Source organism: Mus caroli, chromosome 11 (assembly GCF_900094665.2).
Source record: "Mus caroli chromosome 11, CAROLI_EIJ_v1.1, whole genome shotgun sequence".
Taxonomy (NCBI): Eukaryota; Metazoa; Chordata; class Mammalia; order Rodentia; family Muridae; genus Mus; species Mus caroli.
This window is the reverse complement of record NC_034580.1, coordinates 77,421,136-77,475,316: the sequence shown is the minus strand read 5'-3', so window position 1 is coordinate 77,475,316 and position 54,181 is coordinate 77,421,136. Positions and strand designations below refer to the sequence as shown.

Sequence of the window (54,181 nt, the reverse complement as noted above, 5' to 3'; positions counted from 1 at the left end):
TCTTCTTCTTCTTCTTCTTCTTCTTCTTCTTCTTCTTCTTCTTCTTCTCCTCCTCCTCCTCCTCCTCCTCCTCCTCCTTCTTCTCCTCCTTCTCCTCCTCTTCCTCCTCCTCCTTTTCTTTCTTTTCTTTTCCCTTTCTCTCTCTCTCTCTCTCTCTTTCTTTCTTTCTTTCTTTCTTTCTTTCTTTCTTTCTTTCTTCCTTCCTTCCTTCCTTCCTTCCTTCCTTCCTTCCTTTCTTTCTCTTTTACTTTCTCTAGTATACACTTAGATCCAACCTATTTCAAAACCCACTTTCCCATTAGCGTTCCCAGTCATCACAGACGGCTCCTCCTCAGCAGAGGTCACAGACAAGGGTGGCCAGCGAAGGACAAGTACTTTAAGTCAGGTGGTCGGTGACTAACCAGCTCTGCCCCCATCAGCCATGCTCCTTCCTCTGTCTAGCATGATGAGGAGACCCCTCTACTCAAGTATACCCTACTGTGATGGTTCTAGAAGATGATGTTTATAAAGCCAAGACCTGTCCCCAGCACCTGTCACATTCAATAAAGTTAGCTATTATTACATAACTGGAAGGTAACTGCTAATCTGAGATCCCCAGGGTTGGCTCTGCTGACAAGCCCCAGGACTCCGGTCTATGTCCCTATAGACCATAGCAAGCTCTCAGAAATTCCTATCTGAGTGAACACAGAAGACATAAGAATGGGAACGGGGAAGAAAAGATTGGGGGGATTAGGGGAGGAGAACCAGGCTGCGCAGGGTGCACAAATTGTAGTTGCTAAGAGTGCAGGCCAGCATCAATATTGAAAGGCAGAGCTCAGCCAGGCCTGCTGCTGTGAGCAGAGCTGGCATCTGGTTGGGAGATTTATTTCTCAGGGCAGGGACACCCTTCAGGTACAGGAATTCTCCCAGACTCCCTGGAGGATGGATAGAGATAGGAAGGGATACAGGCTGGGTATTCTTTTTTTAAAAAAGAAAAGAAAATGTTGTATTCATTCCAAGCAGCACCCTCCAGAGATGCTCAACCCAGTTTCTCTGAGATGGGGCTGGGCTGGGGTAAGGCTGGGAATTGGGTATTTTGTTAGTGTCTTCTTAGTGTTGCCTAAGGGCACAGAGAGGAGCAGCAATATGGCTGAAGTCACACAGCATGATGTGTCATATGTAAAAATGCAGCCTTTGTATGGCCTCATTTACAGGCACAGAGCTCTGGGAGAGAAAAGGAGAAAACATCATGTAATGGATAAGAACATAGTCAAGTACCAGCCTAAGCAAAAGGTGTCAACAATAAGTGGTGAGTTCAAGGTTAAGACTTTGCCTTCCTTCTCTGCAGGGAGGGGGCTGCCACCGGGTCTTAGGTGGGGACTTTATTCTAGGACTGCTTGCACTCAAGCTTGAGAGCCTGGAGTTCAGTGATGGTACGGATGAGAGACTTTGCTGTCAGGGCTCAGGCAGGGACGCCTCAGTCCACTGGTGGCTGGCTGGGCACCGTCCCAGGTTCCTGGGCTGCACTGGAAGTGGAGTTGCCAGAGGCTGCCAGGATGCTTGGCAGAGTGACGGCCACACTCTGGGAATCGGGAGAAGATAGGATTCGGGAAGCGGTGCTGGGCAGTGGTCCAGCCTGCTGGATCTGTTCCTGGCAGGGCCCACCTGGATCCCAGCTGCTGTGAGCCTGTTCTGTCCCCAGACACGACCACCCTAGCAGCTCACTCCCAGCCTGGGTGCTGCCAACAGCAGCACCTCTTTCCCACCATCAGCTACCTTGCAGATGGGAGTCACACAGGACCCCAGGCTTCAGCTACCCCTGCCACCTTTCATCCCTGTCCTAGCTGCTTCTCTGTACTGAGGTTCTGCACTGGCCCTGAATACAAAATCCATGAAGCCAGTTAACTGCCTTGTCAACTAGGTCTTGAGCTTCCCCAACAGAGTGACAGGGTGAAAGACATTGTTCAGCATTATCTGTCAACTGATACCTTACACTCTTCCCCTAGGCAAACAGAGCCACCAGCATCACCCAGGTAGGCGATTCCCTTGGACTCATGGCAGGAGCTCCTAGGTGGTGGGCGGAGACTCAGAGGCGGTCTAGAGAACATCATCTCTTCCTTCACCTCCACCTTCCTGAGAATTCTTCCTCAAAGTTCTTGGTGGGAGAAGGTAGAGAGGCAGAGGTGCCCACCCAGCAGGGTGCCCACTGGAAGTGAGGACAGATGGGCTCAGATTCAGAAGGGAGGCTCCAGGGAAGATGTGATGTTGTATGGAGGAGGAGGGAAGAGGGGGGGAGGGAGGAAGAGGAAGGAGAAAGGGGAGAGAGAGAGAGAGAGAGAGAGAGAGAGAGAGAGAGAGAGAGAGAGAGAGAGAGAGAGAGATATTTGCTAAATGAGTAGTGACCACCAGAGCTGGAAGAGACAGAAGAGCCTGGGCAACGGAGAGGAGTCAAGTACAGGAATGACTGTTCCCAGGAGCCCAGGGCTGGCGCTGTGAGTATGCCTATTTCATTAATATCTGTCTCTTTCAACAGTCTGTGAGCTACATAAGGCCAGAGGAGACGGGTATCTCATTGATTTATTTATTTTTGCCACAATGACTCTAAACTGTGGCATACTGGGGCCAAATGCTAGATGCTTGAAAGGGATTTGTCAAGGCGTGGATGTAGCTCAGTGGGAGAGTACTTACTTAGCATGTATCAGACTCTGAGTTTAAGACCCAGCACAGAAACAAACAAATGAACAAATAAGCAAGCTAGCCAGCCAGGTAAGATAGTACACATCTTAGCCTTGACGAGGCTGAGGCAGGAGGATCACCGTGAGTTTGAGACCACCCAAGGGCACAGAGATACCCTGTCCCCAAAACAATGAAGCAAAATAAAATAAAATAAAATAAAATAAAATAAAACTTACAAGCAAACAAAGGTGTGTGTGGTATATCAGTGTCGTCTTATTACTGTGACACAGTGCCTGACAAAATCAACTGAAAGAAGGAGAGAGGGAGAGGGGGAGGAAGGAGGAAGGGAAAAAGGAAGAAGGGAGGGAGGAAAGGAAGGAAAGAGGAAGGGAAGGAAGGAAAGAAGAGAAAAGGAAGGAGGGAGGAAAGGGAGGAAGGAGGGAGGGAGGAAGGAAGGAGGGTAGGAAGGAAGGCAGGTAGGAAGGAAGGGCGTTGGCTCATTTTATCCCACAGTTCCAAGAACAAGAGACAAGTAGCCAACATGGCACCTATAGTCAGGAAGCAGAGAGGGGTGAACGGTCTCTTTCTTCTTCAGTTCTCTTTTTCCTTCACATTCAGTCCAGGACCGCAGCCCATGGCATGGCGCCACACACACACATGGTAGGTCTTCCCATTTCATTTAGTCCAATCTAGACAATCCTTCAGAGACGTGCTGAGGTAGCTATGCTAATTCTAGGTCCTGTCACTTGATGATCAAAGTTGGCCATCACGCATGGCTTTGCTAGTGCCAGCTAACCTGTGTCTGTTTCAGCTGGCCTGGAGGCCCTTCCTCTGTCCTCTTACATTGGTGTACAGTTTCTTACTCTACTCTTGACTCCTCAGGTAGCAGGAAGGGTGTTTGCCAGACTCCTGCACTGAAGCAGAGGTTCATTTACAGCCCAGGACGGCCTTCTAGGCCATCCAAGTATACACAGGGCCAGAGTATAAAAGAGACACCCACACACCATATGTCTAAATGTCTAAAAGCTATTCATTCAATGAATAGACTGGTAAACAAAACCTTGCAAGAGTCCTTGTGTTATGACAAAACTAGAAAGCATGTATAAAGCCACAGTGGCAGATACCCACGGAAGACACCTGCATGGAAGTTCTCCTGTGAGTGTCCTGGCAGGGGGAGTCTGTGTTTAGATAAGTCATAAAAATAGACTTATGGAAGGAGCTAGACTCAGACGAATAGATATTACGTGATCTTGCTTACATGGAGGTCAAGAAAAGACAAAATGAATCCATGGAAATTGGAAGCAGAGAAGAAGGGCCAGGTCTGATGGTGGGGAATCTGTCACCTCAACTATTTAAGAGACTGAGGCAGAAGAATTGCACATTCAAGGCCAGCTTGGGCAAAACCATGTCTCAAAATGGAAAATAAGAAGCAGGTGAAAGCCAAGCCTGATGGAGGAAGCTTTTGTCCCAGGGAGACAGAGGCAGGCAGATCTAAGTTTGAGGCCAGCCTGTGTCTACAGAGTAAGTTTCAGGACAGCCAGGGCTACACAGAGAAACAAAGAACAAAGAAGAAAGCAAAACAGAAAGGTAGAAGAGATCTGAGGATGTAGCTCAGGGATAGATTCCTTTCCCAGTCCTCTCCAGACCCTAGGTTCAGGTTTGAATGCTACAAACAAACAAACAAACAAACTCCCTCAACAATGGAAAACACCAGGAAAGCTTAGTTTAACTGCACAGGGTTTTGAGGAGTTGTCTGAGTGATGGGATCTTTACATCTAGACTAGGATGCCATAGAATGTGTTTACACTCATCTAAACTCATCCATCAACACACTAAGAACATGTTTCTGCACGCAGACTAAACCTCTCACACTGCCAAGCCTAATGATGTCAGACTAATGAGAAATGTAGAACTACTCATTGCTAGGAACCTCACAAAACAAACACACACCCTGCTTCCGTAATCATCTACTGACCACAGAATGATATTTTTTTGGCAACAATTGCCAATTCTGTGATTAAAATTGGGATTTTCATATGCTTTGTGTTGCACTAACAGAATACGACCATCCGTTCCAAAGTAAGCTTGTCTAGGGGGAAACGTGTCACAAGCGAAGCTAGCTGTCAAGTTGAAATTGTCAAAAGGAACACCCAGAACTAGTTTTAGCAATGGACTGAGTCAATCAAAAGAGTCTTAACTGTTATTTCTACAGGTAATCAACAGAAAAATATCATTGCTGTTACCATTATTATTTTGAGATGTGTTTCATATAACTGTTCTCAACCCGTGGGGTTGCAATCCCTTTGGCAAGCATCGATCTTCAAAAATATTTACATTGTGATTCATAAAAGTAACAAAATTATAGTTATGATGTAACAAAAAAAGGATTGTATGGTTGGGGATCACTATAATATGAAGAACTGCATTAAGGGGTCTGAGCATTAGAAAGGATGAGAACCACTGACTTCATGTATCCCAGACTGGTTTAGAACTTAGTAGGGATCTAATAATGACTTTGAACTTCTGATCCTTCTGCCTTCATCTCCTGGGTGCTGGGATTGCAGGCTTGCACCACCATGGCAAGTCAGTACAAAGACTACTATTATCTCATCTTGTGCCCGTGTGTGTGTGGTGTGTGTGTGTGTGTGTGTGTGTGTGTGTGTGTGTGTGTGTGTGTGTGTGTGTGACTGTGTGCGTGTGTCTCTGTGTAGGGAGTGTGTGTAGTTCTGAGGATAATGTTGGGTGCCTGCTTTTACCATCCACCTTGTTTGATGAGGGGTGCTTCTGTTCTGTGTTTGCCAGGCTAGGGGCTAGAAAATTTCAGAGATTCTCCCATCTGTACTTCTCGTCTGTATGTAGGAGTGCTGGAATTATAGACACGTGCTACCACATCTGGCTTTATATGATCTCTGAATATTTGTACTTAGGTCCTCATGCTTGCATGGCAATACATTATGCACTAAGCTATCGCCCCAGTCCAAATATAAAAACATTATTATTTAAAGATGTATTTTTATTCATGTTTGGGTGTCTGCAGTTAAGTGCCAGTGCTCATGGAAGCCAGAAGAGGGTGTTGGATCCCCTGGAACTGGAGTGGAAGCTCCCTAATGGGTAAGTAGGGAACTTAGTAAGTAAGCCAACCTATTGGGGTGCTGGGAACTGAATCCCAGTCCTCTGCAAGAGCAGCAAGCATTCTTAACTGTTGAGCCATCTCTCCAGCCTGTATGTCCTTTTGTAGAGCACCAGGTTTCTTGAATATGGCGCATACTTTATATTTACAGCACATCTCATTGCAAACTGAACATAGTTCAAGTGCTTGATGGTTCATATGTAGACAATAGAGCTGCAGCGGATCCCTCAGATAAAGTATTAGGGAACAGAACACCATTTATCCTGTGTCTACAATTTGAATATATTTTCATTAAGCATTTAAGATCAAGTAATGGTAAAAAAATTTTTTAAAAATCAGATCTCTCTCACATATGATTTCAAAATAGAATTTCAAATGAATTATTAAAATTAAAAGGCATAATTTATATTACAAGGAATTAATATCAACCAGCTAAGTAAAAGTCATTTATATACAGCTGGCATTTATTTAAAAAATTTAAAGACTTAAATATTATTAAATATTTTAGTAAGATGAAAATGTTCACAAGTTTTGCATGGAAAGTAGGATTTTTTTGGTTACTGTAGCAAATCCTGTTTCCTGTGTCTAGACCTGTAGACCTATGCCCATCCCATATGATATATGAATTGCTAATACTGCAAAATGTTTCTTGGCTGTGATGTCAAGGGGAGCAGTGCTACAAATAATAATTTGATAACCCGTGGCTACTTCCAGAACCACTCATTAGAGCAGGAAGGCCGCCAGAAAATGGATACTTGGCACTTCTTGAAAATGATGCTTTGTTTTTCAAGACTGGATTACGCTCCTGCTATCAGCAAGCAAGGGTTTGGAAAGCTAATTCATTACGCTTCTTTCTTACATCTGGGCTTCTGTGGCTCAGGCCCTCTCCACATGCAGGAGTGGAGCTGATGTCACCAGTAGCAGGCCCTGGCAGCCTTTTTCTGCATTTGAACACAGTCGTCTTGACTTTAAGAATTGAGATCCAAAGATGGAGAGAAGTCGTTCCCTGGAATATGAGCAGTGTGAATCCTGAGAGCATAATGCTTAGGCTACTGGATTATAGCATGGCAGAGCTGGGCATACATAAAACCCTGCATCTGTTTTACTGAAGGTGTGTGTGTGTGTATGTGTGTGTACATATGTATGTATGCATGTATGTGTATGTATGTGTGTGCATGTATGTGTATGTCTTTTTGTGTCTGTGTGTGTATGTATGTATGTCTCTGTGTGTCTCTGTGTGTATACATGTGTGTCTGTATGTGTGACTGTGTGTGTCTGTGTGTAGTGTGTTTATGTGTGTATGTGTGTATATATGTGTGTCTGTTTCGTGTTTCATGTACATATGTGTATGTATATGTATACACACACACACACACACACACACACACACACACATATATATATATATATATATATATATATATATATATATATATATGCATTCCAGCAGATGCCTCTTTACAAATAAATCCCTAATGGAATACAATCCTGCCCATTTGTTCGGCTGCTGTTCAAGGCTGCTTTTGCCTTGAAAAGATGGAGTGATTTCAATAAAGACCATGTGACATATTAGCTGGTCCTTTAAGAATCTGCTGACCCTACTCAGGGGCCCTTTTTTCCTGCCTCTTAGTGATTCCCCTTTAAAGAAGGTTCTTTGAGTCCAGAGTTCTGTACATGAGTTTTGACCAGCCACCTCTGCTGCAGTTACTTGCAAGGACCTAGAAGGGGTTTGCAAGGTTCCCATGGCAGGGGCTGTGACTTTTGTTGGCATCTCACATCTAAGAGGCCAAGATTCTGAGAGTAGTCCACAAGACTGGCCATCTTAGCAGTCTCAGCTCAGTATCGAGGGCCTGGAGGGTTCCAGGACTTATTCTCGGAACACTGAGGAAGTTGGTTCTATTACCAGTGAAGAAATGTTGCCGCGTCAGAGGAGACCCGCTTGATGGTAAGAATGAAGGCAAGCAGGCAAAAAGCAACGCTTCCTTCTTTTGTATCCTTTTATCTGGGCTGCCAGCATAAGGTGCCACCCACGTTTAGGGTGAGTCTTTCTGCTTTAAATAATCAGATCAAAAAATACCTCCTAGGGGTGCCCAACAGCTTGTGTTTTAGTTGTTGCAGATGCAGTCAAGTTGACAAGCAAAGCTAACCATCACAGTCTGCAGCAACTGGGACAATGGTTTTTCACTAATGAGCACAAAGGCAGCAAGGGGTTATGCTAACGCTTCACTTTCACTTTCTGATTGGTGCTAGCCCTTCATCATCTATAGGAAGAAACAAGAGGGAATTCCCACAATCCCGCACTCATCTCTTAAAGAGCACAGCTGGTACTGAATCTTGATTTTTCCTCTGGTCCCCGTGTCCTGGATGGTGATGGGAATGGGCAGGAGACCAAGGGGAGCTAGGCCCCTTGTCTGACCAGGAGCCCAACCCATCTGTGGTCAGTGTGGATGTAAAAAGCACTGTGCAATGGGGGAGATGTTTACCCCTAGAGCCATGGTTACAGGGGGGGCTTTTTTTGTTGTTTCTATATCTGTATCCTCCCTTAACTACATCATTCTTTGTATTTGGCACATGGTGGTACTGGAGATTATAGTCATAGCTCTTTTTTGGCTCACTCTGTGTGCCATTCCAGGGATGGGGAGGCACTAATTTAGAGGGACTGTGGCAGGTGGGCAGGACAGAGAGAGCAGCAGACTTTCTCCGTGAGGACAATGGCCTCAGGGATATGTTCAATCTGAGGCTTCCCAACCAGGCTCCATAATTCAGCCAGGAACAATCTACGGGCCTCAGGAAAACGGAGACAAATGGAGCCTCGGTTGAATGAAAGAGGGGACAGATGTGACTCATGCTCAGGCTGAGAACCTTAAAAATGAGGGACAGGATTGTCTCTGAAGTTTTCAGCGGAATCCCTATAAAATGTCCCCCAGAGAAAGCAGGACAGGGGAAGTTAGCAGAGAGGTCAAACATGGAGGGCTGTTGAGAGCTGGGGACCCACCCAGGCCAGGGACAAATGACTCCCACCTGCCCCTGCCGCTCTTGCAGAGAAAGCCTGAGCCACAGTCTAAGGGGGCTGCTGACCGTGGAGCAGGAGCTAGCAAGATGAGCTGTCGCTGCTTGAGGACAAATCTCTTTTAATTTTGTTCTCTCGAGGCGAGAGTGGGAGTGGGTCCGCATGAGAGCAAGAGATTGGCTCAATAAGTAATGGTCCTGCTGGTTCCACTAAGACCCTAACTGAGGGATGAGAGGAAAGCCTCTCTACAGCTTACTAATGCCAGGCCTAGTTGCATGGGGACAGGGAAGGACCAGTTGCTTTTCCCACGTGCCCTCTCATGGGACTTGCAATGTGTAAAAAATCTTAAGAGCCATCCCATAGGGAATGTGAATGTGGCCTCTGTGGAGCGTTAAGGACAGCCCATCTGGCAGTTCTCAGTGCAGCCTGGACAAGGACTAACGAACACTGCTCCCTGGAGTTCTCTGCCCCACTTGTAGGCAGCATGGTGGGTTCCATGGTAGAGCCTCATCTGCCCCAAGCAAATGTTCCCTGCTTATGTATCTTTGGAGAGAACCCCTTTGTAAGGAGAAGAAAGGGTGGTGGGGAAAGCCAAAAGCCAGAGCAGTTGGCAAATGCAATTTATAGGAGGCTATTGATCTGTACCAAGGTCCTGTACTGGCCCTATAGACCAAACCAATATGGAGTTACTTAGGTTAAACCAAGCTTCGGGATGCTATCATGTAACAAACAGCCAGGTCTAGGTCAATTGTAGCAGCAGAGCGGCAGTCACTGCTGGAAGGCCGTCCATTTCAAGCCAGGCTGAAGAAGTCATTCCAATAAAACTTTGTAGCTCACTCCTCTTCCTACCATCACTTCCACTTTCTCTCCTGAAATTCCTCCTGACCACGTGCAGTGTGGTGTTCTTTAAACTTGCTCTGGTTCTGGAGGCTACTTAGTTTCTAGAATCCTGTATAGGAGACAAGAAAGATCTTTATGCTAAACTTGTGATAATGCTGACTTTGGATGAGTCAAACTTCACCTGGTCTCTATAGAGAGTCCACTACTTCTGGTGGCTTGACAGTCAATGTCTTGACTTCTTGATGGTGTAGATGAGATACAGAACCACCAGAAAGGTATTTTTCTTTCTTCCCCATCTCCCCCATCTCTCTCTGTCTCTCTGCCTCTCTGTGTGTCTCTGTCTCTCTCTGTGTCTCTGTGTCTCTGTCTGTCTGTCTCTCTCTTTCTTTCACACTTTCACACACACACACACACACACACACACACACACATCTCTCTCCTCTTAAAACAATCTCTTATATCTCACGTATTTCAGACTGGCCTTGAACTTGCTCCAGAGCTGAGGCTGGCCTTGAACTCCTGATCCTCCTGCCTCAAGTACTCAGACTAGAGACATGTACTACACACCTGACTTATGGGGTCTGGGGAACCAATGCAGGTAGACCTTTTATACATTTGCCAAGTGCTCTATCAACCGAGACACAGCCTCAACCTGAAACTGTACTTTGAATGTTGATGTTTGCCCAGTCCAGAGACATGAACTGGGATATACTGTCAGGATGCTGGACAGAAGCCAATGTTCCCAGTTAACCATGAGATCATCGGGGGACACACAGCACTCTCCTCTGTATGGTGTGCTGAGAGGTAGCATTTGGTGGATTAAATGCATTTTCATTTTATGATGTCTTCAACTTCTGATGGGTTTAACAGGACATAACCCCACTATAGATGGAGGAACGCCTGTGATGTAGTCACTTTCCTGGAAACACAATGCTTTTGACATGTATATTTGGCAGCATCTGCTGGGAGGTAGTAGATGTTGATGTGGTAGGAAGCGGGGAGTTTTGGCTTTAAACTGTCTACTTCTGCTTGCATGGGAATATGAGTGCTTCCATATTGATGATACTGAGGGGAAAGGGGTTCAGTGTGGACTGATGAGATAGCTCAGTGGTTAAGGGTGTGTGCTACTCTTTCAGAAGATCTGAGTTTCATCCCCAGCACTTTTGTCTGGCAGCTCCCAACTACCCATAACTCCAGAGAACCTCATGCCCCTTTTCTAGCTTCCAAGGCTACCTCTACACATATGTGACACACAGACACACATGCACACACATAATTAAAAATAAGTCTAATGACACATAAAGGGAAGTGATGTGGCTGGAGTGGAATAGACTGTTCCACACCCCAGAGCAGAATTCAGTGGCAAGGTAGATACTGAGACTGCTGGCAGGGGTGACTGGCAGGCTCTATACGACTCATGGATAAGGTGCTATGTAACTGGCTCCAGCAGGATTCCAGGAATGCTATAAAGAGGGCGAAGGCTGGGGTCTCTTCTGTGGGAGGGGAAATGGGCAGTTTCTCTTCTCAGAGAAAGGTTGTAGCATGAACCATGGACTGTGAGTTTCTTGAAGGTGCAGGTAGTTGCACTGAAGGCTCTACATGGTGCCCACCCTTAGGAGTCCTGTCCATCCGGTGCAGCCAGGGAAATCAGTCCTGTGCTGCTTCCTACCTCCTGGCCCTGTTCACAGATTGCTGAGCTGGGCTGGTTGGGCTGCTCTCGACAAGGCTTTCCTGCTTGCCACTTTGCTGCGAGCAGATGGATGGCTCGCAGGCCCCATTTTTCTCCCATAGCAGTGGGGAAAATGAATCTCGCCAAGTGTTGCCGACACCATCCTACCAGGTTGCACATCCATCGCAGACTGGGGCCACTGACAGAGCACAGGCCCATCCTTCAGCCCCACACTGAGGCCCAGGGGACAGACTGGTGAACATTTAGCATCTCTTCCTGCTGCTGTGGTCCTCCCCCATCCCTGCTGACTGCCTCCATTGGCTGGGCTGACCATGATAGCTTTGCAAAGAGATCTTACAACACAGGATAGGTAAAGCTGGGTCTGACAGAGTTGGAAGGATGACAGTGGTCCATCCCTGCTCACTTCTGTAAACAGCATAGTGAAGGGTGACATCCACTGACTTCTCAAAAGCTGATTCTGCAGAGGACAGTAGTCAGGGATCCTGACTTTGAATCCCTGTTCCTCTATTCTACAAGCCCTAGTACTATAGACCAGTCATTCCAGGCTCAGGGTCTTGGTTTCTTCCAGTACTGGAATGGATTCTTCCCATTGCTTATTCCAGACTAATGGTATGTGGGACATTTAAAGGCTGGGCACTAATGGTCCCATTTAGGAAGCACTTTACTGTGTCTAAGCTTGTATGGAAATGGCCACTGGTCAACATAACTTGGGGGGGGGGGAGTCAGCCCTGTTTAATAGATTGGGTAACTGTCATAGAGATTCAAAGCAATGTGTAATCAATTGCATTACCAAGATGCAAAAGTCCCTTCTTCCTGCTTGGTGACACACCCCTAGCCCTTAGGGAACCTTCCAAAGAATACAACATTAAAACAGGGAGCTGGGGAATCTGGAGAGAAGCTCTTGGTTCTCTGTTCCATGACTCAGTTAATACTAGTGTAGCCTCGTTTCCTTCCAATTCACCCAAATCCCCAATCTTCCCTCACCTCATGGCCAACTTCCTGAAACCCAGTGGGATATTCTCCTCGGGCCACCCTGTGTTTATCAGTCTCTGCTGGCACACACTGGGCTGGGATAAACATCTAAAGTCTTGGTCCTTGCTGGGCTGGCCTGAATCCTGCTGCCGTGGCTCTGGCTTGCTCACTCAATTTAGTAGGTGAATCCTTGGCTGCTTCTACAACTCCTAGGCTCTTTTGCCTCTGTTTGCTTTCCCTTGTGGGGTGTGAGTCCTCCGTTCTCTGCCTGAATGTTATCCACAGAAAATCTGAGCTTTTCTAATGCCTTTCCTATACACCTACCCATCAGATTTATTCCTTCTTGAGCCACACACATCCCTGGGAAGGGCTGCAAGAGAAAAGGTTTAGCTACAGACCAGGTGTGGTGGCTTGTCCCTGTAATCCCAGCACTCCAGAAATGAGGCAAAAGGATGGAGGGTTTGAAACAGCTTGGATACACAGTGAGATCAAGGTCAGCCTCAGATACATAGAAAGACCCTGACTCAACAAAACACAGCAGGTTATTTTTACAGGAGACAGACAGGTTTGAATAGGTTCGGCCCCCATAGATTCATGTATTTCAATGTTTGACCATTGAAGTGGCATTATTAGGAGGTGTGGCCTTATAGGAGTGGGTGTGGCCTTGTCAGAAGAAGTGTATCACTGTGAGAGGCGGGCTTTGAGGTCTCACATATAAGCTCAAGCTACATACAGGGTGGAAGATAGTCTCCTCTTGGCTGCCTGCAGAAGACAGTATCCTCTTAGCTGCCTTTGGGTCAAGATGTAAACTTCTCAGCTCTTCCAGCACTAAGTCTGCTTGCATGCATGCTTTCTACTATGATGATAACGGATTGAACCTCTGAAACTGTAAGCCAGCCCCAATTAATTTGTCTTTATAAGAGTTGCCTTGGTCATGGTGTCTCTTCACAGCAATAAAACCCGAAGTAAGACACAGCTGTACAGGTTGTGAGTGGCTCTGAGATCGTCTCTCATTTGCATGGAACTCACCAAGTAGGCTAGTCTGGCTGGCCAGCGAGCCCCAAGGATCCGTCTCTCCTTCATTCCACCATGCTTAGCCTTACTTTTATTCCCCCCCCCACCCCCACCCCTGGGGAATCTAACTCAGGTCCTCACTGCTGTTAGCACTTTAACAACCATCTCCAAGTCTAGGATTCTTTAATGCCTTCTACTGCTTCAATGGCTACCTAGTGACAGGGTTGTAGGGGTCCAGAACATCAAGTCCTCCTGTGCCAGAGAGGTGAATTCAGGAGGTCTCCCAGCCTGCATAGGCCCCCACAAGAGAGGAACTAAGAGTGGGTGTTCCTCTGTCAGATAGGCATATGTAGAGTCCCTCAGAGTCTCAGTATTGTATCCATATCCCATTTTGGCTGGAGTGCATTGTGGGATAGTAAAGGCTAGAGGTTTGATTTTGTTTTGACTGTAACTTCTACTTCCAGCTGAGATGAGAGAGTGGGCTTATTTACTTTTAAAAGTAGGCCTCTCCTGGTGTGACTTGGGAGGGATCCCTGTTCAGTTTTGGAACTGAAGGAAAGGGACAAAATGGCCTAGAATAAGACTTAAATGCTATCAATCCCCCCACTCCCCATCCCCGGAAGTTGATCTTTGTGCTGTTTTGGCCTCCCTAAGAATGGAATGACGTCAGCAGGCAAACACTTTTCTCCCTCTGCACAGCATTTTGGGAGGCTGTGGACTTCTCAAAGCTCATCCCCTGGGCCTGCCTCCCTTCCAAGATGCTCTGAAAGTATGTGAGCCCCTGCACGTGACCCCTCACTCCTGCATCACCTTCTCCTGCTTCCCCTACAGCTGACCATCATTAGGATTCTGGACTCACACTGGCTGTCCAGATTGGTGGCTGGCTGTCCTTGGTCTCAACACATCTCTAACCCACTTCACAGACCCAGAGCTACTGGAAAGATGGTGGACTGATGGGTGGAGGAGCATGGGCCCCAAAACTTGCTGTGTTGTGCTCCCATTCAACCCAGAAAGGGCGAGTGCTCCCAGAGAGTACACCTTGGCTGGAGTTAGAGCTGATTCCATGGTCCTCTTCCTTGGGGGGGGGGGTATATGTGAAAAGCAGGGCCTCTGTCCCAGACCCCCAACCCCAGCCAACACAGTGTGGCCTTGTCCAAAGCACACACATGATGTGCCTCCTGAGTCCCAGGCCCCAGGGCTAATGGAGGATGCAGTGTGGAGTTAAGAAAGCCAGTGTCCACAGGCAGTTTCACTCCAGTGTCCAGGTGCATGCCGGGTTTTGTCCACCTGTGCAGCTCTTATCTGATGGATCTTGTCACCTGGGATCCGAGGACCTGAAAGAACACGGTGGATCACAGTCCAATGCTGTGCACAATCTTACTTCAGTTTAGTGTGCCTTTTATACACAAATGTAACAAAGAGAGTAATGATCCAAGGAAGGTTGTTTGAGTTCAGAAAAAACGTGATCAGAAAAAAAAGTGTAAACAAACGCCAGTAAGCACTTACTAAATATTACCAGAGCAACCCTTTCCCAGAACTCTCTCAGGACCAACCAATAAACACAATTGCCTGGCACGTACTATAGATTATATCTGGGAGAACATGAAAGCAAGGCAGAAAGCCATATCCAGACTCTGGGTACACTGACCAGATTGGGTTCTATAGCTCTGTTCGAACATCCAACAAGAATAAACGTGTCTTATAAATTGAATGTAAATGTTTAACAGAGGAGGCTTGAAGTCACGTTCAAGAACAATCTAGGGAACAAAGACAACTGAGGTAAAAGGCCCTCTGCTTTTTCTCCCGGGAGCCTCTCTCACGGACACCCAAGGGCCTGTTCACCAAGCATCCTTCTTTTGTCCACATTCCAGCAGTGGGGGCAGTAAAACATTAGTTAAATAGAAATCCCAGGGGTGGCAGGGGTGGTAAAGGCTTGCTGGAGGGTGAGTCCTATGGAGGTCTTGCTGAAGGAGCCCAGAAAGGCCCCTGAGGTGCAACAGTGAGCAGAGGTGAAGTCACCATTTTCCCTAGCAGTTCCCAGGGCCCTGGAGCAGTTCAGCAGAAACTGGGTTCAATAGCCTAGTGTGGATCTGGAGGAGACATGCAGAAGACAGCTTCCTGAACTATCTCAGGGACCTGGAAGCTTGGTATATAGCCCTGTGTACATCCATGGCTAGGAATCACATCCCACCCAGGAGAAAGGGTTTGATGGTAAGATAGATACTTCCTGGTCATGCTTTGTTTTAGGGGAAAAAACAACCAAAACCCACACCCACCCTGATCCAGATCTTTTAGCTCCTGATGTTACTTCATCTCTTTTACCACAGCTGCCATTGCTGAAGAAATCCCTCCCCCACCTCACCCCCATCCCCCGGAAAGATCCCTTCAAGAGGACTAAGATGCAGCTTTGAGAAAGGAGGACAGAAGGATGGAGTTAGAAGAGCTGGCAGCCAGCCACCAGACTGGGTCCTTACCAGCCTGTGAACACAGCCCAGAGGAAAACGGAAAGGGAGAAGCTGCCCGGCTTGGGCCTGGCCTTATCTGCTCCTCACCCAGCAGATAGGCATCGGTGCCCTTAGAGCCCGTGCCAGGCTGGGAAGGGGAACGGAGCCCAGTGTGGTCCTGCATGGCAAACAGCAGCTGGCCCATTGTATCAGAGGGCCTGTCTCTAAGTATCCCAGGCCTGGCCTTTCTAAGCACTCTGTTCCCTGTGATAGAATCTGGCTAGGAAGACTGACAGACTGTCCCTGCTCTGAATTTGGCTCCTTATTTTAGAGGAATCCCAGGAATTGAGGAGCTCAGGGTAGGGTGTATCTTGAGGAATGCTTAAAGTAGACAATGTTACACCAGCTCACAGGCACCCTCTTCTGAGTTGCCTAAGCTCACATACACATGCGTGCGCACGCACGCACGCACGCACGCACGCACGCACGCCATACCCCAACTTCTCTGTAGTAAAGTAAAATAGTCTTCTGGGAACTGTCCAAGGTCCCTGAGAAGATGACTCAGGTCAAAAAGGAGGATCTGTCTCTAAATGCCAAGAAAAAAAAAATCAGCAGCATTAGGTAGCCACTGAGATCAGCCCTCCGTGTCTCCTCGCTTTAGGGATGCATTCTTCTTTGAAAGATCATGAAATGATCATTGGCATTCACTGAGGTGCTCTGGAGGCCTAGCCAATCTCTGTTATCTGGGCACAATGAGTGACTCATTTAATTCTCCCGAGAACCCTCCGGGATGGGCATTTATTCATGGCTCCCCAGACCCAAAGCTCTGGAAGAATCAGCCCTGCTCGTGGTCCAGTGAATTAAGATGTACCACCTGGCAGCTTTTGCTTCTGCCAGCCTCACTGGGGCTCCCTCCACCATCTCTTCTGACAGTTGTGCAAAGGACAACCTGACACCCTGAAGGAGGGCTTCTGTCCCCAGGTTCCACCTCACCAGGCACCAGCCCTGAGTGAATCATTTCATTAGAGTTAATAACACAACCCCTTTAACTGCAATGTTTCCAAATAGAGGGCCCTCCAGTCACTTTAATGAACAGATAAGAATCTTTGTAATTAACTCAGTGATGGCTTGCATGAGAATGGCAGTCTTCTGAATGCTGGGAGAGCTTTTATTTACTGCTGTAAGTATGGGTTGTTCGCTTGGCCCACCCCCCTGCCTTCCACAAGCTCAGCACACACTGGGACTCCTGAAGGTTATTTATGCAGATGGGCTGCAGCTCCTACCCACAGGAGCGCACTGGAGCTTCAAGGGCTGCCTGATTCTACTGACCTCCTTCATTAGACCCAAGCTTGTACTTCTCACCTGTGACCTGCGTCTTCTCAACCACAGCTCGGTGGTGATAAAATGGGGGAGCAGCCACTGCTTCTTAGTACTGCATAGGTGCTTCATTGCTAGGAGGCTCCAGATGCCTCTACGCACACATGCAATTAGGACATGTGTGTAAGGGTGGATGTGAAGAGTATACTGGAGTATGTGAGTTGCATGCGTGAGTGGAGCCTGTACAGGAGGCTTGTATGCACATGTGTTAAAGATGTGCACATGTTTCATATAGTCATTTCTGCAAGGAGAGAATCTTGGGCACCTTAGAAGGTTCTGGAAACTCAGGGAGTTGCCAGATCCTCAAGGGTCCTTCCCAAGGTGATGGAAGCAGTCACTGGGGTAAGTGAGAGTGGACTCTTCTTCCTGCTGAGCTGCGCAGGGAGATCTGAGGATGGAGATCCATGACAACTGCCTTTGCATGCCCCACTTGAGTGCCCCATGCTCCTGTAAGTAAGCTCACGGGCCCGCCAAGCAGGACTGGGATGGAATGGATTCCCATGCCTGTCACTGGCTCCCTGTCTAATTAGGGTGGTCAGACTCCTTTGTTCATATTCTCCACACCCCCCCAGGAAAAGTCATGCAGCGTACAAGAGTACACGGGAGTGTGCACATGTGCATGCATGGAACGTGTGTGCTTGTGAGGAGTGTGTGCCCTGGTGTGTGCACTGTTTGTATATTTGCAACTTTGGCCTATGCTCTGCATCTGTGCTCTGCTGACCGGCCCCTCATGTCTGGGGCTTCTATCAAAGGCTACCATTTCATCACCTGACTGGACCAGTGGCTTCAGAGTGAACTTTTCTGAGGTCACCGAGAAGCAGGCATTGCTGAAGATTTCCTAAAGGCAGCACATGGCTGGAATGTTCTTTCTTCAGCCTCTGGTGGGAGATACAGTCCCTGCAGAGATTGGCTGAGTCTCAGTCTCACCCACTCTATAGCCAGCTTCCCACAGGAGAACCTGGATCTGAACCTGAAGAGTATGGAAAAGATACAATGTCACTAGTGTGCAGGTGTGTGTCTGTGCAGGCAGAGGGAGGGGAATGGCATTCCAGATTCCTGTCAGTTCTGAGTAATAGCATCTCCTCCCCACCTCTGACTCCTGGAGAGTGAAGTTGTGCCCAGGATGGGGTGGAGGTGGGGCTGGCAAATATCCAGGAGTAGCAGAAACAGAGAGTATAGAGAGTATAGAGGTGACCTTAGCTACCTCACACCCCCATCTTTTATTTTCTAGGTTACCTCTGATGGGTGGGATGTCAAGTGGAACCTTTCAGGGTAGGTAATGAGCGGTCTGGCTCCTCTTACTGAAGAGTGGAAAGGTCCTGGGAATGGATCACTCTCCTTTCTCTGTCCTGTCACCAACCCCTCCAGCTGCCACAGAGAACCTGCCCCAGTCAACTCAGAGAAAGCCCACTGAGAACATGTTTTTACAGTAGGAGCAAAGGCAGTGCTGGCCCAGATGACTCTCAAGAGGCCATCCTGTCTCTCAGAGGTGGGCCAAAGACTGATGTGCCCAGGATAATTAGTCACACCCCTGACCCACTTCAGGTCTCCTCAAAATGGGTCCTGTATCCAGCACCTTCTTTCACTGGTTCTTCCTCAGGCTGGGAACTAAGAAGGGACGGGGCCCCAACCTTCTTGTCGACTCTAGAGTGACATTTTAGTCATCTGTAGACCCCCGGTGCTGTCTCCCACTCTGCTGCATGCTGCCCTTCTGGATTAACTGCCTGCTCTCTGCTTTTGCTCTGAGTGTGGAGTATGCACAAACATCCCTATGCACCTCTTTGGATTCTCTGAGGTCATTTCCTTGGGATGGAGAAAAGGATGCAGGTCTGGGTAGGACTTGGGCTTCAAACCTTGGGACCTGAGGACCACCAAAAGCATTGAAGGGACATTCAGGCCTGGGATTTTAGAGAAAGGTCTTGTCTCTTTGCACATGTGAGTAGCACAAGGCTCATAACCCCCATACCACCACCACCACCAATGAAGTAAGGATTCCTATCACACCCATGGACTTCTGTCTGGTGCTTTGGCCACTGCCACAATGACTAAGTTCACAGTCTCTACCCAGGAGGCCAGTGATGTAAGTTCTCTGGGCCTCAGTATGGTCATCTCTAAGATGGGTATAACTGAACCTAGCTGACCTGGCAGCTGGGATATTAATGAAATTATAGCTCTAATGCACTGAGTAGGTAGTAACCCCCCAGCAAGTGTTAGTAACAATTTCTTAACCTCATTTCTCCCGCGCTTGCGCTGTATGGGAGATGGGACGGGGTAGCACTGTCTGGCCCACTGAGGCAGGGATGGGAGTCCTCAGGGATGGCCTCAACTTCAACCTCCCAGGTTCTGCCGTGTCCCAGTGCCCCAGGGAAAGGGCAAGTACAGGCTCATTCTCAGTTGCTTGCACTGGCATCTGTGCTGTGCCATCAGCTCCCCAAAGGGGGCACCTGCTGAGGAAAGCCCCTGGGGAACTCTGCTGTGATGGCTGTGTGGTTGCTGGGTAAGACAGCCAGCTGAGAAGAGTCCCAGGGGAGAGGGATATGTGTCCCTCAGATGATGGTTCCAAATTCTTTTCTACCTATGCTTCAGGTGAGGGCCTGCAGCCTTCCCTTACAGAATCCTTATCCATCTTTCCCTCACACCTCCCCCACCTCTCCATCACATTTCTCTCCAGCTTTATCCACAATACCTGCTGATATTATTGTCAGTTGCCTTGGGGCAGGAAGGAGGAGCTTCAAAGCACTCACTAGATCACATCTAACCTGGAGACTTGAGCAAATGCCCTGCCCTACCTGAGTCTGTTGTCCTGAGATGAAGAAGTAGGGATCTCTACTCCTCTATATTCTTGGTAGAGATACGAGTGGACCTCTGGGGCCACTTAAGGCAGGCCAGTCGATAACATCTGGTAGATTGCTATTCTTTCACAAATAAAAAAACGAGGGACCAGAGGTGATGATACATTAGCTGAAGTGCACAGCGCAAGCACAGTGGGGCTGTAGGAGCCCCTGATATAAAAAGTGCCTTGGGAAGTTTGTTTATTGTGTTTGGGAGTCTCCATATTTGGCTTGTAGACCTTGCGTAAGTGATCATTGTCTAAAGGGAAGTTAATACCCAACTGGAGATAGGCATACTCCATTGCTGGGGTGGGGGCTGGAATAGGGGGACTCTGGAGCCTGCTGTTGGGAAGAGCCCAACTGAGTGTGTTCTCTGCCTTGCCTCCCTGTGCTAGCTGCCTGAGAAATCACATTTTGCTAGTGAACCGATTCCCGGGCTGAGTTCCTCAATATCCTGCAAGTATCCCTCTGTCAATAGCTATTCTGTACAAGGTGTCTCCATTCATTTTAGGGGTTGAAGACAACTTTTTATAAAAAGAGGAGTTCAGTGCCTGGGTTGTTTCAGAGCAGCTGTTAACTTAAGGTCTTCACCTCATTCCTGTCAAATCTGTTCCGGCTTGAATTCCTCCAGGGTCATGCAAAGTGGTTTCTAGTGATTGCTTCTGAGCTCCCGAACGTGGACAGTGTGAGGGATGAGGAGAGGGGGTCACAAATTACAGGACAGGATGGCAGGCACAGCTGTGGGCCCGGGTCCAAAGCCTGCTGCGTTGCCTTGGCCCTCTTTGCCTCCACTATGGGCCCTCACATCTTGCTGGCAATCGTGAGAGCAAAGACCGTTCTGACAGTGTCTGACTTGCTCCTGCAGCATCCTCAGCCCCGGGGAATTGTGGGAATGAGGGCTCTACAAGGAAGTGGCTGCTCATTCTTCTCCCCAGTGTCTCTACATGGGAGGGAGCAGCTGGCAAGTCCTGATTCTGCACACTGCTGTATGCACCAACTCTATTGTCCATGCCCAGCCCTGGGCTATATTCTACCTGCTGCAGCGTCTGCCTCATGGTCTGGTCACCGTCATCCTTCCTTCACCGTGACAGAGAAAAAAAAATCTAAACCTCATGTTGGCTCCTGATGCCCAAACCCACGGGACTCTGCAACTCGTCTCTGTGCCCCACCCCCTAGCCTTTTCATAGCCGCTTGTTTCCTTTTTGCCAATGACTTAGGGCCAGCAGGAGCTAGGGCATGTCTACAGTGCTGAGCGGCAGCCTGGGTCTCCAAACTGACCGAATATCCTCTGCCTTCCCCTTGATGGATCCAAGGCAAAATTCTATGGCTGTTCCAGGTGGCTATAGGTGCTAACCTGGTGCCTTTGAGGACTGGTCCACATTGCAGCCCCCACTCCTGACAGACTCCAGCACACAGTAGGAAACTAGTGTGTTAAATACATTTAACACTAGTGACTTTTCACCCCCCCACTGTGGACTATTCTGAGGATGCTGCTGTGCCTCCCTGAGAACTTCAAGAGGATGCCTGGGGCATCTGTGACTTCCTTCACTGGTAAACATGGTACAGGACATTCCAGACTGTTACAGGGATGCTACCAGCTACCCAGGAGGCCGAGGTAGAAGGCTTATAAGTTCAAGGCCTACTCGGGTCACAGGGTGAGTTCAAGGTCATCCTGGGTCACTTAGCTCCTAGTGAGGACCTTGCCTCAAGCAAACAAATCTAAGGAAGGATGAGTTAATGGCTCAGCAGCAGAGGGCTTGCCTACTACATGCAAAGTCCTCGGTTCAGTCCCCAGTACTAGAAAAATCAATCAAGCCCAGGATGATGAACTATCACTGCGTCTGCATTTGAACTTTAATCTAGTCAGCAAACATTTGCTGATCACTTACCAATTCCAGGCACCATATTAGGCACAAAGGGTTAAGAAAAATGATGGACACTCCCATAGTTCTCTAAGGCAGTGGTTCTCAACCTGTGGGTGGTGAGCCCTCTGGGGGTCACATATCAGAGATCCTGAGTATCAATATCAACATTATGAATCATAACAGTAGCAAGATTACAGTTATGAAATATCAACCAAAATAATTTGATGGTTGGGGTTCACCACAACATGAGGAACTATATTAAAAGGGTTGCAGCATTAGGAAGGTTGAGAACCTCTGCTCTGTAAGGACCCGGCATGAGCTAGGTACAGCAAGTGCTTATGCCCTGGCTTCTGAACAGGAAACCTGACCTAAGCCCAGGTCCCACCCTATGCTCAGCTTTTGGGGTGGCTCTCTCTAGCCACTGAGCTGTTACCAAATGCACAGTAAGCTACTGGAATGTCAGTTTCCCCCATTTAGACTCATCCCTTCTTGGGAAGTTGGATTCTGGTCCCACTCGCTGAGACACTCTGAGCTTTTGATCTCTGTTAGGCGCAGAGACTACCATGTGAATGGACAGAGCCTTGCCTAAACCTACAGTGATTGTGGGACAGAGCCACGCAAGTCGGCTGGCTTTCTGTGCTGAACAACAACAATGTTCTGGAACCCGTCTGCTTCCATAGGTCCTTCCCCTTTCAAGATGGCTACTGCAGTCCTGTGTATGATCTAGGTTAGCTACCATGGAAGGATCTGCTGAGTTTCCCTGCTTGCTACCTTGCTACCTAATCTATGTGGTCTCTCAGGAGCCTGGGAGACCTTGTACATGCTCCCAAACCCAGAGGAGCTCTTTCCATTCAAAGTCAGAGCCACATCCAACAGGGCTTTCCCACCTGGTCTACAGGTAAGAACAGATACACTCCTACAACAGTGGACGCAAGGAAAGACTTCCACCATGCAGGCAAAAGAAAACAGACGCTCTGGTGGGCGTGTGAAGTCCAACATAACTCTTTCCTGTCCCCCTACCCCCCCAAAACCTCTTTCCTAGGCCAGTCTCAAGGCCAGCTCTTTCCTCCTGCGTTGATCACTTAAGACTCCCAGACAAGACCTAAATTTGAAGGCCACCTTTACATGGTACCCATATGTCTTAAGAGACACACTGTGTAAGGAAGAGAACACCAGCCTTCAGGTAGCCAGTGTTGCCCCATGGTGTCCTGTGGTGAGCATACAAGGAGACAGAGCCAGCCTCTGTGTACTGTCTGTTTGCAGGGAGCTGCTGTCCCCAACCCAGGCCGATGCCTTCAATTTATTTATGAAAAACTGACACAGTGGTGGGTAGAACCCAAGAGGTGCGGCTGGGTAAATGGGCAAGGCGCTTGAGCAATAGTTTCCTTCTGCCTTCACCCACCCCATGGGCCCTTGCAATACACCCAACTGGCCCCCTCCATCTCAGGGATGCTGGCTGTGGTTGCCTGCCCTGTGGTGTGGAGGGTAGCAGGAGTGAGCAGAGCCCAGGCTAAGGCGCAGTAGTGTTGATCTTGCTGTGGGGATTGGCTCACATCACCTGCGCTTGCTGTGTGGGTGGGGTTTGGCCAGAGAAATAGGAAAGCCCCTCTTACTTGAGCCCTCCCCCAAGTCTAAGGAGCCATGGAAGCCACAGGAAATGTGCCTATTTCACACTGGACCCTCTGCAGTCAGCTTGGGAGACTCCCAGAAACCAGCAGACATCACAACTGTTCCCCAATACTCAAATGTTCTGTCTGTAGCAAAATCCTTGGCACGGCGGGCAGCTGCCACTTCCCACCCTGCAGGACAGAAATCCCTGAATATTTGTTTAAGAAAAGTCTTTGTGCAACCTGTGACACAAGACCCCACTAGGGTCCCCTGCACAGGGGGCACCATTGGGGAACATGGGAGGCATAGCAGGGCACAGTGTGGGCCCACGTGGCCCCAAGTTTGGCCATGGCGACACAATCTTGGGGCAGTGGACGGATGTCTAAGATGGAATGAGGTTTGGAAAGGGTGAACAGGGCTGAACTGTCTCCCTGCTTCACGCTGGGTTTAGATGGAGCCTTCTACCGGCAAGGGGCAGAAGGTCAAAGTGGATCTGGCCACAACCAGCTAGACCTAAGCTGCAGTGGCAGGCAGGGACTATATAATCCATTCAGCTGCCCCGAGTCCCTGTGACCTGGGTGGGTCCAGGCTGAGCCCCAGTCAGGGGCAACCACATGGGTGGGGATATTCCCCTCCCCTCCAAGTCACCACTATGCAATGTCTTTGATTCTGCGCATATAATTGTGCAGGTCCGGAGGTGGAGTGGGCCGCGTGGTTCCAGCAACATCTGGACAACCCCAACCCAGGTCCTCTTCGTCATCCTCCTCTTCGCCAGCAGGCACTGAGTCATAAGCCAACTCCTCCGTGGGCAGAGTGGTAAAGGTGGTGAACTTGACCCTTTTGCGCTTAGAAGTGGGCGAGCTAGCAGGGTCCTCCGTCTGGTCCCTGGCCGAGCCCCCAGAGGAGCCATCCCCACGGCCGTGCACCTGGCTCTGGACGCTGGTCTGCGAACTGCCGCTGCTGTGGTGATCACCGTGGCAGCAGGCAGGCACAGTTTCCAGCGCGCTCCCTGCAGGCGGTGACAGCTCACCTTGCACCCGCAGTGGCTGCCCGTTGCCCAGGAACACCCAGTGGTGAGAATGGTCCATACTGGTCTGGCCCTCGGGAGGGATGCGCTTGTGCCGGTATCGCAGCACGAACACGATGCAGTTGATGAGGAAGACAAGGATGGCAAGGCAGAAGACCCCCAGCAGGGCGTACATACCAATCTCTAGGTCCGTCAGCCCCCGTGGCATCTGCAAGAAGCCGGTGGGCAGCGGCAAGTAGTCCTCTGTGGGTGGCACTGGGCCGGCAGTGCCCAATCCAGGGACTTCACCAGCGGGAATGGCAGGGCCGGGTGGACCAGCTCCCCGGGCTTCATCCTCGCCCCCACCAGGCCCGGGTTGGCTGGGCCCTGGGTAGTCGTACGTGGGATCCTCCTCGTCCCGCCCAAAGTGTACCCGCAGGCTCACAGGAGTAGTAGCCAGCACACTCTTGCGCTTGGTTTTTTGACAGCTCTCGGAGATGGTGAGCTCAGCACGGAGCAGATTTCCTGACCCCTCTGCCTCAGCCACCACCAGCGGGAAAGCCTTGTCCTGGGTCACAGTGGCCACCCGCTCATCCAGGCTGCTCACCAAAAGCCCGTAGTCCCGGGAGCTGTACAGAGAGAGCGGGGCTGTGGTTCCATCGCTGTAGGAGAGCCACAGACTCAGCAGGGCTTCCTGAAAGATGGGAGGGGAAGGCAAGAGAGGAGACAGGAGTCAGGGCCAGTCTTACCCTTCCCTGATAAATACCAGCTGCCTGGCTCAGTACCAAGACCTTCTGCCCCCTCTTGGGTTCCTTATACTGGAAATGCTAGGTGCTAGCTGAGACTCAGGACCATCTAAGTATAATGTGAGGCCCCTTGCACTGTGGGGAGGGGAACAGAGAATAGGGCTTCCAGGTCTTACCTGCCACCCTGAAGATCCCCCTCTCCTCTTGACCTCCCTTTTGGAGTTTACCTCATCAGCTACAGAGGTAACTCCATATCTGTCTCACCCTTGGCTAATAAAGCCCGGGGGAGAGGGGGAGAGGGGGAAAGGGGAAGAGGGACCTGGGTCAAAGAGTAGGAGACAAGGGACCCAAATAACCTGACACCATCCACCATCTTTCCACCTCTGTCCTACAGCTAATACCTATACTACATAAGTGGAGTTCCAGGGATGAGCATGGAGGAGGTGGAGGAGAGAACCCTCTGAGAAACCAGGAGAGGACCATTAACAGGGAGACTGGGGCTCCCCACTCACCCCTGTAAAGGACTAGGTGATAAGGTACAAAGTTCCTTGTATATCTAAAGGCCTAGTCTTTAGGTTGATGGCCCAGGGTGGGGAGGAGTCTCCAGGTCTTATTCCATATCTAACATGCTGGTGGGGGGAGGGGTTTCCAGGAGTCAGTTACCTGCTTGACAAGGCTGAGGGTGGGCTGTGCAGCTGTGGTGGCCAGGATGGTGTGGCTGCTCCCAGGGCTGGGTCGCAGGGACAAGGTGAGACTGGCCACCACCTGGGCCTGCAGCTGTGTGATACTGACCTTCTCCTCCGTCACCGTCAGCAATGTCTCCCCCAACACAGCCTCAGTCAGGGGGGATACCACCTAAGACAGAACAGGTGGTGGGAGATAGCTGGGAAGGAGGTGCCTGGCTCAGGGTCCCCACCCGAGGGGGATCTCTCAGCATTGATGGGCAGGAGTGCACAGAACTCCTGGCTCTCACACACAGGTCTGTATGCAGGGGCAATGGCCAGGCAGAAGTGCAGCCACAGATAAGAGAGGTGAACAGCAAATAGGAACTGGTATGAGCTGCATGATCCATTGTTTTATAAACAAAATACATCTGTAGGCTGTGGTCATCTATAAGCATATCGATGGCCGATTTCTACTTGGCTATCCCACTGTCACAGAGGAAGGCTAAAACTGATGTCTTAAGATCACTGTAGGTTTCTTTTTGTAACTCAGTAGCACCATTTGTCTCTCCACAGCTGTGGTCCCAGATGCTGTTCTGACTCACCACCCCCACCCCTCAGGATAGCTATGAAGGCTGATTAGGCATGGATGAGAATTCCACTGAGATGTGATAAGAGCTTGCCCTTGGGAAGGCAGAGGGGAAAAATGTGTTGGTCCTGGGTACACCTTGCGTTCTCTACCTGCAGGTAAACCAGGTTCCCAGGTCTACCATTTTGTACCTGGATAGAGCCCTTTCCTACCTTGAAGGGAGTGGTGCCTGGCTCCAGTCCTGCCAGTGTGTTGCTGTCCACCAGGTGGGCCACTCGGGGGTCACCCACCCTCATGAAGTCACTAACCAGGTCAGTGACTTCCACCAGCCAGTCGGGGCCCAACATGGTGACCACCTGGTCGGTGCCCTCAGAGGATGTTGTGTGGAACTGGGTGAAGACCTGCAGGGTGGCATGCTGGTATTGCAAGGTACAGCCTCTGTTGGCACTCTGTCTTCGTTCCTCTTCCTCTTCCTCCTCATCTTCACTCTCTCGAGCTGACCTGGGGAATGCCAAATCAGGGCTAGGGGATTAAAAGGGGTCCCGATGCTGGCTTTTTTTTGGCTCACACACATCTCTCCCCTTGAACTTGCCCTGACCTCTTTGCCAGTCTATATACAAGCCCTCCTTGGCTTATGCCCTCTATGACTATGTACAGAGCCAGCCATCCCAGCATCTGCCTGGAGAGATTTCTTCTTTCACCTTTGCAACCTAAGCCTACCAAGAGCTGGCATCCAATCCGAAGAGCGAGTGTGGCTACTTCTGCACTGAGCATGCACGAGGCACTGTGCTGAGCCTCAAACTAGAGCAAGAAGGGATTCTGGTAGCAAGCTCAGCTGGTGTGTCCTGTGGTCACAAGTGGTGTATGAATGCGAGTGACAAAGTCTGATGTGTAACTGAGATTTCCAAGCAAAGGGTAGAGGGGAAGTCAGTTTCTTCTTGGTGCTTTTATTTATTTCCTTTTAGAAGGCAAAGGCAAGGACTCACAGCTCAGTATCGCTCTCCCTTGAACTTCTGGGTACTTCTGCTTTAACCTCCTCAACTGCTGGCACTGCAGGCATGCACACTATCACACCTGGTTTGTGTGGTACTGGGGAGTGAAGGCATGGCTTCAATCATGCTAGGCAAGTGTTCTATTGCATGAATCACACCCCTAGTCCCCTCTTCGTTGCTCAGAGAAAGACCAAGACAAAAAGAAAAGAAATAGGGCATTAAGCAAAGGAGAACCTGGATTTAATGATTTAGGAAATCCTCAGCCCACACTGCCTGGAAAAGATGATAAAGTCAGGGAGACTCCCTGCCAGGAAGGTATGCACTAACGCTTTGTTAGAATTAACCAACTAAGACACCCACTCACACAGAGGTCTCTTTTACCTGTTTTAACTAATTTAATCCTCATCGCAGTCCTGTAAAGCACTGTATTGCCCACTTCACTGTGAGGTTGCACTACTAGTGGATGATAAACTCAGGATCTAAACCAGACTACTTGGCCAAAGGGTTTATTTATTACTACACCCTCAGTACTCAAAGCAGCATGGTCCTTGCTCTGCAGCTAGAAGCCTGCTTACCCCAACTCCCACCCTTTCCCTGCCCTGAAAAAAGAGATTGCACTCAGACAAAAGCCCAGGTATGGAAAGCCACATTCAGGCTGGAGGGGCCCTGCTACTAGTCCTGCTGTTTGAATCACTGCAGCCCTGAATGCAGCCCAGCTCTCCCTTCCCTCCCTGCCCACACAGCCCTGCTGGGCTCCACTGTGGTAGCTCTGAATGGCTGGGTGTAGTAAGTATACATATATGTGGCCCACAGGCAGGCACTGAGATGTGAAGTCTGAACCTTGGCCAGGGAGCTTGTCTGTACCTGTGTGTTATGGTGAACCTGTGTCCAGCCAGGAAGACGTAGTGTGTGTCTTTTTGTGTGCTATTTGTGTGGGTATGCCTGGATGGGGGTCACGGGTGCAGCATGTGCCACTGTGTTTGACTGTGTGTCCAGTCCCTGGAGCCTCTGGGTCCCCAACTGACCTCTATCCACTTGTTCTTGAAGACTTAGCTCAAGCAGCAGCGTTATCAAGAAGTCTGGCTTGATTTCTGGAGAAAGAATGACTCCTTCCCTCATACCCTTCATTTCTAGTCCACAGAGATTCCTATCATACTCTGGAATGTGTGTATGAGAGCCTGGCTGGCCATAGCCATACTATTCTCACATCTCAAATACCTGCCAGTGCCCAGAATACCGCAGCTGCCCAACACAATCATGCTGGTTACATCGCTGTCCATAGACCGTGTGCCACCCAGGGCCTTACATGCATGCAGATTAGACTTCTGTCCCCTGTTTTCACTATGCCCTGGGGCTGTACCTTCTGTCGGGAAGGATAGGCACCCTCCATCCCTTCACTTGGCTGAGGCGAGCATCTGAGAGCTCGATGTGCAGAGGTAGCTTGGGGACCCAGACTGTCATTTCCAGGGGGGCACTGAGGACATCATAGCGGAAGGTGACTCTGGCGTTCATGGACCCTTGAGACTCCTTCCCGCTTACAAACACATAGTCACAGCTGCTGGACACCTGGGGAAAGGCAGGAACATGTAGTGCAGGTCCTCCTGCTAGGCAGCTCAGGGTACTTGGGTCTGACTACTGGGCCAAGGAGGCTGCTGGGGAGGATGTGAAGAGGATTGCTAAGGGAGAGGCTTCCCAGAGCTGCTCTCTCCTGCAGCATGCTTAGGGCTCTGGAGCCAGAAGTCTGAGATGGGACTCCTCCTCCCTACAGGGCATGTACAGAGTGGTACAGAGGAACTGGAATGGGGGACAGATTCCTGCCTCCTCCGTGCCACGGTAGCATGATTTGCTAGGTGAGTGGGCAGCTAGCTAATTTCAAAGGAAGGGCTGTTCCTGGCAGGTTTGGTGGAGAGGGGATGGGGAGGAAAATCTGGAATCAGGGAAGCATGAGCACAGGTGGGTGGATGGTGGCCACTGGTACATACTGCTTCTGCAAATGTGTGCCCACCTGGCTAGCAACCCCATGCCCAGAGGCTCCCTCATGGAACCTACGTGCCTACTGGAGATGCATTGCTTTAAGAAGGATTCAATCTTTCCCTGGGGTGGGGGTGGGGGGCTATTGTCAAGGCATCAGGGTCAGAACAGGTGTCTTTTAGTGTACTTCAAGTATCTATGTACACACCCAACACACCTTAGAGTGGATGCCATGTACACCCATACCTGGACACTCCCATCAGAACACAGCTTGGGGCCCCTCTGTGGGTCTGGAAAAGTTACCGTGTGACCAGTAAGCATTGGATTGTACCTCGTGGTGGTTGGAATGAGAATAACTCCCAGAGGTTCATGTATTTGAAAACCTGATCCCCACTAGTGGAACTATTTGGGAAGGATTAGGAGGTGTGGCCTTGTTGGAGGAAGTGTGTCACTGGGGACAGGCTTTGAGGTTTCAGAAGACCACATCATTCCCAGTGTGCGCTCTCTGCCTCCTGCCTTGGACCTTATGTAAGCTCTCAGCTCCTGCTATAGCACTGCATCTGCCTGCTGGTTGCCATGTTCCTCACCATGACGGTCATGGACTAACCTTCTGCAACCATTAGCCCCTAATTAAAGGTTTCCTTTTTATAAGTTGCCCTGGTAATGGTGTTCTGTCATGGCTATAGAAAACCAAGACAGCTCCCAATAAACTCTTCTATAAGTTGCCTTGGTCATGGTATGTTAGCCCAGCAATAGAAGAGTAATTAAGACATGCCTTATTTATGTCTTATTTATAGACCCGTGGACCATCCCAAACTCTTGGTGGTTAGCTTCTTATATCATCTTAGCAATGAGGTGGAGAGAAACAAGAATGCTCCACTCACATACCTTTGAAGGCAGTGGATTGCAATTACAGGCTAGGAAGTTCCACTAGTGGCCTCCATAAAGAAGCCATGTTTATAGAGGTTGGTAGTAGTTCATTTAGAAGTCTCTGCATACTGCTAGTGTCATAGCCATCCCAAGATGGGACAATGTGGTGGCTGAGAAAGCACTGTATACAGAATCTTGGGAGCAGCTGAATCTGGTCATCAAGTCAGTTGAGTGCTCTGTGTCCTGGGCTAAGGTGGGTAGGAGGAAGTCACAGATGAGAGGGTTGCAGGGAGGTTGTAAGTGCCAGGGTATGTCAGATCCTCTACTGCTTAGGCTGCCCTCCCTAGCTCCAGATTCTCCACCCTGTTAGCCTCCTGCCAAGGACTCAGGGAATATCTACCCATATCTTGCCTTATTTGATATTTGAATCTCTCATATACAGGACTTGATAATGACTTGCTGGGTTGGGCTTACATATCAACATTGCCTGTCCCCTTCTGGCCTGTATTCCTCTGCCAAGATGCTCACCAGGTTTGGATGGAGTAATCTGATGGTCTAGGAGAGGGAATGTGAGTCTGAACGGGAATGTCCACATCTGTGGGACTGAGTTGTTTCTGACACTGGGGTGCTGTTTAGGATGGCAGAGAGGAGAGGCAACTGCTGGTCCACAGCAAGGAAGAGGCATGCCTTGTTCAAGGATGATCTAGAGGAGCTTGGGGCGGGGTGGAGGGAAGCTCTGCTCTCCTTCCTGTGCCGAAAACTCACCTTGATGATGTCCTCACTGTGAGACTGGCACTCCACTAGGTCAGAAACATCCAGGACAAGGCCAGTCACCTCGATAGCAATGACCTTGACGGGAATGGCTACAGTCCTCCCCGTCAGGATGGCAGTGTTGATGATCTCTGTGTCCTGCAGGGAGGCAGGGGTGGTAGGCGCTCTGCTTGCTGCGTGTTTCTCTCCAGGGACATGTCACCCACTGCCCTGGTTCCTGGCTTCTACTATTGGCGCAGATACTCGTTTTCCTTTGGGGAAATGGCACATGTGTGCAGGGGCCTGCCTCTGCCTATGCTCAGGCTCCTCCTCAGATGATCAGCTCAGATTGATTGCTACCAGAAGCCTCACTCTGCATGCAGGGACCATCCCTTCCCCTAAGGCAGAGCTCTCAGAGTGACATCAGCACAGACTCCTGGCCGGTTGCCGCACTCAGGGTGGGTCACAGACATCCACCAGCCTTTCCAGTGCAAGGTACTGCCTGCATCCACTGCCTCTTTGAACAAACCTTCCATATTCCTCCCCATGTGGCTTTTCCGTATGGGAGCTAGGTCTCTCTGGAGCACAGTCGTTTCTTTATCTCAGATGGGATGAGTGTTTCCTCTGAACTTAAGGGGGCACCCGTCCTATAGAAGAGTTACCGCAAGCAGCCCTTTCCAGAGAATTCTTCTCTGATGACTTCACCTGGGGCAGTTCTGTGTTTGCCTCCCATGAATGTGTACATGCCCAGATTCAGAGGCATTTCCTCAGAGGTGGTCCTTCCTTCCTGTTTCCCACCTTGCCCCTTCCATATGGACATATGCTCCACCCTGCCCAGTCTCACCACACATGTGTGAATTCGTAAGTCATGTTGGGGGAGGTGTTTTTTATTTATTATTTTTTTTCGAGGCCTGCTTACCATGGCTAGAGGCAAGATGGCTTGGACATCCCTTTGGATGACTGTCAGCTCAGTGACAGCTCGCTCCAGGTCGGGCAGGGCACTGTGGCCTCGGTAATCGATGTGCCACATGATCCTCCGCTTCACGGACTGACTGGTGAAGTTCTCCATCTCAAAGTCTAGCTGCAGGATCTCCAGGGGTCCCTGACCCTCCCTGCAAGGCAGGGCAGGAATGGAGGTCTGAGGGCAGGGCTCTACAGCCCTCACAGGAATGTGCCTCTTAGGAATAGCTGCTCTCCTCAGCCTTTGGAGTCTCCCCAACCAACTGGAGTAAAGCCTCAGCCCAGAGCCCCTCTTCTGATTCTCAGAAACAGAGTCCCACCATCACTATAAAAGGCATCTTTCTCCACGGAGGCTAGCTACCCAGCCCCCAAGTGCCTGCTCTGCAGAAGTGGAACTCACCAAGGGGGTAGGGGTGTGTCCAGGGCCCAGGCCACATCCACAGTGGCTGTTGAATGCTTTGCCCCAGTTAGCAGCTCTGAAGTCACACGCCACTGGCCACTTCGAGACTTGGTGCCTAAGAGGGTCACACCCTTCTTGGCTTTCACCCTGGAACAAAAATGAGGAAAAAAGAGTCAGAGGGTCAGGCTTTTAAGCCAAAGCTTGCTCACTTGGTCACCAGCCCTAGGCTAGAGCTAAGAATGAAGTGATCTGAACTTGGGGTTTACACTTAACATGGGGGTGATCAGTTCTCTTAAAGTTGAAACTTAGGAATTGCCACCCCTTCTGTCTTGTCCCTTGAGCCTCTATTCAGTAACACAGCCTCTATACATCCTCAGGACTTTCTCAGGAAGTCCATTAGGACTCAGAATACACCCATGTCTTTTATAGAGACAGGATCTTATGTAGCCCAGGCTGATTTCCAGCTTGCTATGTAGCCAAGGATAACCCTGAACTTCAAATCCTCCTTCCTTACCTCTGGGGCCCTAGGATTGTGAATGCAACATGGTACCCAGTTTATGGGTACAGGAGATGAAACTCAGGTTTCATTCATGCTGGGTGAGCACTGAGCTACTACATACATCCCCATCCCTAGAACCTTGTCTTTTGATTGACACGAGACATAACAGCATCAAGTTTTGCTGGGGCAACAAAGAAAAACATCTGTCCATCTTCACTGGGACAGCTTTTCAGACAGCCAAGAGGTGGAGGTGTCCTCTGAGTCTCCAGCTCCAGTCTCTCCAACTGCTTCTTTCACCGTGGTTTCAGGTGACCTCATGAAGGCCTCATCTCCTTCCTCTAAATGCAGGTGAGATGCACCCTGCCATAAATGTGCTTCAGCTGTGCCTTAATTACTGCTGACTAAAGGCAGGTTGATGATCTACTCCCTAAATCTACATGCTCTGCTCCTGTTAATGCAGCCCAGGATGGCTGGTAAAACCCATTTACATTTAAGTCTCCATCACAGAATCAGGTAGGATACTCTATAGAGACTTGTGGGCTTTGTGGGAGTGTGCTCCAGGAGGGAGTCCAGAAAGAAGTTGGGAGGCTCATGGCAGTAAGAAGACATTTTGCTTGTACAAGGGAGCAGTTTGGTAAGGCCTTCTTAATGTCTTCACAAGTCCCAGCCTGACTCAAGCTTACTAAATTCCTACTAAAAAAAAAAAAAAAAAAAAAGATATCCAGTGGAAAGGGGGTTATGATTAGGTCATTTGTGAACGCATGTTCTCTGTATAGACAGGGTCAGGCATGCCAGGTCCAGGAAGGTGTCCCAGAAGGACATCTGCTGTTCATCCCCAGGGCACCAACTCTTAGCTGCTCTCAGTTTTCCATGTCCTGGACTCATCTGTAAAATGGGTCAGCTACACCAGCTTATGCCTGGGCACCCTTCCAGCCCAGATCCTGTCCTTCCCATGACCACACTTGTAAAAAGGGCTCGTATTTACTCATGTTGCAAATCTTTTTCTAGAGCAAGCGGCAGAGGTTGTGGTGGGTAACTGGGGATATGACTGATTTAGTGAATAGAGGCTTTTGTTGAGCCTATATTGAATTGGTTCCCTGGAATCCACATGACAGACAGAGAAAACCAACTGCTGAGAGTTGCCCTCTAACCTCCACAAGAGGGCCATACCAGACGGGCCTCACTCATACAAAACAAACATGGAGATTTAAAAAAGAAATTGTTGTTACATTGGTCAGCAAGAGCCAACAGGCTCAGAGTCCGTTCTTAGCTGCTTTGGTGAGACGACCCTGGAGGAGAGGGGATGAGGATGCAGAGGTTCTCACAGGGTCAGAGATACACTTGACCTTAGCAGGGGTGCCCCTCCCATCTCAGGCCCCTTACCTAAGTGTGAAGTGCTCCACGCTGGGGCTGGCAGCTGAGGAGGAGTTAGGTGCCAGGTAGAGGAGGATGCTGAGTACCTCTCCAGGCCTGAGTGGCCGGTCGGGCAGGCGGATCATCAGGTTGCTGTCTAGCCTGTGCTCCTGCACCGCCCTGCGCGGCGGCGGCCGGAACAGGCTGATGCTGCCGATGCGCAGCAGTGGGTGCTGCGTGGGGCTCTCGGCGCGCGCAGCCGCTCCGGGCCCGGGCCCGCGCCGCGCGCTCCCGCAGCCGCCCGACGCATCGGGGGCGTGCAGCGTATAGTAGAGCTCAACCTGCTGGCTCTCGGCTGCCGCCTCCGGCTCCAGTCCGTCGGGGGACTTGCGGCGGGCGCTGGGCGGCGCGGCCGGGGCCGGGGGTCCGAACCAGGCCAGGGGCAGCTCCGCGCGCACCAAGCAGGTGGCCAAAGCCCCGCCCAGGCGACATGAGCTCCGCACCTCGCGTGCATCGCGGAAGGCGTGCAAGCGGACACAGGGCAACCTCTCGGTGACCCCGAAGTCGTCCCAGTCGCGGCCGGCCACATAGAAGAGCACCTGTGCTACGGGCTGCGAAGCGGGCACACGGGCGCGCACGATGAAGGCGCGCACTTTCCAGTTAACCGTCAAGCGCTCGGGGATGTCCAGGGTGCTGGACGGCTGCAAAAGCTCCCGTGCCACCACCTGGCTGGTGCTGAAGGGCCCCAGGGACACGTTGAGGACGGGCAACTCCTTGGTTTGGAACACCACGAAGGGCTCCGAGCGCTGCAGGGAGCCGTTGATCGCTGCGGGCGTCAGCGGCCGTGCTTCCTTTAGGAAGAAGGCCAGCCGGGTGTGCGACAGGCGGTAGCTAACCGGTAGTATAGGGCTAGCCTGAGTTCCCGGGGGACTAGGGCTGGCCGGATGAGAGCGGCTGGCGGCTGTGGACAGAGAGCACAGAAATTCAGAATCGTCAGAAGAGGCCTCTGGGAACTTCATAAACCCTCCCCGACATTCATCCCATCTCCCGCAGAGAGCCTTCAGTGAGGTTTTATCCCCTGGTGTCCTTAAAACCTGCAAAATTATGAGTCCCCAAGATGGCTCAGTGGGTAAAAAAACTTATCGTCCATCCTGATAACCTGAGATGGACCCTCTGGATGAACTCGTTGGAAGGAGAGAACTGACCCCTGCAAGTTATCTTCTGGCAGACAATACAAATACAACCTGCTCTCCTCAGAAAACAAAGCAAACCAGACTCACCAACCAACCAAACCGACCTTGCAAAAATGAGTAAGAGGTCGCTGCCTTCAAGTGGGGGTTTGTGTACAGAGAGTGGCTGCCCAGGCTGTGCTTTGCATAGGGGACGGCTGACATAGGTGATCTTTGCCACTGTATGCTGGGATGGCATTCAGCACTTGTCAAGCTTGAAAGTGTTTGATCTTCAGATCTGCCTTATGAATAGCATTGTGATCTCTAAACACTCAGTCACTTGCATTTTACAGATGAAGATTGAAAATGAAGGTACATGTCACCCCCAACGTACATGGGCAAAGCCCAGGAGCGAAATTTTAACCTGGTGTATGCTTTCCCAGGAGCCCCTGTCACGCTGATTCCATCCTAGCACACACTACATAACTGGAAGACTTTGTCCTTGATCTCCTAATCCCAAATGCAGCCCTTCTCCCATCTACCCTGGTTCTAACAATTCTGTCTTGGTCACTGCTGGGTCCTGTCCCCTGTCTCCCTAACCATTCTCATTTTGTGCTGATAATGATCCAAAGCTGCTCAACTGGGTTCCCCTCCTCCCCTCCACTCATCTACCTCTCTCATCCTCCTGGGCACAGATGGGACAGACCATGGTGTCCCTCCTTGCTCAATTCCCAGGACAAGAAAGGACCTCAGATAAAGGGCTACTGTTGGAAGTCTTTCTGTATGTCTTTCTGCAAGCTTTCCTACCACTTGAATCTAGAGGTTAGAATGCTGATGGGTGCCATTTGTCATTTGCATTGGAGAATTACATCATCATAATCAACAACAACCACCACCTACCCTAGAATTTGTGCAACACCATGCAGATGTATTTAGGTGTTAGGGTTTCTCTTGCTTGCTCTCATAATAAAACCCCAACCTACCTGATGCCTGACTGTGACGATCAGTGTCTTTGACATGTGACATTAGGGTTACCCTGGCCCTAGTGTTCCTTCCTAGCCTCAACACCTCTCTGTCATCCTCTCCCTACAGCCTCCCCTTGTTCATGTTTTCTTCTTCCATTTGACTCTCTCCTATAGAAGCAGGGTCCAGCCTCAGTACCACCTTCTCCAGGAAGCCCTCCAGGATGCACCCTATGAAATTTCTTTCTCAGAGAGATGCTCTTGTGTGGCAGTTACTTATGGAGCCTCACCTAAGTAGATACCTACTTATGAGTTTCAGCCAGTCAGGAGTACTACTCTACCATGAATGACTGCCGGCTCCCCCATGTCGGCCAGTGATAGATCCCAGTCAGTACTTGGCATGCCATGCAATCCTCTCATATTCATTATTTCATCAATGTCCGTTAGACCTTGCCAGATTTACAAACACCCATGCCAGATTCCTCACGAATGCTGTGAAGTCCAAGCACCATGTTCTTCAGGCTCTGCTGTCTCTAACCTACCTAAACCCTGCAGTTTAATTTCTGAATTCAAAGGCTAAGGTAATTGGACTGAGGAGATGGCTCAGTGGCTGAAGTGCTTGTCATGTAAGCATGAAGATGAGAGTTTGAATCTCCAGGGCCCACACAAATGCTGTGCTCAGGGCAACCCACCTGTAATTCCAGCCTTGGCAGGTGAGGACAGGATTCTCAGGGCAAGCTGGTTAGTAGACTAACCTTATGGGTGGGGTGGGTTGAGAGATCTTACCTCAGTGAATAAGGTGGAAGAATGATCAAAAGTTTATTTCCAACATCAACCTCTGGCCTCTACAATATGTATACACACGTATGTATAAACCACTCTTCTGTATGTGCCCATATACATGCAAACATGCATATAGACACATGGATATCACATACACACACACAGACACAAAAAAAATGGAAAGAAAAATATTAGGTAACTGAATCTGATGTGGTGGCTATCATCCCAGCATATAGGAGGCAGAGGCAGGAGGATGGCAAGTTTGAGGCCAGCTCAGGCTACATAAGAACACGGACTCAAACCAAATAAACAAGGAAACAGAAACAAAACCAAAAGGCTCTTGCTGAGCCCCAGAATCCACTGTGGTGTGAGGGGCACTTGATCTCACAGTGCTTCTCTCCAGCAGCCCACAGGACCTGCCTGGGACACTACTGGTCCCTGGAAGTCAATGATTTCTCTACTAAACTGCCTTCTCCGGCTCTCAGGGTTCCATAGGCCCTAGCAGCTCATCCCTGCTGGACACACTGCTCCCTGTAAGAAGTCCTGGTACTCACTGGCACAGAGGATCTCAGATGGGGTCTGGAAGGTGTTTGTGGAGATGTGGCGAGCCCTTCTGCCTGGTCCTAGGTCCCCGTAAGCAGAGCAGCTTGAGGGCTGGCGTCTAGGCAGTGTGGGAACTTAGGGTGACAGCTTGAGTCAGGGCACAGTAGCCAGTCAGCTCTGAGAGCAGCAGGAAGGTGGCGAATAGACACTGGCCTACATGCCTATGACAGGCCAGTGGTTCTCAACCTTCCCAATACTGTAACCCTTTAATACCATGTTTAATACCATTAAACCATAAAATTAGTTTTGTTTGTTACTTTTATGAATCATAATGTAGGTATGTTTTCTGAGCCTTAGATGACTCTGTGAAAGGGGTTCATTTGATCCCCAAAGGTGTCCTGACCCAGAGGTTGAGAATGCACCCCCCCCCAAAATGGCTTCCCATTTTGAGTCTCTATTTCCATGTCTAAAATTGCCAAGGTTGAATGGGCAAGCATGGCGCTGGCAGGCCTTGCCCTTTCTCCCATTCTCTCTGCCTTGCTAAAAACCATTAGATTACATTCCTAGAGCTAGTCACCAAGGTCTAGTCCCTTGTTTGGCTCCTTCTTCCTCCTGGGGCTGGCTATCAAGGTCCAGCAATCAAAATCTCCCTTTGGCTCACCTAGCTACCATGCTTAATTAAAATGAAATACCTTATCCTAACATGGGATTTCCCTTTGTACCTTTATAAACTGCCATTTTCTATGGGGCACATCTGTCTCCAATCCAGTCCCTGTCCTCTGGGACAAATACCCTTGCCCCCTGTCTCTTGTTCCATTTACCCCATTCCCTATCTCTTGCCTTTGTCTCTTACTTCCCACCCTCTGTTGGGACAACTGTTTTTGTCATGCTGAGAACTTGGTTTTGGGATTCCTGAGCTGATACTTTTCCAGCTGCAGCCCTAACAGGCATCCTGAGAGTGGGGAGAACAGTTTTAGGCGTGTGGGGGCTCTGCTCTCTGTGAAAGGCCTTGAATACTGTGGTTATGCTGGGTATGCACCACTCTTGTCCCTATTAGCTTGCAGAAGCAACCATCAGTGGGGTGGTGTTCTGAATGGAGACAGGGAGAGCCAGGCAGGGGGCAAGGTCAGAACTCTCTGACCCTGCCCTTGCCAAAGTCCCCAGGAGGTCCCACCCCATCCCCGGAGGCTGCTAAGTGGCACTTAGTCCCATTTGCCCCCTTTACTCTCTTCATGGCTGACCATCTGGAGCCTTTGGAGGCAGCCTGAGAGCAGAGGCCGACAGATGGACACTGGACTCCCAGGGGTGTGAAGGAATTGATGGGGATGAGTTGCAAGGCATCTCTGCTTCCAGGGGTCAGGAGCAAGCCTGGCCAAGCCCAACCATCAGACCTTCCAAAACACCTTCTCTGCCCCATGAATCTGAGGTGCCCTTTCTGCCTCAGGTGTGCTAGAGCTGTTCCCTGGCCTGGAGCCCCCTCCCGGGGTGGCAGCCATTTCTCCTGCTTCTTTCCTTTCACTGTGTAACTAGTTGTCCCTAGATCAAAACAGTTCCATCCTGCCTCGGAGCTCCTTCAGCAGGAAGGTAAACAACGGAAAAGTAGCTTCACAATTCCCCGAGACAGGACCAGATTCTCTAAGCCCCTCCCTGGCAGAGTAAACAACAAAGGTAAGCCACCCTCTCAGAGGAAAAACAAGTTGAGCTGCTAGGACTCAAGACAAGCTGAGCTCTGCAGAGAAAAAGCAGCAGAGCAGACCTGCTGCCTGCAAGAAGCATAGACAGAGAGTCACCGGGAAGGCTACTCTCCAACCTGTTGAGCTGCCTACAGGCTGTGCAGTGAGCTCCAGGCTCCCAGCTCTGTGCACTGTCACCTATGCCGCGGCGGGCTTTGAGTCATTTCTGTACCTGTGAGTAACTTGCTCCATCCCCCACCTCCTCGCCCTTTTCCAAATAGGGTCTCAAACTTGCTATGTAGCATGGGATGACCCCGAAGTCTTTGATTTTCCTGCCTCTATTTCTGGAGTGCTGGAATCACTGGTATTGCAGCATAGACTGCTTTTTGTTTGTTTGGGGTTTTGGTTGCTTGTTTGTTTGATTTTTCCCCCCTTTTGGGGGTTCCGGGTAGGGCACTGCATGTATCTCAAACCCAAGCACAGAGAAGCAGAGAGCCTTTCTTGATTTAGTTCCCCCGTAGGCCTGCCACTCAGCATCTAGGTGTACTGTGTAGAAATCTGCTGTCCCTGCCCACCAGAACTTAGATCTGCCAGGACAATGACATCAACAGGTGTCCTGCATTATTCAAGCACGTAGGGCATGGCCAGCACATAGTAGGCCTTCAACCAATGTTTGCTGAAAGGATGAAGTTCTCTGAACAGTAATGAGCTTCTTGTTGGGGAGGCCTCCAAGAGAAGCCGGGAGGGCTTCAGGCTCCGGGCCTTAGTGGCTTTTATCCTCTTTCAGTGACCTGTGGATAGGGACACTATGCTGAAAAGGGGACTGCCAGCATTCAAGTTGATCAGAGAACTGTTGTTTTCCTGTTTGTGGCATGGTGGCCCACAGAAGCGCCTGTCACCCTGGAGAGAAGCAGTCACTGCATCCTGCTGGGGCCCTAAGGTCTCCTCTGTGGTGGAACAGGGTCGGCCCCTGGCTCGGATCCCATGTCTTCACCCAGAAGGAAGTTGCCTGGCCTCTAAAGGCTCTTGTTTCCCTTGGGAAGTAGGAGAGGCTCTGGGAGGTTTTTGGTTTTTTTTCTTTTTGGTGGTTGGAGAGTGGAGACTACAGGAAGTGGGTCTGATGGAGCTACGATGTCACTTCAGGGGCCCAGGTTTCAGGGGCAGTGGATAGTGCCTCAGTATATGTGCCAAAATACATGGAGACCTGAGATTTAATACAGCTCTAAATACTGCACTTCATGGAGCAAGGCACAGACCTGGGGAGTAGAAATACTGTACTCTGTCTGTCTCTGTCTGTCTGCCTATCTGTCTCTCTTTCACTCGTGTGTGTGTGTGTGTGTGTGTGTGTGTGTGTGTGTGATGGTTTGAATATGCTCTGCCCAAGGAGTGGCACTATTAGAAGGTGTTGTCCTGTTGGAGTATGTGTGTTACTGTGGGTGTAGGCTTTAAGACCCTTATCCTAGCTGCCTAGAAGCTGGTATTCTGCTAGCAGCCTTCAGATGAAGATGTAGAAATCTCAGCTCAGTCTGCACCATGCCTGCTTGGATGCTGTCATGCTCCCACTTTAATGAGAGGACTGAACCTCTGAACCTGTAAGCCAGCCCCAATTAAATGTCCTTGTATGAATTGTCTTGGTCGTGGTTATCTGTTCACAGCAGTAAAACCCTCACTAAGACGGAAGTTGATATCAGATAGGCCTGACGGTATTTTTGTTTCGAAGAATATGGATTTGGAAAGCCATGGAATGTTTTAAATGGGGTTTAATGAGCCATCCTAGTAGGAATATGGAAGACTTTGTTGCTGAGAGTAATTTGAACTGTGCAGATCTGGTCCAAGAAGTTCCCAAGGAGAAGAATTTCAGTCTGTGGCCTAGAGACTGTTTCTGCAGTATTTTGGTGAAGAATGTGGCTGCCTTTTGCCCTTGTCTGAAGAGTCTACCTGAGGCTAAGGTAAAGAGATTTGTGTTAATTGCACTGACAAAGGAAGTCTCACAAAAACCCAGCAGAGACTTTGTTCTCTGGTTAAGTCTCATGAAGAATATTTTAAACAAGCTGAGAAAGGAAAAAATATAACATATATGAGTGTTAAAGGGGCACTAGGAAGTAAAATGGAGCTGGAGCCTGTGTTCAAGGATATTAAATTGAATTAAGGGAGTAGTGACCTTGGGGCAAGATATCACCCAGCTAAGTTTAGGTCCAGGCATGGTAGTTATAAGCCTTTAATCCCAGGAGGCAAAGACAAGCATATCTCTGAGTTCTAGGTCAACCTAGAACATAGCAATTTCCAGTGAACAAAAACTTAAAATACAGGCTTGATTGCCCACATCTTAAATCCCAGTGCTTATCTCTGAGTTCAAAGTCAGTCTACAGAACAAGTTCCAAGACACCCAAGCTTAGGCAGTGAAGGAGTTGGAAAACAGAAAGCTGGCGGTAATGTAATAGAACAAGGGGGGCCATGTTCCAGCCTCAGCAAGCAGCAGAACTTGGCAGCTTTAGCCATGTGGCTCTGACTTTAGAGTCCAGAATAGAAGTGACTACTGGGACAATGGATGCTGGTTAGCTGGAGCTAAGAAATTAGTGACCAGCGTAACTCAGGAGACATCTTCTGGGAGTGTTTTCTGAGGGCATAAAGAAGCTGTGTTCCAGAGAGAGCCAAGGTTGTATCTCCGGCAACAGCTGTTGTACTTGGTAATGTGTAAGAGTCACCCAGGTGGTCCTGGTTTTGAAAGCACTAATAGGTCATGAAGAGCAGCTGAGGCTTGACACTGTGAGAGGCCATAGAAGGCCACTGGTGAGGGTGCAGTCTCAGTGATGGCGCAGGACTGAAGGGGTCATGCAAAGGACTTGAGGCTTAGCACCATGAAGAGAGCCCAGGAGAGGCTATTGGTGAAGCTTAGTTGCAGCAGACGACCCCAGTGTATCGGAGGTGCCAGTACCATGGGATGACCATCAAGAACAGCAGCAGCAGTGGAGTGGACCAACCTGAGCTTAGAGTGCTACAGAGGGCAGAGCTGGAGAAGTGACAGTAGCCATTTGGAAGAGCCTAGAAGATCATGTGTAGATCCTAGACATTGGAACAAGAAGCTGTAACACTGAAGTTGCCTTCGAGGCCCCAAGATGTTCAAGAAGCCATAACCATGGGCTATCTGCTAAGGGAAGCTGCTAACAGGGAGTGGAACCAGCCCGAGAGAGAGAACTTTGTTGCAAGATGAAAAAAAAAAAAGAGTTGCAGATCTGAAGATCACTTTGACATCAGACAGGGAGATGCAGAGTTTGGAGATTGCCCCGCTGGTTTCCCATCTTGCTTTGGGGATTACAGTTACGTGATTGGATGAGTCTCAGAAGAGACTTTGAACTTTGGACTTTCTAACATTGTTGAGACTGCTATAGATTATGGGGACTTTTGAAATTGAACTAAATGTATTTTGCATTATGCTATGTTTGTTTAGGTATGGCCCCCAAAGACTCATATGTTTGAACAAACCTATGGAGGCCAAGGAATGAAATGTGATGGTTTGTAGATGCTTGGCCCAGGGAGTGGCACTATTAGAAGGTGTGGCCCTGATGGAGTAGGTATGTCACTGTGGGTGTGGGCTATAAAACCCTCACCCTAGCTGCCTAGAAGTCAATCTTCCACTAGCACTCTTCAGAAGACGATGTAGAACTTGCAGCTCTGCCTGCACCATGCCTGCCCGGATGCTGTCATGTTCGTACCTTGATGATACTGGACTGAATCTCTGAATCTATAAGCCAGCCCCAACCAAATGTTGTTTTTATAGTTGCCTTGGTCATGGTGTCTGTTCACAGCAGTAAAACCTTAACTAAAGACAGTATTTAACACAGGGTCTCACTGTATAACACAGGCTGGCTTTGAACTTGGGATCCTTCTGCCTCAGATTCCTGAGTTCTGAGACTGCATACATTTACACCCCTGTATCTGCTTTGGAAGGTTGCTGGGAGACAGACAGATGTTGGGTAGTGGTAGGGGATCCACAGAGAGATGCAGTAGTGGGAGAGTGGCAGGTGCTTTAGGGGTAGGACAGTGGTAAGGACAGGTGGGACCACACATACCAGCTGCCCATGACCTCCAGAGTAGCCTGAAAGCCCACACATGTCCCTGCCTTACACATATATGCAAATGCAGAAGCCCACCCATGCCGGTGCAGCTCCCAGCATTCCCAGCAGGCTGCCCACTGCAGTTCTCTGGCATGACACTTGACTCTACTGTTTCAGCTACAGTGCCTGACTCTGCCTTCATGTGGCTTCCTTCTGCTTTGGGTCTCTGGCCACATGGAACTCTTTCCCTTGTTGCTATCTTCAGCACAAGGTGATTCTGTCTTGTCTGTCTTCTGATGGAGTCATGAGCTCGACTATATCCTCCTAGTTCCTACAACCAAAATTGAATGCAGCTGTTTGCAGAGCAGGTCTCTCAAGAGGCTCTAAAGTATTGTGAAGCTGTGGGGCCAGTGTGGCAGATATTGTCGTAACGAGACTTTGTAAGGAGACAGCATACACACGTGTACACGCACACACAGAGGCAAGATCACATGAGACAGGAGAGACCAGCAGGAAGAGCCCCTCACTGCACTAGATTCTGCCCACAGGATCTCCTTTGTCTGCCTTTAGAACTGTGTCACGACATCTCAGGTGCCCAGGCCACTCACCTGCTACACCGTATCATGGTATCCCTGGCAATGAAGACTTGAGAACTGGCTGTTTCTGCCCCTCACAGCCTGTTTCCTCTTAGTAATGGACTGTAGCGTGTGAGGGAGGGAGAAAACAGGCTGCGGCTGTCCAGCTTTTGCACATGGGATGATGGCCACCTGGGGCCACCCCAACTCCTTTCCAGACTGACCCTCGAAAGGGATCTTTACTAAGAGCTGGTCCAGGTCTACCCTCTGCACCACTAGAAGGATGAAGGAATGACAAATGCTGACAAGTGCTTTGCAGGAAGGGCATCCTATCTACTAGGACCCAAGGGAAGGTTTGCACATGGGGTGGGCAGCTCGGAAGGATGCATTTTACTCAGGCTTGGCAAGCCCCAGTTCCCAAAGCTCTTCTTCTCTCTGATCACTCTGTGTAGCTCCAGCTCTGGATCCACTGTCAAGCTGATGATCAAAGGACTCTTACATTAGCTACTTCTGTGATTATCTCCCTGGGACCAGAGGATGCTGGATCACATGCCAGTTGGCCTGCATAGAGTTACCACAAACCACTTCCACCATCACACCCATGAGCCTGTGTTTTGCTGCATATGCCTTTGCATCTGAGCTAGGATACAATAGACAGGGCCTGGACTGGCTTTGTGCAGTGAGGCTCCCAGTGGATGCCTGACAGATGTCTCGTTCCTTGTCTCGCTCCCCTGTATGATGCTGAGACACAAACAAGGAGGAGGTAGGAGTTATCTCCCTCTTCATTTCAGACTGACCTTAGGCACATGGGATGTTAGGCACATGGGATGACCATCTCTTTGGACACAGAGGCTAACCCTTTCTTCTTTATTGAATGCATAAATAAATCTTCCAGGAAGCTCAGGGTTGGGGGCATTGGCTACCTCCTTGCATCTAATCAGGACCAGATGCCTCCTGCCTCTACCTCTAATTGTCCCTAAATTAAAACTAATCACTTTCAAAAACAAAGTGTCATTAAGCCTTGGTGAGTTTGAGGCAGTAGAGCCCAGCTGTGCTCATGGGTGCTGGTCTGTGTGCTAGGAGATGTGTGTGTGTGTGTGTGTGTGTGTGTGTGTGTATGTGTGTGTGTGTGTGTGTGTGTGTGTTTTCTGAGTTAAAATGAAGAATAAGAACAGGCAGAGCCTTGAGACCCAGGCAGGCCAGTAAGCTAGGATCCCAAAGGAGAGTTCTGGACGTCTATGTCCACCCTCACCCTGGATACATGTAGTTGGCATCACAGATTTTTTTAATAAAAAGAAGGTAAGGGCACCAAAGAGGCAGATTCTCATGGTCTATGGGCAGTAAAGATGACAGTTTATGATGACAAATATCCAGAGCCCATCACAGTTCCTGGTCTAAAATGCCAAAGAGAGCCTGTCGGTCAGACCTGTGAGTGGATTCATGCATGGATGAACAAATGAGAGGGGGCAAGAATCAGTACTGAGGCAGGTGATGAGCTTCCTAGGGGCCATGTGTTCCATGTTCAGGGTTCAGCCTGGTGCCTATCTCCAACCCTATGCTGTAAAGCTGGCGTGGAAGAGAGCTCTGTCCGAAGGGAGGATTGAGCCCAGACCTGCTCTCTCTGGGTTGAGCAGCGGGTTTAGCTTGGTATGTGGTTTTCTGCCCTCTGTGACCTATGTCCCAGCAGGCAAAAGGAAATAACCAATGGCAAGGAGTGTCTCCGCACGCAGACTGCTATGAGGAGAACCTTGCTTTGGAGAAAGATCTTTCAGCAAATTAAGTAAATAAATAAACAGCATCCACTGTTTGCAAGGAGTTAAAGGCGCTGCTGCCTTGCTCCACAGGAAGTGTCAACCACACAAACTGTCTAGGAAGCAATTCCAAAGTATGTGTACTGACCCTTCCTCCTCCCGGGCTCAGGATGAAACAAAGGGCCTGAGCCTAGTGTGTGTTAGGCAGCTGCCTGTCACTGAGCAACACTCTAGCCTCAAAATGTGTTATCAAGGGACTGGGGATGCCACTCACAGACCAGCTTAGCATAAGCAAGGCACTGGACTGGGTTCAATCCTCAATAACATGTACACACACACACACACTCACACACATGCAAACATGTACACCCCCAATCATTATATATAAATTATCATATACAACTTGGTCATATACTTATATACAGTCACATAATCATACATATGCACACACATGATCACACACAGACACACATACAATTTATACACACACATCATGAACACACATAATCATGCACACATACTCACATGATCATATACTCATACACACAATCATACACAAGCACGCACATGATCACACACACAGACAACATACATACCACACACACATGATCATGCACACACACACACACACACACACTTTAAAGGACTTGAAACTATTCACATCCTTTTTCTTAGCAAACCCTCCCTTGACAGTCAGAAGCAGGACCATGATGAGGACTAACGCAGAAAGAGGCTTGCAGCCAAAAAGAAGGAACGTCAACTTAAAATGTCTGAAAGGAGGGTTGAGTTAGAAACACAAATGTATGGAAATAGATACCTGGATCGTGTGTGTGTGTGTGTGTGTGTGTGTGTGTGTGATGTTTGCAAAGGGGCTGTTACTCAGAGAAAATGCTCAAGATGAGAAAAGCTGACCAGGAATGTGAGGTTTGTCGGCAGATGTAAATGGACCAGAAAGGGGATGTGTCGAGGCACAGTGTGTCATCCTAGGAGGAGTTATGGGTGATGCCATTTCTTTTACTTTTTTATTCTTTGATGTATTTCCCAGCAGTTTACAATGAACACACGTGGTTTATAAAATTGAAAAGAAAATAATAGATACCCCTTTTTTAAATGAAGAAAAGTGGTAGAAGCTGTTCTAGAGGACTTACAAAAAGGAAGGGGAAAAGAACGTGTGTAACTTCGGTGCTGTGCAAACTCATAGTTATGTAACGACTCTGACACTTCCAGCTGTGTGACCTTTGGCAAGTTGCTTAACTTCTCTGAGCCTCCACTTCTTACATCTGTAAAATGAGAGTCATAGTCTGTTTCACAAAGCTGTCTTAAATAAATTGGTGTCCTTAGGGATGGAGCTGGTCCACACACACATTTCTTCCTGCATTTATTCATTGACATTCATTGGTTACTTAGCTTGAGAGGAAGGAAAAGCTGACCGACTCTGTTTCCTCCGTACTTAGAGCACTATTTAGCCAATGGCAAGCATTCTGTCAACTTCTGTTAGGTTAATTGGGAGAAGTTAAGAGGTGACAGGTATCATAATGCAGGGTCCCAAGAGGCCCAGAGGCTGGGAGGAGTACCAGCTGTTGGGGCCCTAGCAGCCAGCCAGGAGGTCCTGCCAGTGGCCTGCTGTGTGACCTATGTCAGGGCCAATCCTCTCTCTGGAGGTAAGTCCTGATGCACTTGCCACAAGGGTGAGCCAAGGAGGCTCATTCCAAAGTAGAGCTCAGTGAGATAAAAGCAATGACAGCTGGGTCCCCTCCTCCCAGGCATGGTTTCTTTGTGTCTGGAGTAAAGATCTGCTCAAGCCCAGGAACAAAGTAACTCCAGCTTTGCTTACCCACCCAGTGACTAGCACAGGGCTGCTTCTGGATGTTTGTGAGTGGTGCAAAGATGCCATCCCTAGAGGTGTGTTCCATACAGGCTGGGGTGCATGGAGAAAGAAAGGCTGCCGAAGCTTCCAGCATCTCAGAGCCCCCAGATGCATCGCATCAGTAGCCTCCCTGCACCCCTAAATCTGCAGGTGGCCTCAAAGACTACCATTCCTGACCCCCTACCCCACGCTGGCAAGAACCCAGTGCTTCAGAGTGTCCTGGGTTGGGGGGATGGATGACAGGTTCTGCTCTCTGCTGCGCTGGCCTTTTCAGGAACCACCGCCCATCGGCTGGGGAGCACCCATCTCTCCACTAAAAGGGCGTCAAGAAGAGGGCATATGTCAGGGGGGCTGTGGACAGTGGTCTCTGCAGTTGTCAGCTGTGTGGCCCCGAGTAGGGGGCTCTGCACTCCACCTTGAGATCCTTCCCACTCTATAAAATGGAGTGAGAGTGGCACCTTTTTCAGGAGGATGCTTCTAATATTCTAATGAAGGATTGCTCACATGGTGTCCCCAGCCTGGCTTGATATTTGAGTGTGATTATCATCTCTATTAACTGCATCCCCACGTGGTCTCAAGGGTCAGGACTCAGGCTCCAAGACCAACTACTGAATGCCCTCCCTCCCATGTGGAACCCCAGCACTAGTGCTCCTGTGCTGACAGTGAGGTTTGTTTTCTGCTTTGGGCAGACTCAGCTTTTTCCTTGATTCCTGGTACCAAGCACAAAGTCTTATACCAGTTTCTTGCTCAATGGAGCACTATAGAAATGAATGAATGAACGAGTGAATGAATGAATAAGCAGATGGATGGATGAGTGAATGAATGAATGAATGAGTAGATGAATGAGGTGGTCCTGGGAAGCTGTGCCTACAAACATATGTGCATAGTCTCAGGACTCTTGCCAGGCTCCTTGCTATGGCTTCTCTTGGCTCATCAGTCCTGAACTGGTTACTCCTTTTGCTTTTTACCCATAAGTCTCCACCAGCAAGAATCAACTGCTCCTTAGAGTGAAGGCTACTGGGGCAGTCCTGACAGGGCGTAGGGAGTGAGTGTTTCTAAGAGCCAGGAAGAGGACCAGGTACCCAAGGAAAGGTGACCAGGGGCCCACAAAGCTGCTGTAGAGACAGCCCTTGTAAAGTAGAATCAGCTATCTGATGCTGATTTGGGGAAGCCAAGGCCCAGTGAGTAGAGACTTGCTCACAGTACACAGCCACACAATACTAGAACTAGCACTTTCTGGGTCTCTGCCTGCCAACCTGGAACTTCACCACCAGACTGAAAGGCTCTCTCCTCTGATCCTGGGAGTTGGTTAGTCTGTTGTCTCTTCTAGTCTCTGCTGTAGTGGGGTTCTGGGAGAACCTTTCGTGGAGCGTTGGGGACAGGAAAGAATAAGAAAGGGAAGCTGGCATGTGGTGTAAGTACCTTGTGACTTACTTAAGGTACAATCCAGGTAGCTGTCCCTGGGCTACAGAGTCCCAAGTCAGGGACCCCAGAGGCTCAGGGTCCTGGAAAGAAGTCTGAAGAGCTGGTGGGGGTGTGTTAACAGCTGCATGGAAAAGAGTCTTCCTTTGCAAGTGCAGTGACTTTGCCTACCTCTGTCTGTCTGTGTATTGAGAGCCTATGTCTGCCAGTCTGTCTGCATCTGTGACCCCAGGATTGCCTCCAGAGGCTCACGAAGACAAGAGGCTTTGTGTTTCTAGCCCAGCAAGTCTGCCCTGGAGCTGCTATTGTGTAAGGTCCAAGGCCATGAGTTCCTATTCAAGGGCCCTTCTGTGATAAAGGAAATGGGCAGGGATGGAGGAAGTGAGGTCAACGGGTCATAGTCTTGGGCCTGGGGTCGGTTAGTCAGTATACATCTAGAGATGAAAGGACTCCTTCAGACTTAGGGGCCTTGCCCTTTGTCCCTAAGTGTCCCTACTACCTGCAGCCCCTGTCTAGGCCAGTACCCATGTCATGGAAATCTTCCTGGCCAGCCTTCACTACATGAGATCCCTTTTGTACTAGCCAACGACTGAGCCTCATGCAAGGCCAGGTTTCTAGCATTTGAAGTAAGCATGAATGGCTGGGGAAGATGGTGAGTGTCTGAGGCAGGCTGTGATAAAACACAGTAACCAAAAACAACTTGGGGAAGAAAGGATTTTAGTCCATCGCCAGAGGAGGACTAAAACCAAGGCAGGAACTTGGAGGCAGGCAGGGACTGAATGAAGCTCGGGCTATGAGAGAACACTGCTAACTGGCTTGCTCAGTTAGCATTCTTTTATAATCCAGATCATCCGCACTGACCCTCCCACATCAGTCATTAACCAAGAAAATGACCCCACAAGTTTGTCTACAGGCCGATCAGATGGAGGCAATTCCTCAGTAGAGATGCCTTCTTCCTAATTACGTCTAGGTTGTTGACAAAAGCCACCTACCACAGGGATGAAACCAGCCACAGGCATGTGGCACTGAAGGACCTTTGGAGACAAAAGGCCTGTCTTGGCCAACCAGGAAGGGGGCACACACAAGCAGCAAGGTCAGTGTGGGAGAGACTGACTGAGAGAGGGGTGAGCCTATCCGCCACAGCCACGGGCTTCAAACTTGCTCTGGAACCCACCTACCTAACCCAGCAGGCTAGGCAGGGTCTGGGGAGGGAAAGAACCTGAAATAAGACAGACTAAGAGGAAGCTGGAGGGAAGGCCCGAGGGAGGGAGGGAGGGAGGGAGGGAGGGAGGGAGGGAGGTGGAGGGAGGGAGGTACAGAGGCTGCTGTGAGGAGAGGGAGAAGGGAGCCCAGGAAGGAGGAGGACTAAGAAGAAGGCCAGTACCTGTGCAAAGCTGCATCCCTGGGCTGGAGCTGAGTCTGCGGGGGAGGGCGGGGGAGGGCGCAGTGCGCAGAGAGTTATGCTAAATGACTAATGTGCATTATCCTAATTATAGCGGAGCAAGCTGAGCCCCCCACCAGCGTGGGCTGCCGGCATGCATCTTCTAATAAACAATTAGCCCCGAACAACAGAAAAGGAAAGAGTGTGTGTGTGTGTGTGTGTGTGTGTGTGTGTGTGTGTGTGTGTGGAGAGAGGGAGAGGGAGAGGGAGAGGGGGGAGGGGAGGACACCTATATGCTAGAATGCCTGATGGAGTAGGGGTGATCCCTGTGAGAAAAGCTGGGGGGGGGGGAGACAAGTCACCCCTCTAGCCTGTTGATGAGGGTGGAACAAAGATAAGAATTAGAGCAAATAGCAGGGCCCTGTTTGTGCAGGGATATAGTATACACAAGAATCCAGCTAACCTTCAGAGTAGCATTTGGAGTGCTAGGGACTGGGCTATGCCACTGGCTCTCACTGTAACTCCTGGGGAAAATAACAGCATCCTTAGTTTTGCAGGAAAAGTTCAGAGTGGGAGGCTCAAAGGACACACAGCTGGAGGGAGGCCCTGTCAGCCATTTCCCCAGGGGCTTCCTTGCACATGCACAAACTGGGGGTCACGACAGTGATACTGAGGGATGAGACTGGTCTTCATTGTAACTGCAGACTGGAGATGCTCTAAGGTTCTAGAGAGGCAGTAGAGAGTGGGGACTGGCCAGCCTAGCTCTGGTGGGACTCTGTAGGGGCTCTGGCAAGGAGGGGGTGCAGAGAAGCCAAGGACGGCTAGGGAACACCACAGTGGGAGGAAGGAGAAACCCTTTGAGTCCTCCGATCCCCTTTCCTCCAATTGTCCCTCACCCTGGACTCTGTCTAGGCTGGTGTCCCTACCTTAGTCCCAAGTTCACCATTTTCCAAGTGTATTAATGAGCTCCCAGCTTGGACCAAGTCACCAGAAGCTAGAGACCATGATGCTTGGAACAGAAAGCCCAAGTGTGTGTAACCTGAAAGGGAAAGAAACTCTACGGGACCTTGCTACCTGCTAGGTAACAAGGTAGAATGAGGAAGGTCACCAACCAAGATGTCCTAGATTGCCTGGGCCCATCATGGGCTTGACACTCGATGCTTCTCAGGTCTGACCAACAGTTGGTCACCCTCAGAATGAGGTAGACCAGTAACCCTTCCTTCTCTCCCACAGGGTAGTGGGCATGGCCTAAAGAGGTCTTTTCAGGAGATATAGTGAATGCATCATGCTAGGCCCTAGGTGGTCTGGACCAGTTTTCCATGCAGGAAGGGGAATGGGAGTTCCTGAGAATCATCTGCCCATGAATGATTGAAAATCATAGCATTAGACTTCAGCCACTTCCTTGTTGAATTTCATCAGCAAAATGGTTTCTGTCCTAGTTAGCTTGAGCAGTTAGCTCAACATTGTGTAAAGTCTTCTGAGGGAGTCTCAGTTGAGGCATTGCCCAGATCAGATAAGCCTATGACCAGGTCAGTGAGAGATTATTTTGACTGATTACAATCTGTGGGAAGGTCCAGCCCACTGTGGGTGGCACCAGCCCTAGGCAAGGTGGATTTAAATTACTTTAAAGTCTGGCAGAGCCAGAGAGTCAGGCAGTAAGCAGTGTTCCTTTGTGGACTCTGCTTTGAGTTCCTGCTTGACTTCCCGCTCTGTTTTCCCTCCGTGATGGTCCTTGATGGCCAGGAAGTGGAAACTGAAATGAACTCTTTTCTAAGCTGCTTTTGGTATTGGTGTTTACCACAGCAACAGAAAAGCAAATCAGAACAGGCTCACAAAACCCTCAGTACACAGTTGAAGAGGGATGTGAGGATACAGTACAGCATGCTTTCCATACACCCTGGCCCACCAGAAACCCCTGCTGGCTTACTCCTCTCCTCACAGGGCCTTCCGATTGGCTCTTCCCCCCCTCCAGGTATCACTCAAAGCCAAGTCCTACAGCAGCAGGTTTTCTGGGTACCATGCAGATGGACAGTGGCAAGCTTCTATAGTCTCAGCATCTCTAATGTGGCTTTGAGCCTCTCCCGTTTTAACTGTCCACTTTACAGACACAAAGACTGGTCCATAGAGGAGGAAAGCCCTTCCCCCGGAGCCCACAGGCTTCTGCCTCCCTGCAGCTCTCTCCTCCTTGCATGGTGCTGACTTTCTGCTCCCTGGCCAACAGTCCTAAATACCTCAGTAGTCCCTCAGTGCCCCGTAGTGTTGGTCGGTTGCTACCCATCTTCTGTCCTCTCCCTAGCCCACACTCCTGAGCCCTCCCAGCCACTCCCAGGTCTCTAGGACATGCACTTGCTTCCTCTGTCTGCTGAGCTGGGCTTCCACATTCATTTTTTTGTTCTTCTTGCAGATGGTGCATCTTCCCTGGGGCTTTCCCTGCTCTCTTCCCAGGAGTGAGCTGGGCCCTGTCCTCTGAGCGGCTGGTACCCACCTCTCTGTGCTTCCTCTGCCTCTGCCAAGGCTGGTCTACTGTCACCAACTTCTCACAGGCCGAGCTTTTATGGAGCAGCTGGCTTGGAGCTCCTTGTGAAATATTAGGGTTTGTAGCTGACTCTCACAGACATGCACCAAATAAATATTTATCCAGCTCAGCTCTTCAGAGACCCTGCTGGGAACTGCTGGAGAGAGAGGGATACAGAAGGGAGAGACCTGCCCTTAAGGAATTTGCTGGCTAACAGGAAGAAGGCCAGACAAGTACATAAATAACCTGCTAAAAGGTGGGAGTCTTCACGGGAGTGCCTGGCTTTAGCGCCAGCAGCCCACACGGAGAAAAGGAAACATGGCATAACAGGGACATCAGGTTTGGGGACTTCTGAGTGCTGAGGTAGGGTGGGTCAGAGAGACATCAAGAAGGGAGAACAGGGTCATGAGTGTGGTTAGAGTCAAAAGGCAGTTTGGAAGGAGGGGCATGTGGTAGAGACATATAGGATGCTGAGACCAGACAAGACAGCATGACATCAAGAGGCCCGAGGTCTAAAATGCCAGGCTGAGGAGTTAAGTTCTGAAGGTTCTCCAACAGTCCCTGGAGCCCTGGGGCTCTGCAGAGGACCCTCACTCCCAGTAGCAGCTTCATTATGGATTTGCACACAGGCACTTACTTGTCTCATGGATTCTAGACCCTTAACAATGCTAACCCATTCAGCCATAGCAGCAGTGAGCCACTTGGACACCCGAGCAGGGGAATGGTACTGTGTTCTAGGGCATGCCCCTGCCCATACATACAAACAGCAGCAAGGGGAAGCTAGGGACATGGGCTGCTGTTCCCAGGGGCTGCCAAGAGGCTAGAGAAACCTGTGACATGGTGGTATCCAGAGCTCATCACCCAGGGCAGCTGGGCAAGGCTCCCCACCTAGGGTTCTATTGGCAGGAGGTAAAGGGTACCACCCTCTTGGTATAAAGGTGCAGCCCATCTGCCTCACACCACTATGTTCCAATCTACCATGCTCTCCCACTTTCCTGCCCCTACCTATTTCTACTCTGGGGGCCTGGGAGCCCAGTATAGGGGCACAATTGGTATCCAGAAGTCATGCACAGAACAGAACCCAGAACCTCCCCACAGCAGATTTTTTCCCCATTCCAAGAAGCCTGAGATGGCAGCCATTCAGACCTTCCTCCTCGCCGGGTGGTGGTGGCGCACGCCTTTAATCCCAGCACTCGGGAGGCAGAGGCAGGCGGATTTCTGAGTTCGAGGCCAGCCTGGTCTACAAAGTGA

At 49.7% G+C, this 54,181-nt stretch overlaps 1 protein-coding gene across 1 annotated transcript; it reads right to left on the bottom strand.

The window, feature by feature from the left end:
• Window positions 1-23,075: 23,075 nt before the first annotated feature.
• Window positions 23,076-36,731, bottom strand: Tmem132e (transmembrane protein 132E). The gene is made up of 9 exons (XM_029483548.1): window positions 36,707-36,731; window positions 34,265-35,195; window positions 32,383-32,529; window positions 31,942-32,134; window positions 31,038-31,181; window positions 28,792-28,997; window positions 26,652-26,940; window positions 25,852-26,043; window positions 23,076-25,136 (listed from the first exon to the last, which is right to left on the bottom strand). Exons 1-9 carry the CDS (start codon window positions 36,729-36,731, stop codon window positions 24,087-24,089), a joined length of 3,177 nt encoding a protein of 1,058 aa, XP_029339408.1. The 3' UTR covers window positions 23,076-24,086.
• Between the last annotated feature and the right edge of the window lie 17,450 nt (window positions 36,732-54,181).

Bases quoted from the DNA above. Each gene is read 5' to 3' on its own strand.
- Tmem132e (XM_029483548.1), bottom strand. From the start codon at position 36,731: ATGGGGGAGCCGGCAGTCATTCATG. The intron at 26,941-28,791 runs GTACAGCCCCAG...GGCATTCCCCAG, and splicing joins CCTATCCTTCCCGACAGAAG to GTCAGCTCGAGAGAGTGAAG. The intron at 26,044-26,651 runs GTAGGAAAGGGC...GTTCTGTCTTAG, and splicing joins CAGGCACCACTCCCTTCAAG to GTGGTATCCCCCCTGACTGA.